Source organism: Pelophylax lessonae, assembly GCF_965119305.1.
Source record: "Pelophylax lessonae genome assembly, chromosome: 11".
NCBI classification, from domain to species: domain Eukaryota; kingdom Metazoa; phylum Chordata; class Amphibia; order Anura; family Ranidae; genus Pelophylax; species Pelophylax lessonae.
Genome location: NC_138778.1, coordinates 26,073,784 through 26,145,872, shown reverse-complemented (window position 1 = coordinate 26,145,872; position 72,089 = coordinate 26,073,784).

Below are 72,089 nucleotides of genomic sequence, written 5' to 3'. Positions count from 1 at the left end.
TCATCCAAGCCGGGATTGAGTATAGAAGCTGGTAGTCATCCAAGCCGAGGTCAAGTCCAGTAGCGAGTAGTCTTCTGATACCGGATTATCTGCAAATGGGGGGTTGTCTGCTGATGCAGGATCGAGAGCTAGGAAAGTCATCAGCCAAGCCAGCAGTGATGCACCTTGTAGCACAAACACAAGGGCAAGGACTGCAAGCCATTAGGTGATATATATAGTCAGGTGTGCAACATCATCACTGAGCGACGTCCAGGCAGCAGGCAAGTAATGATGCAAACAGAGTTTATAAGAGACAGCAGTCTGCAAATGTCCAAGATGGCTGCCAACAGGAAGGCAAGGTAAGGCCTTGACAGGCAGGAGGAATTTAGATATGATTTGACATATTTTAGAGATGGACCAGTAATTCACAATGCTTAGTTGGATTGACCCATCTCACAGTAGTGTATGTTATGTAGGGAGCAAAGAAAAACGGGGGCACCTCCAAGAGTATTGATTTTAATAACATTTTAAAATTATGCTAAACACACACTGGGGTTGATTTACTAAAACGGGAGGGTACATCAGCTTCCAGTTTTTTTTTTTTTTTTTTGGTCAAAGCTTAAGTGAACAAACTGAAGTTGGAAGCTGATTGGTTTCTATGTAGTACTGCACCAGGTTTTGCACTCCCCAGTTTTAGTAACTCAACCCCACTGTTTAATTTACAGTATCCTTTCTCTATCTGTATGTGAATGATGGCACTGTAATTATTTTAATAAAAAAAAACATCGAACTACCTTTTTCCTAATCGATATACAGCTGTCACAAGATCCAGATCTTTCCCAGGCTCTGAGGAAGAGGTAACCCCGAAACGCATTAGTTGATCAAATGATTCCATGAGACGTGAACACTTCTACTTGGACTTAAGCAGATGTCTTGTATGATAAGCATTTATTCAAGCATTGGTTCGTAGTATATTTACCTTTGTTCATTTATTAAAGCCATTTATTGAGGATAATGCGCTAGGCCTTTGCGCTTTCCCCTCTCTTTCCTTTACCTCCAGATCCTTCCCAGCCTGTCTACAGGGAAATAGTGGCAGGAGGTGCTTCTAGTCCTTGTCACATGTTCAAAACAAAAACATTGCCTTTGGGATACAGAGTAAAAATAAAATATTAATATCAACAAACTGTTTTTAATGGTCATACAAATATATATTTTAAAAATAAATTGTTATTATTTTTTGGCAATAACATGGTGTAAATGAATCTCTGCCAATTGTGTCGCGCCCCTCTCGACTGTGTCTTAGAATAAGAGGGAGGTGAAGCCTCCATCAATCAAGATGTAATATCCTGCCACCATTGTGTTTAGATGGTTAGTGGACAATAGAGGAGGGAGGGAGTGGGTTGCCATTTACCACTGTGTATACGGCCACATGTGTGACTCTGTAGTCACATGGGCTGCTCAGATGTGATAGGGAGGAAATGCTCAGCGTAGAAGATACACTAAAAACTAAGCATGGCACTAGCGCTCAACACTGCTCTGCAAAATTCCCAACTGCAATGGAGACATAGACAGAAGAGGGAGACAGAAAACAGCAGAAACAACCAGGTATCAACAGAATACATGCTTGTACATGATTGTATGGTGGAAGTTAGAAGTGCTTCACCTCATTCACTGAGCACTGGGGAAAATTCCCTTGCAAAATGCAACTGCACTTGCAAAGTGAAAAGTCTTTTTGCCTCTAGTAAACCAACCCCGCAATTTACAGAGAAAAGGAGGTTTATATTTGACTAAACATTGTAAAGCATGTTTTTACCCAGGGGTTCAAACTACTTAATTTTCTGTTGGGGCAGATGGTGAGGCAGCCACCCTGGGTGCGCCTAGTAGAAAATCATACCAGGGCTATTTTTATACTGGAGCCATGTGGTATAGTGGAGATACTGGACTTTTCTTTTGGTGGTATTTGATCACCTGTGCGATTTTTACTTTTTGCGCTATAAATAAAAAAAGAGCGACAATTTTGAAAAAATAACAATATTTTTCACATTTTTTTATATGAAATTCCCCAAAAAAAATGTAAAAATCAAATTTTTTAACATTTTAGGCCAATTTGTTTTCTGCTACATATGTTTGGTAAAAAAAATTGCAATAAGCGTATTTTGATTGGTTTGCGCAAAAGTTATTGCGTTTACTAACTAAGGGAAAGATTTTTGTCATTTATATTGTTTTTTTTTTTTTTTTACTAGTAATGGCGGTGATCTGCGATTTTTTTTGCAGGACTGCGACATTGCGGCGGACAGATCGGAACCCTGACTGACATTTTTTACACTTTTGGCGGTACCAGTGACATTACTACAGTAATCAGTGCTATAAATATGCACTGTTACTGTAAAAATTACACTGGCAGGGAAGGGGTTAACTTTATTGGTGATGCAGGGGTTAAGTGTGTCCCTAGGGGCGTGCTTCTAACTGTAAAGGGGTGTGGCTAGTGATGTAACCACAGAGACATACGATCCTACATAGCAGGATCGTATGATCTCCGCAGTTAGATCAGGGAGAATGACAGGCGGCTTTGTTTACATCAGCCGCCTGCCTTTCTCCCTCTCCACCGGGAGATCGTGAGTGACCGGCGGACATCGGGTCCACCGGTCACACGCGCGGACACGTTAGGGAACGAGCGGGGGCGGGAGCGCGCCTCCCGCGGCGCACGCTCGCCCCCTAGAGGCTCTCAGGCTAGCGACGTAGTAATACGTCACTTTGCCTGTACGGGGCTGACTGCCGCAGTAAATATACTGTGGGCGGTCGGCAAGTGGTTAACATAGAAATATGATTTTAAATTCTGGTTGTTTAAATGTATCATTTCATTTATGTAATTCATAGAAATGATGTACCAACCATTATAATTTCTGAGCAGGTGCTCATAGAAAATAAATAAATTGTATAAAAGTAGAAGCCACAGAGGCAAACCTTAAACGAGGAATTCAATCTGCAGGAATAATTATCCATATTGAGTCAGTAAACATGCAAAATTTAATTCTACAGAAACTACAAGCAGATGAAGATAATGGGGGTTGCTAAGAGATAGTAGAGATAGCTGCAACAAAGGGTCAAGGTTATAGGATGGAAATAGAATAAAAAATGAATGGTTTCTTAGCTATCACATTAAAGTTGTGTTTGGTTCAGGTGGCAGTTCAGGTGGCTTTGTTTATTGCTTAGTGCTCTTCTGTTGAGTTGTTTGTAGCTCTGTGATTGCTACTGGACTCAGAATAGTAACACTTAGTTAGATAAAGTTTTATCAAAATACTTTGAGTGGTTGTTCACATTTATGAAACTGATCACGTTTCATTTACTTTACGGTATATACACTCATCGACCACTTTATTAGATACACCTTGCTAGTATAGGCTTGGACCCCCTTTTTGCCTTCGGAACTGCCTTCATTCTTTGTGGCGTAGATTCAACAAGGGGAAACATTCCTCAGAGATTTTGGTCCATAGTGACATGATAGCATCACGCAGTTGCTGTAGATCCGTGATGCAACTCTCCCATTCCACCACATCCCCAAAGGTGCTCTAATGGATTTAGATCTGGTGACCGTGGAGACCTTTGGAGTATAGTGACCTCATTGTCAGGTTCAAGAAACCAGTGGTGAGATGATCTGAACTTTGTGACTAGGGTTGCCACCTCATCCCTTTAAACCAGGACACACATTAATTACACAGGTTCTGTGGCTGATTATGGTGGTAATTAAACTCAGTGCCTTATCTGCATTATATTAGCCTCAAAACCTGTGTAATTCGTATGTGTTCTAGTTTAAAGGGTTGAGGTGGCAACCTTATTTGTGACATGGTGCATTATCCTGCTGGAAGGAGCCATCAGAAGATGGGTAAACTGTAGTCATAAAGGGATGGACATGGTCAGCAACAATACTCAGGTAGGCTGTGGCATTTAAACAATGCTCAGTTGGTACTAAGGGGCCCAAAGTGTGCCAAGAAAATATCCCCCACACCATTACACCACCAGCCTGAACCATTGATACAAGGCAGGATGGATCCATGCTTTCATGTTATTTACACCAAATTCTGACCCTACCATGTGAATGTCGCTGCTGAAATAGAGACTCATCAGACCAGGCAACGTTTTTCCAATCTTCTGTTGTGTTGGTGAGCCTGTGCGAATGGTAGCCTCAGTTTCCTGTTCTTAGCTGACAGGAGTGGCGCCTGATGTGGTCTTCTGCTGCTGTAGCCCTGTTACTGTTGCCTTTCTATCATCTCAAACCAGTCTGCCCATTCTCCTCTGACCTCTGACATGAACAAGGCAATTTCATCCACACATCTTGCTGCCATGTGATTGACTGATTAGCAATTTGGGTTACCAAGCAATTATGCAGGTGTACCAAATAAAAGCAGCCGGTGAGTATATATACATATATATATCCAGGGCTTTTTTTCTCGGAGAATAGGTGCAGGAACTCCCCCCCTCTGAGTCACCCCTTGGTTCCACCCACTACCCACCTCCCACGCACAACAAAATACCTCACCCAGCAACAAAAGATTTACCCCAGCAACATTAGACCCCCCTCCAATAGCAACAACGGCTCTCCCAGCAGCCAGTATCAATAAGCCAACAATAGACCTCTACCTCAACATGAGATCCCTACCAACAACATAAGACCCCCAGCATCAATATATCCCCTAGCAGCAACAATAGACACTCACACAATACCAGATCCCTACCAGTGTTAATAGATCCCCAAGCAGCCAGCATCAAGAGACCCTCCAACACACCCCACACCCCTTGCTATTACATACATACATTCAGTGCTGGAGGTGCCGGGACTGCGTTCCACCGCGTTCCTGCTGAAAAAAAGCCCTGTATATATCTATTTTAGGACCTTTGGCACCATTGGGCACCTCATCTAGTAGAGTACGACAGTGAACAGAATGCATTTCCTTTCTGTTATTTATATCTCTTCTTTATTGGTATTGGTTGGTATTTTTCCCTATATTTTTTTAATCAGTGTCCCTTTCCCTGCCTCATACCTTGAGTATTCGGAAGAGAGACAGTCTATCCTCCTGATTCTAGCTTGTAGGAAGTTTCTAAGGCATTTTTTGCCCAACCATGGTTATAGAGTGGACATTTTGTATCATTTACTTTGCAAGTGCTGCGGATAGGTTCCTCAACCAGCAGTATATATATTTCCTCTAGAAGTTTGGGCACCATTGGGTACCCTGTCTAGGGTGAAGACTAGTAGAGTGCCACAGTGAACAGAACTCATATCCTTTTTGTTCTTCCTATCTCTACTTTATTCCACCTGGTTGGTCTCTTCCTTCCTATTGTTTTACCAGTGTCCCTTTCACTGCCTCAGTAACTGGAGTAAAAGGTAGAGAGGCAGTCATCTTTTTTCCTGCTGTTGGATTATAAGAAGCTTCTAAGACATTCTTTGTTTAACACTAGAGTGTTTCTGTTATGGTAATTTGGTATCATTTATTTTGCAAGCGTTTCTGAGTTTCCTCGACAAGCAATATATATTGTACATCTCCTATACAAGGGCACCATTGGATAACACACCTAGGTGAAGCAGGGTGCCATATTGGATAGAGCTCATATCCATTCTGTTCTTTCTGTCTCTCTCTGTATGCCTTCTAGTTGGTCTTCTTCCCTCTACTTTCCCCCTATATTTTACCAGTGTACCTTTCACCGCTTCGATACCTTGAAACAGCCAATCTTCTTACTTTTGGCTTAGCCTTAGAGGAAGCTTCTAATTCTTTTTTTGCCCAACACTAGAGATTTGCTGTTACAAAGAATGCCAATTCCCTGTCATTTACTTTGCAATCATCTGTGATTTCTCAGCCAGCAGTATATCTGTATTTCTCCTATATGACCTAGGGCACTATTGGGCACCTCATCTAGAATGAAAACTAGTAGAGTGTCACAGTATTCATTTCCTTGGCTCTATCTCTTCTGTATTCCACCTGGTTTGTCTTTCTCTCATATTTTTTACCAGTGTCCCTTTTCCTGCCTCAATACCTTGACTTTTAGGTAGAGAGACAGTCTGTCTGCCTACTTTTGGCCTATAGGAAGCTTCTAAGGCATTCTTCGCCCAACACTAGAGTGTTTCTGTTAAATGGTAATTTCTTTCTTATGCAAACACAAGCATTTAGAATGGAAGCATTTAATAGCTTGGGGCATCTTCTTATAACCATAGTCCCCTGATCTACCCCGCCCATCCTTCTCAACCAGGCACTGTATTGGGGGGGGGGGGGGGGAAGAAGGGCTGCGCTCTGTCATTGTCTTTACCCCGCACTCAGTAGGTCAGTGGCAGGGACTCTTTACTTCTCTTCACCAGGAATCCTTTAGGCATGTCTGTGGCAGAAGCGGTGCAGCCTTTTTATGGGGCATCAAAGTGGCCGGGGGGGCAATTGCCCCCTGGCCCATTCCTCCCCTGGGTGCGCTTAAGGGTCCAATGATGCCACCTGCAGGAGGATGTATTCTTGCTGGGGGGGCTATTGTTGCTAGGGGGGATATTATGTTGCTAGCAGTTCGATTGTTGCTGGGAGGGATCTACTGTTGAGGGAGGGGCTATTGTTACTGTCTGCTGGATGGTCTATTAATGCGGGCTACTGGAGGATCTATTTTTGCTGTGGGGAACTATTGTTGCTGGTAGGGTCTGTTGTTGCTGGGGGGGTCTATTGTTCCTGGGGTGGATCTCTTGTTGCAAAGTGTTATTTTGTTGAAAGCGGTCTATTGTAGCTTAGAGGGGTTCTTTTATTGTTGGGGGTGACTATTTTTGTGGGGGGGGGGGGCTATTTTTGCTTTTGGGGTCTATGTTTGCTTTTGCTGGCTGCATGGGATCCATTTTACTGCTTTATTTATTATAATTAAAACAGTTCATACAGATTACTTAGAAGCACAAAATGTTACATGGTTCTGTTTTCTCTAAAAGAGGTGGTACTGGGAGGTGGGAAGGGGGAGGAAACATGGGACGGTGTTTGGAGGTTGGAAGAGGGCGGAGACAAGGGGTGACTTCGGAGAGGGGAGTTCCTGCACCCATTTGAGAAAAAAAGCCTGGGTGAATAAATATTCTCTTGTTTGTAGAGTATCAAATAAAAAAAATATGTATAACATAATTGCTGCATTCATGTTCATATTTGAACACACAAATTAAGCTCTGCTTTCATGATAGCGTCCCATTAAGTCAATTACTTCCAACACTACTTTTACAATCAACTATAAGGAGTCATTTTAATCAATCGCTAACAACTGCTTGTGCAGCTCCCCTCTATAAACATTTGTATTTGGCAGACTCCTTTGCAGTTTGCAGTTTTGAAGCATAAATTACTTACAATCTGATAAGCCTTCTTTTCAACTTTCAACAAAGCCCCCAGACAATTATGTTTCCACTGATTCATATGCATTACTAAAAGTACAGACAGTAAACTTTAATAAAGAGGCTTAGCGATAAATTAAAGCAATCGAATGAGCCATTGCATTAGGAATGCTGGTAGAAAAATTAAGAAAAAAGTACGCCTGTACATATGTTTCTTATATATGACCAATAACAAAATAAAAAATAAAGTGAATCTTCACTTAAAAGTGAAAATGTTGCTGTTCCTCCTTCCCACCCTCCACCACAAACACTTTTTTTTTTTCTTTTGGACTGGGGGAAACGCTGGTAGGTTTTTTTTTTTTTTGCTAGGTACCAATTCCTGCTTTTTCAATTCTTGCCTAGGTGGGTGTGACATCCGCTTGGACCTGACCTTTGCCCACAGCTTCCCAACATCACAGGACCAGACCCATAGTGGACGCTATGCCGTGCATGAGCAGTGGGGAGCCGGCTATGATTCCTTAAGAAGCCACAGTTGGCTGGCAAATCCAAGATGGTGACACCCAGGAACTTGCGCGGTGAGAAGAACCAGAAGCAATAAGACAATGCTGGACTTCAGGCACTGGTAAGTACCTGTTTTTGAAATTCAGCAGCTGCAGCATTTGTAGCTGCAGCCTTTTATTTATGTATTTATTTTTTTATTTATTTTTAAAGGCTGTATTTCCTATTTAAAGTTTTTTGCCTCTTAGCAAGCCGGCCTGTGTCCCGCGAAACTGGTCAGGCCCCTTCATCGTCCACCTCCTCACTTTTACAATTTGGTGATCCACCATGGACCAGTGTGTCAAATACACAGAGACCAGCTATCTTGGGTTTGGAAGCGAGATTCTTATAGGCACCAAGAACTGATAAATATACTTGCATGCACCATGTATGGAATATGAAGCAATAACAACGATTTGGTCGTATGGACTATATGGACTTTGTACATTACATAATTAAATGCACTGAGTAGTATTCCTTATGGTGGTGGCTTGAATGTGTTCACTACATGTGATCTGGTACTTACTGGTGTGCAAGGAAGGTTTTCAAAGTGCTCATACATGTACCCTGGCTATTCAATGCAGGCACAGATCCTTGCTTATGAAGTCATGATGTATATGTATATATATATATATATATATATATATATATATATATATATATATATACACTAAGCTTTGAACAAGTACTCTTCTCTGGACCACAATACCCCCTGAAATCTCTTTGGGAGGGTTTAACCAGTATATCACAGTCAAGGTCTTCCTTTTTCTTTACCCACCGTTACCAAACTTTGGACTCTTCCTCCCACCTATGTAAAGATAAATATAAAGATTTATGCTCCCTATGGTGCTATCCTCTATGTCTATACAGTATATGGACTACACCTTTTGGCTAACCAGGATCCAACTCATGACCCCTATCTATCTATCTATTTATATATATATATATATATATATATATATATATATATATATATATATATACAGGTGCATCTCATAAAATTAGAATATCATTTATTTCAGTAATTAAATTCAAAAATTGAAACTGATATATTTTGTATAGATGCGTTACACACAGAGTGATATATTTCAAGCATTTCTTTCTTTTAATTTTGATGATGATGACTTACAGCCAGTGAAAAACCAAAAGTCAGTATCTCAAAAAAATTAGAATATTACACAAGACCAATAAAAAATACAGAAATGTTGGCTTATTGAAAAAGTATGTCCATGTACAGTATAATATGCATTCCATACTTGGTCTGGGGTTCCCCTTGCATGAATTACTGCATCAATCCGGTGTGGCATGGAGGCGATCAGCCTGTGGCACTGCTGAGGTGTTATGGAAGCCCATGTTGCATTGATAGTGGCCTTAAGCTCATCTGCATTGTTGGGTCTGGTGTCTCTCATCTTCCTCTAGACAATACCCCACAGATTCTCAATGGGGTTTAGATCAGGCGAGTTTCCTGGCCAATCAGGTTCCACGACGTAGCAGATGACCACACACCATGAATGGTGATTCGTGGTGTGTGGTCATCCGCTACGTTGTGGAACCTGACAGCTGTGAAGGGCTCCTTGCTGTTGCATGGGCTTCAGTTGCATACACTGTCTTGGCCATAGAATACAAGCCTCTCCTGGTTGTCATCCCTAGGGAACTACCAGCAATCAATGGTTTAAGCCCTTTGATGTGACCCAGACCTGACAAGCGGGATTTGAGACGGTTGTTTTTATTGATGAGCAAACATAATCTGATCAATGACACAAATAATAAATAACATGCAGCAATAACATATATATCCCTGAAGAAGAGGCACACAAAAGCTTTGAAACGCGTTGAGTACTATAATGCTGCAATAGATTTTCACTCTCTGTGTATTGATATATCCATAATCAATTGTTTGCTATTTTTACATATATATGTTATAATGTTCTACTATGTGTCAATAAAATATACGATTTTTTATTAATGGATATTTTTCAGTGACTTTAAAGTCCCAAACCCTTAGGGGAAATGCTCTCTTTTACATTTTCCCTCTTTGTTTATAACCCATTTATCATTGTCTTTCCTGTGTACTCCAGAATTGGCTCTTCTGGGCATACAAGGATGATGAGTAAAGACCTAGGTATACTAAGTTTCTGATATCCTACTTATTGTATTATGCCAAAAAAGAAATACTTTTTAAATGGGCTTCCCCCTTTTCTCCCACGTTATTTTTATGGGAATCTACCATAAATGGGGTATTGCCTATGTATAAATTGAAATACATTAATAGGAATTGTCCCCCGAAATACAAAAAAATTTGGAAACCATGGTTGGAGGGTAATGTCTGCCCCTGAGTGGGACAATCTTCTACTGATTTTCCCTTTTCCACTGACAATTGTAAGTCTGTGTTCCTTCTGTGCTTTGCTATGTTTCAGTTGAAGGGAAGACTCACCTCTGCTCCCATTTTATTGGCTATCTTCTATCATCTGGATGCCTGATGTCTATGTATCATTCATGTAATCAATAGAGCAATTCTTTTTGTTAAAAAAAAAACATCAGGGGCAATCAAAGGGTTAACTGTGTGCCTAGCCAGTGTTTGTGTACTGTGTGGGATAATTTTACTATGGGAAGACATGGAATTTGTATATGTGGATTACAGTATATTGGTTGGACCACCAGGAAACTAGAGATTAGGACTAATGAACATAAATAACATAATCAAAGGTTTTCCAAAACATAGTCTATCCAACCACTTTAGGATTCATCACAATAGGGACCCCAGCCTTATGTTTTTTTGCAGCATTGATAGGATTGAGCAACATTGGATGGGGGGGGGGGGGGGGGGGGCAATATGACCCAGAAGGTTTCAAAAATCTAAATGGAATGGATTTGTGAGATGAATACAATGTATCCTATGGATATGCATATAGATCAGCCTTTCTCAACCTTTTCAACACAGGGGAACCCTTAAAATAACTTTCCAATCTCAGGGAACCCCTGGTAAAAATTACTCTACAACTTATGATACATTAGTGTGATAGTCAGAGGGAAGAATGCTCCTTACACTTGTGGACATTGGGAAGAATTACCCCCTTACAGATAGCTAGAAGGATTAATGGTGTCCATGTGAACTTATCTGAGAATCAGAAACTTCTCATTGGTCAAGGAACCCTGGTTGAGAAACCCTGATATAGATAGTGATTTCAATTGTTTTATTTCAAATTATAAATTAATTTGTTCATTTGTTTGTCATTATAAACTATTTTCTCAGTATGAAATGGTCCAATTAGATTTATTCCTATGGTGTGAATTGTGGTAACATGTTATTATATATAACTTAACCACTAGAGGGCATCGATTTGGCCCTTTCACGTCGTTGAGGACAAATGTAATTATATTACTAGACGATTTGGGTGTATTACCACCTTTTTGCCATTAGAGATCCTTAAATTTGCCTCAACCTCAATTTTATCCAATGTTTTATTTATTTTATTTAAATAATTAATATGAGGCACATTAATTAGAACCATATACAATAAGTGTATGTTGCTAGTTCATGCACAATTATGTCCATCGATCCAGTAGGATTGAATCGGATTGGATTATCGTAAAGCGGTTGTGCATATAAATAAATAAAGTGACGTGCACGATCATGTGACCCCCTTATGACATCAGACGCGTTCTGACGAAAGGAGGGAGGGAGGGACAAAGATGTAACATGCCACTTCCGCTGTTTGAAATGCAGGTGGAGCACAGAACGGCGTCCCCTGCTTTTTAAATGCCTGAGAACATTCATTTGTCATAAGTGTAACCTTTAATTGATTTAAATAAATTGCTTGGACGTACTACACTATCAGGGGCGTTCTTCATCCACACTGTACCCTGAGAATCTGTACCCATATTGACAGGCTCTTCCAGATGTTTATGGATTACTATTTATGCTGATTTCGACTACCTGTAATGGGGGTCAAATCCATCTGGTGAGTGCTTGTGCATGTGAATGTCGGTGGAGAAGGGACCCACATATTCACGGGTGATTTCTTAAGAATGGATGGTCTTGGAGGAGATCAAACACATTTTGGATTGCATTGTTCACAACAAACATTGGAACTTTTGAGCACTGTGTTTCACTTTCTATATATATATATATATATATATATATATATTTTTTTTTTTTTTTCTTTTAAGGTCACTTGAAGCGCGGTCAATTTACTTTACTTGTTTATTTGTCAAGCTTTCTTTGCTTTATGATGTGCTGCTTTATGTATATAATTGAATCAATGGTTTTTTGGTAATAATCTTGTACGCAAGTGTAGGGGTACCTACAGGGCTGGCCCAAGACATTGTGCTGCTTGGGACCAAGAATGAAATGCTACCCTCCCCCTCCAACACCCAATAAAAGGCCCCCACATCCATTATTTTATATCATGATAACTAAAATTAAAGTTACCAGGAAGTCAGATTTACATGCAACAGCACCTTGTCTATATGCAAAATTATATGACATACCACCATGTTACTGCCCCTTCATCTTGGCGCCCTAGGGCACACAGAACTAACATATAACCTCTCTGTTGCTCTTTCCCAGTCCTTCCACAGTCCTCAGGACCTAGCCTCATGCATGCACCAGAGCTGAAGAAGTCGAACCAGGCGCAAGGCCGGCCACACCCCCCCCTCCTCCTGTTCCACCCAATTGAAATGTAAGCCTCGCAAGCTGCGCCCCAACATCGCCGGTGGGGAAGGGATCTTTTATTGCTCTCTGTCTCCTGTGGATACCCCACCCCTGGCAGCACACCTACCTGAGCTCTTCATGCATGCTCGGGTGTGTGAGAGCATCCTTGTACCCGGCAACTATAAGTTTGCTTGTGGAGGGCAGCAGGGCAGCCCTTTTTACAGGGCAGCAGAGCGGCCACCCCTGGATGACACACAAAACTGCTGGATAGAAAAATCTTGGGTGTCAAATTTGCTGCCCGAGTCCAATGGACCCAGCGGGACCCATGGTAGGACCAGCCCTGGGTACCTAGTCACCTCATCCATCACAAGTAAGATATAGTTTAGAAAGAGTCACAAAATATCTCTGTTTTACCATAATCCTAGCTGTATATGGAGCACAAGGGCTGGAGTTGGACAACCCCTCAGTTCTTTCACCTTTCTACAAAGCAGGTACACAGTGCTGGGCTTTCTTTTTAGAAAGTCCAGCATGCTTTGGGCAGATAAATGTCAAATGTATCTTGTAATATATATTTTTTTTAAACAATATTTATTACAAGAATGGTATAAAACATCAGTATGTAAACGTGTAGGCTTTCAATAGAGAATGAAATTTAGGTTCGCCTAAAGACCTACATACCTAAAGGGGTGATTTACTAAAACTGGAGAGGGCAAAATCTGGTGCAGCTGTACATCCTGTTATAAATGTTTTAGTATATATATATATATATATATATATATATATATATATATATATATATATATATATATATTAATTACAAGAATTGTATAAAACATCAGCATGTAAACCTGTAAGCTTTCAAAAGAAAATTAAAAAAAAGAAAAAAAAAAAAGAAAATTAAAATTAGGTTCGCCTAAAGACATTGGGGCTGATTTACCAAAACTGGAGAGTGCAAAACCCGGTGCAGCTGTGCATCTTTAGGTATGTAGGTCTTTAGGCGAACCTAAAACATTAGTATGTAAACCTGTAGGCTTTCAAAAGAAAATTAAAATTTGGTTCAGCTAAAGACATTGGTGGTTGATTTTCTAAACCTGGAGAGTGCAAAATCTGGTGCAGCTGTGCATCCTGTAATAAAAAAAAAAACTATTTTTATTACAAGAATGGTATAAACAGCAGTATGTAAACCTGTAGGCTTTCAAAAGAAAATTAAATTAGATTCACCTAAAGACATTGGGGTTGATTTATCAAAACTGGAGAGTGCAAAATCTGGTGCAGATGTGCATAGAAACCAATCAGCTTCTAACTTCAGCTTGTTCAATTAACTTAATTAATTTTGACAAAAACCTGAAAGCTCATTGGTCTTTATGCAGAGCTGCACCAAATTTTGCACGCTTCAGTTTTAGAGAATCATCCCCACTATTTTTTTCCAAAAAATATAATTAATATGATTTGAAAAAAATTGCCTTTAAAAAAAAAAAAATTACATTACAACTCTGTAATAAGACTCTAGATAAGCAATTAAATTGGATTTCTGCCACAGACTCCGTGGTGGGATACAGCACTTCAACAATACAGTGTGATGGTGCCTTTGTTACTGTGGCAATGCTGTCACCGGCAGAAGGAAAGGTTAATGTACAGATAACAATGCATTGCTTCATAGAGAGATACTGCTACAGAGTCTATTTCCACTTGAAATCGCTAGATAAGTTACTTTTAGGATGTAGAGTTATCAAGCAATGGGATTTTATCTTGTAAGGGAAACTATTAATCCTGTGTTATTCTGCTGTCTAGATAAAAAGAAATAATGAAAAAAGGTAACCCCTTTACTGCCTAAAATGAATTGTGACCTCCTCATTCTTTATAATATATGTCAGAATTCCGTGTTTTAGAATAATATTAATAATTTTTAATATTATTATTTCTTGTTTTTTTCCATATTTGCCTCTGTAGCAGTTTAAAAAATGTCAGTGAACCACTGATATCAATCCATGTCCCAATATAGTTTTCTTTGTTGTTGTTGCTGTTTTTTTTTTTTTGCTTTGTTTAATTTGCTTACATATCAAAAACATTTTCCATAGCTCTACACAAAAAATAAAAAAATAAAATAAATCTATTGACATCAGCTCCTACACCAAATATTTGTATATCGCGTTCTGCCTTTTCTTTTTAAACCTTTTTGCATCTTGGGGCCATTAGAATCAAATTGCCGAAACCGACTTTATCCGCAACAGTTAACCTAATAATAATTCCATGACTAATTTGCCTGCCTAATTATTTTAAGGATGTATAAGGCTTTTATCTACCTGTTTTAATAAAGTCTCTGCCGTTGATGTTTTACAAATATAGGCTGACAAAGGGACTAAAGCATTAGAACAATTTAATTATATTATTAATAATATAATTGTATCTTACATTTGCAGTATTAAACAGAGGCACACTTCCATAATTAGGCTACAGTGACATCTGCAGGTTGAAGATTATTTTATTTTTTTGGGGGGGGGATCTCTGTGTGACAGTGATCCCTATGTAGTATTTTATTTGTTCTCAATTGCTAATGGGAACTGAAGCTGTTAGTAACTGCCTGGTCTAACAGTGATGCACATTGTCCACTACAAGCTGCCAAAAGGGGAACATAGATCAATTCCCACAGCACAAAGCATCATGCAGGAGAATGTTAATCTGCAGACTGCACAGACTACAGGTAGAAAGTAGAAATGGGCTCAAGCGTGTTCGAGATCCTAGTCCCAACCCACCTGCCCGATCCCGCCAGCAAGCCGACACTGCACACCGCTAATCACAGGCAGTGAGGCATTTCCCAACCCACAGCTGCACAGACCGGGAAATGTCTCAGTGCCTGTGATTGGCGGTGTGCAGTGTCGGCCTCCTGGGGGGATTGGGTAGGTGGGTTGGAACTAGGATCTTGTACACGCCTTAGCCCATCTCTAATAGAAAGTAGTTAAATGGAGTAAATAGAATTATTGTATGCATTTTTTTATGATCAGGATAAAAAAAAAAAATGACCGATCTTCCAGCCACTCCATCCAATCACTTCCGCCTCTGTCACATGACCCAAAATATCTCCACCACAGCGACACCTGCTGACTGCATCTTTGTACTAGTAGAGGAGTGCTGGTCAATGAGCCTGCATGAGCCAGTGGAAGATCCATTAAGGGTTGGCTGATTAGACCTTGGTGATATCTGAGGTGGAGAGGCATGCTAACATAGACGAGGCTGCTTGTCCTTCTGGATGATTACTAAAGCCCCTGCATCCTGCAGCTAGGGGGCACGCTCCCACCCCCGCTCGTCAGTGGGGAAGCCGATGCATGGGTCAGGCGGCTCCGATTGCTGCTTGACACCCGCGACTGTTCCCCGCTGAGAGAGAAGGACGGGCAGCTTTTGTAAACACAGATGACCATTTTTCTTCCTGGAATGATCACAGAGCCCCTGTAATACTTCTATATAGGATCACAGGTCTCTATGGTCATTCCACAAGCCGCACCCTCCCACAGTTAGAAACACGCCCCTAGGTACACATTTAACCCCTTGATCACCCACGCTGTTAACCCCTTCCCTGCCAGTGTCATTATTACAGTAACAGTGCATATTTTTAGCACTGATTACTGTAGTAATGTCACTGGTACCTCCAAAAGTGTTAAAAATGTCAATCAGGGGTCCGATATGTCTGCTGCAATGTCGCAGTCCCTCAAACAATTGCAGATCGCTGCCATTACTAGTAAAAAAAAAACAATAAAAATTACATAAATCTTTCTCGTAGTTAGTAGTCAAAATAACTTTTGCGCAAACCAATCAAAATACGCTTATTGCGATTTTTTTTACCAAAAATATGTAGCAGAAAACAAATTGGCCTAAAATGTTTACATTTTTTTTCGGGAATGTTATATAACAGAATGTAAAAAATATTGTTTTCTTTTTTCAAAATTGTTGCTCTTTTTTTGTTTATAGCGCAAAACATAAAAATCGCACAGGTGAACAAATACCACCAAAAGAAAGCTCTATTTGTGGGGAAAAAAAGGATATCAATTTTCTTTAGGTACAGTGTCGTACGACCACGCAATTGTCCGTTAAAGTAACGCAGTGCCGAATTGCAAAATATGGCCTGGTCATCAAACAGCAAAATCTTCCGGTCTTAATTTTATTTAGGTACAGCGTCACACGGCCGCGCAATTGACCTTTAAAGTAACACCACGCCGAATCGCAAAATATGGCCTGGTCATTAAGGGGGCAAATCCTTCCGGTCCAGAAGTGGTTAAATAGTACAAAGACAAAGAAAGAATAAGGAAGGGAAAACAGAGAAAACACGTCTGATATTTCCAATATTGAACTCCAGTACAAACAAACAAAGAGCTGGGGGGGCACAGCCTGAACATGCATTTCTAAAGCTGGTGCAGCTATGAACCAAGCGACATGCATATTTACAGAGAATAGCACAAACATGCAAAAGAAATGACTATCAAATATAAAGGCAAAAAATGGGGATTTGGTCCCACCATATGGCCATATCGTGCTCAAGCCCACCACTACATCAAAGTGCATCTCCAATGGTGAGAGGTTGGATTCATCCTTATTTTTACGGATAGTGTAGGACCCACTGACAATGGGGTACTTTGACGTAGTGGTGGGCTTGAGCACGATATGGCCATATGGTGGGACCAAATCCCCATTTTTGAACTCCAGTAGAGTAGCGTTTTACAAGGAAGTGCAAAAAGATACATTTATAAAGATAGTATGGAGGAAGGAGTGCTTGGACATAAAATGATGAGGTGAAAGCTCAGTGACCCCCATATTGCTAAGCTCTTCTTCCTACATAATAATGTGAAAGGGCTGTAATATGGGCACATCAAGACCTTATATCTTGTGACAATATAGAATGCCTTACATGGGGGATAAGGAGGAATAACATGGATGGGGAGGGTCAGGATCAATGTTCCAAGGAAAGAACAAAATAATCTCTAATGGAGAATAAGGGGAGGGGAAGAAAATGAAGTGAAAGATAAGTTGCACCAGGCAGGGTAGCACACCTTCCTGTCACACGAGTAGCCACATTGGATAAAGACATCATTTGGATCAAGTGGACAGACATGGTCAAGAACAGAAGGGAAAATGATAATGGGGCATACCTGTTCAATTAATGAGTAACTGTTTAGGTTTATCTGCACAGGAAAATCCAATCCATCCAATAAAACCATGTGGATATATAACTTTATTTTTTTATTTTTTTTATTTAATGACCAAACTCTACCTGTTAATTTTGAAATGAAAACAGAATTAGAGTTAAGGTATGCTACCAAAATGAGTTCCCGATATTACGATGCTCACCTGAGCACGTCTTTTTTTTTATTGTCTCATTCAGTTCCGCTAACTTCATTATGAAATTAAAATGTAAACTACAATTCACTCTGCTATGTTCCCTTCCCCAAAGCAAACTGTCATTAAACATTATGGAAATTCAGTTAATTTAAATTGGCAGATGTTTCAACGCTTCATAAATTCCTTCTCTAAAATATTTAGAGCTTTAGTAGAAAAAAATAAAAAAAAATTAAAAAAACAAATCTGGATTGCAAAACCAATTTTACACGAACGAAGACTGCTCTGATACATGGATCATAAAGAGAGAGGGACAGCCAGAGGTGCATTTAGAGTTTGTTCTATTACTACGCCATGTGTATCTTGGCAAACTCTGTTAGAAAAATAAAAAATTGATTTAGGTTTGTAAAAGAAAAAAAATAAAGGCTTAGTAGGTGGTTGCTAAAGAATGAAAGCCATACTAGGTGGCTGAAATGTGAACCTGATGAACTTTTTTGGAAGACTGTTGGAACATCTCCAATATTACAAAACAGGACTAATTGGTTGTAACTAATTACCTGCTTCCGGACCACCCTACGTACATATACTGCAGCAGGGTTGCCCTACAGCGCAAAATCACATACCTGTATGTCATTCCTATTTCCGGGTCTTGGGCGTGCGCTGCCGATGACCCACTCCTATATATGGACTTCACAAGTTTTATGTATTTTCTATCATTTAAATGAAGATGTCCCTCCTATCTCCTGTCTCCTTGCAACATTCATGTAAGTGCAATACCTCTTTTTCGAATAAATTATATCGGGGGTATCACACTATTGTCTGCTCCTCGTATGTCTACTTGGGGAGTGAAAGGGAGCTAGCGGACTTGCGTGGTTGCGGAGGTGGTCCAGATATCCTGCCAGTTGAGGGGACATCCATTTAGGAGACTCTTCCTACACTAAGATATATACCATCTGGTAAGAGGCCACTTTGTATTATCGCATGAGGTGGAATTGTAGTGGAAGTTTTCCTCCTCTCTTACTGGCTACATTGAGCTTTTTTCTGCACCTTACCTAATTCCATCTGGTAAGGAGGAAAGCCTGTCGGTGGTGGGAGTCACTTTATATGTCACTTGAAATACCACTAGAAGTTGATTTCCAACACCTTTTTTACATTGAATCACATGGTGAAGATCACGATTATTTGGATTTTGTGGACTACTATTTGTCTTTGAACTGTTATTAGTTTTTTCATTTCCTTGATTGGATCACGTTCACTTATTGTTTCAATTTGTTTTCCTACACACAGTTACAAAGGAATTGGGAAAGGTTCCCCTAGATTTGGGACTTTATAGGCACAAAAATATCAAAGAAGTAAGTTTCACATAATATAATTTAATTTATTCAAAATACAAAAAATACATAGAAAATGTTAAAAAAGGCAAGCAATATCAAATGACAAGAATAATAACCGTGACTGTTTTAGAACCTGAAACCCAACATGTTTCGGAAAATAACCTTTTCCTTCTTCAGGGGTGGTTCTTTTTCAGTGCTATGGTTAAGCTTGCATTGAATTGTGATGCTTGCTGGACACAGTTAAAATCAGATCGGCTGACCGTATTACAGACTGGCAGTATTTTGTTCCTTTTTAGGGGTGGTATATATCCCAAACTGATTTGCGTAAAATTTTGGAAATAGTCGGGCGAAAATTCCTCACATATGGCCACCTGAAGTCCTAAAATATGGACGCCAGCACCCAATTCATATTTCCAGATTGCTTTCACAAGAGGATAGCATAGGTGTAGGTAATAGTATGGTCTCCGAAATGGTATCCTACACACAGTTATGTCATTATCACTGTAAATTTATTGTGATTTATTGTTTGCTTATGTGCCAGTATGTTAATTCATTTTAGCACTCTTGTTTAGCGCACCTATTTTTTCAATATGTATTTATTTGCCTATTCACATTTTTATTATATATATATATATATATATATATATATATATATATATATATATATATATATATATATATATATATATATATATATATATATATATATATTTATTGTTTATTTACTATGGTGATATGTATTTTATGATGTAATAGTGTAGTTCCTTTGTGTCTTTTCATTGGAAAACCATAGACTGAAGTGACTCCTCCCTTCTATTTGCACATTGGCTGTTCACAACTGTGTGGGCCATAATGGCAGGGGCGTGGCTTACCTTTAAGTGAGAGGGTGAAAGAAAAATCGGCTTTGGGTAGCACACAAAAAAAAAAACAGAATGTCCTTTTTCTCTGTTTAAATTTATTTTTGTATATTTTTCTTGTTCCAGATTTAGCTTCAAAGTAAGCAGTTTACAAATACAAGAAAATAGGTCATGTAACATAAATTAAGTTTATATATTCATACAAAATAATACCTTACGCAGTGTACTCCCCGCATATGTCAGACAATAACTAGCAGAACAGATTTGTCTATAGCATGTATTTTTCACGTTCGGTTTTCAAAAGAAAATACATTTTTCCCCTTGAGTGATGTTAGTTGAAAGGTTAGTCTTATTTGCTGTGAACTGGATCAAACTCAAAAGAGGATGAAAGTTTTTCTCTGTGCCTTGTATCTTGGTCTTCATGCTATGAAACAGAAGCAACGTTGAAATTTTAAATACATAAAAAAAGGGTAGCTTTCGCTTAAAAGAAAACCTGTCTTTGATGTATATTAAACATGTACTACAGCACATTGTGATTCGAGCTGTCAGAATGTCACTTTCCTGTCTGCAAAAGTATGGCACTATGAGGGGTTTTTTTTTTTTTCCCCAACATGCCTAATTTATTTATTAAAAAAATGCAAGACCTATTTTGTTGACACTGACTCCAACTTCCCTGGACCCTTCTCCTGCAGTTAATTAATAAAATTGTCCACATTTTTTTCTAAAGCTGTCTTTTGCTTGGTTATATCACTTCCCAGGGTCCTTCCTCACCTGGTCTGGCTTTAGCTATGGGTAGCCCAGAATGATTAAGAGAATGGTACTCACCTAGTGATGTAATGTAAGTGCTGTTTTCTATATTTTTTTCCTATGACTAGAGATGAAGATTGTGTCTTTGAATGCCTAAATCCAGGATGTGGGTTGACTGATTGTTGGGCATGGCCATCACTCAATATAGAAGACAAGTGGGGCACTAAAGTAAGTAGCCAAGAAGATGCTTCTTTAGAAAAAAAAATTAGGAGGCCTGCCAAAAAAAAGTTACCTATGCAAAAGTGGGAGCTAGACCTACACTCCACCTCGGACTCCCAGTGGCTTTACCTCCCTGGCGGTATGATTATGTCAGGAATTATGTACCAAAAGCGGAACAATTTTTTGATATTTATAATTTATAATATATATAATATATATATATATATATATATATATATATATATATATATATATATATATATATATATATATATATATATATAAATATATATTATAAAATATAAATATATTATAAAATATAAATCTTATATCAATAATAAATATATTATAAAATATAAAATATATTATAAAATATAAATAATATAATATATATATATATATATATATATATATATATATATATATATATATATATATATATATATATATATATATAATATATATATATAATATATATTAATAATATAATTTATAATTTACAATTTATAATATTTGATATTTTTCTGATACTAAGGTGATACAGTGTAATCCTCTCAGATTACATTGTATCACCTCCTTTTTTATGTGTTTGTGTTGGTGCAACATTTCAATTTCCCTCCCAGTTCCGCTCCCATGCACCATTTCTGCTGCAGGGAACGGAACCAGGAAGTCATCAGAGCGACGGACGGCACGGCGGGGATCTCGGCGGCGATCACAGCAATGGGAGATCATCGCTGGATCGCCAGGAGAAGGTAAGGAACCCTGCTGCAGGCTCTGCACATCTACCCCGAGCGTGACTCGGGGATACCGATCCTAGCATGAAAAAACCACCCCGAGTCACGCTCAGGATTACCGCTAAGGGAGTTAAAGCAATACATTATTCCTACACTGCTGACTGGTAAACAATATTGGCACACAGAAGGGCTTAGTAACCACTCCATAAATGTCCTTGGATGTGCATGCAATCCTAAATGGCACCAGCGACAGCCATCTCAGATCAAGTCAACTCTATGTATGGAAATAAGAAGGAATAGAAGGAAGGGCAGCAATAACATCAACATTTAATGAACCACAGTTAAAAATACCCACAGGATGTAGTAAAAAATATTGCTTGTCACAATTGTGAAAAGAGTGGGGGCACTGCCACTCATCCCCATCCTGCAGGGCCCACCAGTGTACTCCTTTTGGCTGCAGATGGAAGGGAGAATGACCGGATGCCGTGTAGGAATCCGAAAGTCTCTGGGGCCAGTTTGGAATGCACATGTGAGTGAATGTGACGTCTCAGAAAGGGGAAGGAACGGTATCTAGACAAGGCTTCATGCTTGGAGGCTTCCAAATTCCTACACAGCGCCCTGCCGTTCTCCCTTCCATCTGCAACTGAAAGGAGTACACTGGCGGGTCCTGCAGGATGAAGTTGAGTAGCAGTGCCCCCCCTCTCTTCATGATAATGGCTGGCCAGCTACAGGATTTTCTCAGAATCCAGAAGAAGACCCTCACCCTCAGTGATGATGTCTGCAAAAGTGGATCAGTTGGATAGGGCCAGTGTGGGCACATCTACAGGGTTGATAGGTGATGGACCCAGACAGCAGACTTAGATGAGTATATCCCTACTCCTGAAGGTATGTAAAAAAAGTTTAAATTAATAAAGGGGGGGGGGGGCTGGGTTAGCCAGAGGATGGGCTTTAGGAAAATTGATTAAAAATAATCGAAGATGTTGCACTTAATGGCATAATAACAGCTATAGTATTTAATACAATTTTGGTCCCAAGTCTAATCACTTTTCTTCTTGTTATATTCTTGTTACTTGCTTAGCAAAGTAAATCCCACTATATAACCTATATGTGGACATCCTTCTAAATTGTCAAGTTTAGGAGTTTTTAGTGATTTATTAATACTACAACATACAAAGACCTTTTAGACATTGGGGTTTATTTACTAAAACTGGAGAGTGCAAGATGTGATGAAGATCTGCATAAAAACCAATCAGCTTCCAGGTTTTTTGTTAAGGCTTAACTAAACAAGCTGAAGTTAGAAGCCGATTGGCTACTATGTTTGCACTCTCCAGTTTTAGTAAACCAACCCCATTGTGCTGTTACAACTTTTTTCTAAGACTTTGCACACCTTTTGCATTGATGCACCTGGAAAGTATTTAGTTGGTTTGAACTTAAAGTTAATTTAAAATGTAAGATATACCTATTAAATTTGTGTTATAACATATGATGGTTGATTTACAAAGGCAAATAGACTGTGCACTTTTGAAAGTGCAGTTGCACTCTGCAAGGGCAGTTGCTCCAGTGCTTTTTAAATAAGGAAAAGCTCTGCTTTTTTGAATCATGTGCTGTTTTTTCTTTTCCTTGCACATTATTGGTTGTTTTTTTAAAGTTAAGCTTTACCTCATTTACTAAACTCTGGAGCAACTGCACTTGCAAAAGTGCAAAGTCTATTTGCCTTTAATAAACCAACACTATAGTCCCAGAAGAAATGTCCATCCAAGTGACAATGCAATCTTGAGAATGTTAAATGGGACGAAACATGTTGGGGCGGAGCCTGCACCGACATTATTGTGCACGCCAGAGCTTGTGGTGGTGTAGAGTCTTGTAAATCCCTTTACATACAATTGATTGTTAATAGATTTAAAGCTTACAGATCATTAAATTTGGCAGTTTTGCTCTATGGGGTGTTTTTATTTTTTTTTCTAGCTGGATTGAAGTGGGAAAAGCAAGAGAGGAACTAAGAGAGAGTCCCTGTTGGTGTGCCCTGTTGTTCCCCTATTCATTTAATATACTAATCTTATATATGCACAGCAGCACTTGAAAACACCAAAAATACAAGTGCATGAATCAATTATCCAATATTATTGTGCTGTACTTTTAAATAAATTAAATGTGACAAAAAAATAAATGTTCAAATCAATACTACTTAAAACAAATTGATGAATAATGTGTCCACACCTCTAGTGAAATGCTCTTTGTGTTAAAACATATAGTCCCAAAAGAAATGTCCATCCCAGTGACAATGCAATATTGAGGACGTTTCATGTGACGAAACACATCAGGGAGGAGCCTGCGTCAATATTAATGTGAATGCCAGAGCTTGCGGCAGAGTGGAGTCTTGTAATGCCCTTTACATACAATTGATTGTTAATAGATTTACAGCTTACAGATCATAAAATTTGGCAGTTTTGCACTATGGGGTGTTGTTATTTGTTTCTCTTGCTTAATTGATGTGAGCAAAGCAAGAGAGGAACTTAGAGAGAGTCCCTGTTGGTGTACCCTGTGGTTCCTGTTTTCATTTAATATACTAATCTTATATATATGTACAGCAGCACTTGAAAACACCAAAAATACCAGTGCATGAATCAATTATCCAATATTATTGTGCTGTACTTTTAAATAAATCAAATGTGACAAAAAAAAAGTTCAAATCAATACTACAAATTGATAAATAATGTGTCCACACCTCTAGTGAAATGCTCTTTGTGTTAAAACATATAGTCCCAAAAGAAATGTCCATCCCAGTGACAATGCAATATTGAGGACGTTTAATGGGACGAAACACTTCAGGGAGGAGCCTGTGCCAATGTCATTGTGGATGCCAGAGCTTGCGGTGGAGTGGAGTTTTGTAATGCCCTTTACATACAATTGATTGTTAATAGATTTACAGCTTACAGATCATAACATTTGGCAGTTTTGCACTATGGGGTGTTGTTATTTGTTTCTCTTGCTGGATTGATGTGAGCAAAGCAAGAGAGGAACTTAGAGATTGTCCCTTTTGTTAAGTAGATTTCCAGCTTTGTAGAACAAAAGGTGTGTCTGGACAGCCGCACTCCAACGTACTCCAACGCAAATATTTATTGAGAAGAGGATAAAATACCACAGCATACAGAGGTACGAATGAAAGACCACTGACGCGTTTCACACTACTGCCAGTGCTTAATCATAGCTATATTTAGATTTGCAGCTTACAGTTGACAGTTTGCACTGAGGGGTGCTGCTTTTTGTTTCTCTTGCTGGATTAATGTGAGTGAAGCAAGAGAGGAGCTTATACAGAGCCCCTGTTGGTGTGCCATGTGGTTCCTAAAACCATGTCCTAGGATACATCTTGCTACAGCTGATCCAAAACGTATTAAGACCATCTATAATTTGGCGTCTTTCCGACTGGTAGGAGGCAATGGTGGTGGAACTCACTCAAGGATTTTAGATTGCATTGTCACTTGGATGGACATTTTGTAAAGTACACCTGTCAGTTACGCCCCCGCTGCCATTGCTCACCTACTGAAAATGCTAGACACCTAACTGTGTCTAACTTCAATACTTCTAAGTCTAAAAATCATACAGCAATTGCAAGCCAGAGAAAACATAAAACTCCTTATCTATCTCAGAGATTAAACAATGGGGAAGGAAAAATTCTGCATCAGCAGGCAACTAGCATTTTCAGGGTCAGCATTGCCAGACTGCGTGTCTCTTTCACATTGTGTCTCCTTTAAGGGCAGAGAAGGTTAGTAGAAGACAATAACACGTATTATTTAAAGCAGCATGCATATTTTACCTTTTTAAAAAATTCATTGATATCCTTGTATGAACTCCGCCATGTCTCATCTTTTATGGACTTCTGAAGATGGTGTTTTCTACTCTAATATGGCCGTGATTATTAATGCAGAGAGGAATATTGACAGCAACAAGCTACATGGAGCTAAAAGCTCAGTTTGATTCACATTACAACTTCTCTTCATCTTTATTCTTTTTAAAGATATATTTGATTTTTTTTTATATACTTTTTTTTTCTAAGCTCGTCATACACATTTCTAGAATTTCACAAAACTTTTAAACAAACTTTAGTATTCAATAGGTTTTTATTAGGTTTCAAGTGCAAGTCAATATCATAACAGAAGGCAACAGGTAATTGACTGTCAAAAAGTGCAACATTACGGCATGGGTAAGGGATTCGGGGACGCAGCCCCTCGGGGAACCCACAATAAAAAAAAAAAAAAACATAGCCCACACCCACAACCCGCCACCCACCATGCCCCGCACCGAGGCGGCCCAAGGCAGGCCCAGGGTTAAACAAACTTTAAACAAAAAATCCCAATACATTTTGTATCTGAAGTGGGTATAAAAAATAACACTTATAATTTTAAAGATAAAATATTAAAGACATAATATTAAAGAAATAAATTATTTGCAAGCAGTGTAAGTATCTGAATTTGACCTGATATGATCCCCTGTACCGAGCTCAGACTGGAGGGAGAAGCAGCACATAGAGCCAATCCGTTTCTCTGCAGGGCTCATGTGCTAGCATGCTGAAGTAAGGATGAGCCCAGTGTTCTGGCCAGGGAAATTGGTGCTGAACTCCCCTCTTGCAAGTCATCCCCTTTCTCCGCCCTCTACCCACCTCCGAGCCCTGTCCCTTAGTTCCACCCCCAACCCTGCACCACCCCTTTTAGTGAATACAGAACCAAGAATCATTTTGTGGTGCTAAGTAATGTGTATGGAATTTGTTAATGATAACAAGAATAGCAGCAAAAAAGATCCCCTGTAGCCAGCAACAATAGATCCACCCCTGCAATAATAGTCCACACCAGCAACAATAGATCCACCCAGCAACAATAAATCCACCCCAGCAACAAGAGATCCACCCCAGCAACAATAGATCCCCAGCAACAATTGAACCATCCCAGCAACAGTAAATCCCCAGCAACAATGGAACCATCCCAGCAACAATGGAACCATGCCAGCAACAATAGAACCATCCCAGCAACAATAGATCCACCCCAGCAACAATAGATCCCCCAGCAACAATAGATCCCTCCTAGCAACAATGAGCCTCTCAGCAACAATGGACTCCCAATCGCCAGCATCAATATACTACCTCAGCAGCCAGCAACAATAGACCCATCCCTCAACATTTGTTCCCTCTCAGCCATGACTGACCCTCCAGCAACATAAAACCCACCCCCAGTAATAATATATCCCCCACCAGCAACTAGAGAACCCCTGAAAGCCAGCATCAACCGACCCTCCGGCATCCCTTGCCACATTCAGTGTTGGAGGTGCCAGAACTCCGTTGCCCCACATTCATGCTGAAAAAAAGCCCTGGTTCTGACTGATTGCAAGTTCAGACTTAAAGAATATGCAAACCCAACATTTCATATTCTTAATATGTGGTTGTTGTACCATGTACTTGTATGAAAATGTATCCAGTTCTCTTTCTCTGGCTTCCTTTATGTGAAATCCCTGGTGTTCCTGCCAGTCCCTCTGCTTTTCTATTAAAAACAACTGACCCCACTAAGCGTAAGAGCACAGCAGGCTGGAAACTCAGCCTGCTCTCCACTAATCAGATCTGTCCTGACACGGCCACCCTCTGCACAGCCATTCACTGGGAAGACTAGCTGTTTTTACTTTGGTGTCTATTAAAGGTTCTTGCAGTAGAAGCCAAAGAAGCTTAGACCTCTGTAGTGCATTAATAATTTACTAAACAGAAAAGCTGCACATACAACTGCAGAAAAACACAATTCATAGCATGCAAAGAATAAGAAAATATACCTACAATATGCACAAGCCAATTACCTTTTCTAGCAAATATGTATGGAATAAGTATACTAAACAGCAGTGATGGAAGTAACTGCGTTAAAGTAAACGGCGTTACTTAACGCAGTTACTTTTGAGGGTAACGAGTAATCTATCAGATTACTCATTCTCTCCCTGTAACGCCGCTGCCGCTACTTTCGGCTGCGTTACTGCAATTACATCTACTGCCACCAGATGGCAGTAGATGTAATTGTAATTACCCCTCTCCTCTATGACCGCTGTCTGCGGTACAGGAAGTAGAAGAGGAGGAGACTCAGCCAAGGAGACACTAGAGACTCAGCAGATGATGATGGCTGCAGAGGGGCGGAGATGATGACTGTGGAGGCGGAGATGATGGGGAGATGCAATGCTCTGGCAGAACCTGCCTGGCTACATATCCATGGAGGATTCTGCAGTTCTGCAAACTATGGAGATGACTACAGCGGGCGGAGGCAGATCGTTTTTCATGCTATGGAGCTGCGGTGTGGAGTACGGGGAGATCCACTGCTCTGGGGGGGCTAGTGGCTACATATCCATGCAGGGTCCTGCAAACGTCAGGAGTCGGGGCTGCAGATGAGTGTGCATTGGGCCTGTTTAGTAGTGGGATGGGAGTTAGTTGCTGGATGGTGGATGGCAACCCCCAACTCCTGACGTTTGCAGGACCCTGCATGGATATGTAGCCACTAGCCCCCCCCCCCCCGAGCAGTGCATCTCCCCGTACTCCACACCGCAGCTCCATAGCATGAAAAACGATCTGCCTCCGCCCGCTGTAGTCATCTCCATAGTTTGCAGAACCCTCCATGGATATGTAGCCAGGCAGGTTCTGCCAGAGCATTGCATCTCCGCCTCCACAGCCATCATCTCCGCCCCTCTGCAGCCATCATCTCATAATGGATTAATCATATCAAGGTATATCGGGCTCGAGAGGCAGAGAGCACAGTGCGCCAGTCCCAGGAGGAGGACGGAGCCAGACAGACCCGGACAGTGTGCCAGTGCATGCCAGGCCACACCACCTCCAGCAGCCAGCCCAGCAGAGCAGGTACCAAAAAAAAAAAACCTCACAGTCAGTCAGGACTCAGACCCACACCGCCACCACCAGTGTGCCACACCGCCACCACCACCACCAGTGTGCCACACCGCCACCACCACCAGTGTGCCACACTGCCGCCACCACCAGTGTGCCACACCGCCACCACCACCAGTGTGCCACACCGCCACCACCACCAGTGTTTCACACCGCCACCACCAGTGTGCCACACAGCCACCACCACCAGTGTGCCACACCGCCACCACCACCAGTGTGCCACACCGCCACCACCACCAGTGTTTCACACCGCTACCACGTGTTTCACACCGCCACCACCAGTGTTTCACACCGCCACCACCACCAGTGTGCCACACCGCCACCACCACCAGTGTGCCACACCGCCACCACCACCAGTGTTTCACACCGCTATCACGTGTTTCACACCGCCACCACCAGTGTTTCACACCGCCACCACCACCAGTGTGCCACACCGCCACCACCACCAGTGTGCCACACTGCCACCACCACCAGTGTGCCACACTGCCACCACTCGTGTGCCACACCACCAACAGCCAGCCACTCCAGGCAGCAGGTACCAAAAAAACAAAACAAAATACAGTTACTGACAGTCAGGAGGACTCAGGACTCAGACCCCCACAGTGTGCCACACCGCCACAACTATTAAAGATCTCATAGAACGTAATTGCATTATAGAATAGTAAAAAAAAGTCGCAGTTACTTTTCTGAGTAACTAATTACTTTTTCAATGTGGTAACTGAGTCACTAACTCAATTACTTTTTGGGAGAAGTAATTAGTAACTGTAACTAATTACTTTTTTAAAGTAAGATGACCAACACTGCTAAACAGTACTTAGAGCTACTCAACTTGGAGATGGAATCAAGGTGGAATCTTCTTCCAACTGCTTTCTCCAAAGTCCTCCTGCTTCCAGTCTTCCAAAGCAACTCCCCTTTTTCTGAGCACATTTTCTCTCCCTATTTCCTGTACATAGCCTGACTTCCTGTGCTGAGCTCATAAACCAGTCCCCACTGATTCATTTGCATATCAATAGGGGGAGCCTAGCTTCTAAAACACCACATGGTGTAAAAATAGCCATAGCAACACACTAGTGTACCGCTGTTTCTCCACCCCCAACTCTTTAAGCTACTTGTGCAGGTGAGTACGTGATTACTTTTTTAGAAAAAGGGGAAAAAAAGGTATGTATAATGTTTTTTTTTTTTTTATATCTATACACTCATGGTTTGCCTTTCATTTATATTTTAAAGAGGTTGTAAACTGTGGCTGTTGTAAAAAAAATAAAATAAAACCACCTGCAAGGCAATGGCATAATGTGCTAGTATACATCGCATACTAGCACATTATGAAATACTCACCTTGGAGCGAAGCCCTCCAGAGCTGTACTGTCACTGCTGAGAGGGCTGACATCTTCCCTCTGTCTTTCTTCTGCCTATGTGATTAGCCAGAGCTACGATGACTCCGTGGAGGGGTGAGTGCGGGGGGGACTGCGGAGGGGTAAGTGCGGGGGGGGGACTGTGGAGGGGTGAGTGAGGGGGGGACCATGGAGGGGTGACTGCAGGGAGACCTTGGAGGGGTGAGTGTGGGGGGACCGTGGAGGGGTGAGTGTGGGGGGACCGTGGAGGGGTGAGTGCTGGAGGTACCGTGGAGGGGTGAGGGCGGGGGGGGGGACCGTGGAGGGGCGAGTGTGGGGGGGGACCCCGGAGGGGTAAGTACAGGGGGGGGACCGCATAGGGGTGAGGGCAGGGGGGAACCATGGAGGGCTGAGTGTGGACCTAGGGAGGTTTGTTTGTTGCCCCCCAAAAAAGTTTAGCACCAGCCACCACTGACTCCTTAAAAACAGTGACATCACTTAGTCCACATAAGCAAAATAGCGGGGAATGGAGTGGATTATGTCATTGTCTGAGTATGGCCATTGCCAGTCAGTGCCGGGACATGGTCATGTAGAGCCAAGGGCGAACATGCCAAACTGCGCCCCCCCCCCCCAAAGATGTATAAGCATTATGTGTCAATGAAAATCCCCCTAAAAAACACTGAGAAATAATCTGCATTCTTACCTCCTAAGCATACATTCTCCCTCCGTCCAGTAAAAATCCACCCCCCTGCTGAAATCCGCCCTCTCAGCAAAAATATTTGCCCCCCCCCAAAAAAAAAAAGAATCCCCCCTCCTAGCACAATTCCTTTACTCCTAAAATGTCCCCTTCTAGTACATATCTTCTCTCCCCTTCCCCACACACTTTTCAATACCCCTCCCAGCACAAATTCCCCCCCAATTTCCCCTCTTAGAACAATACTTACCCCCTGCCAACCCCCCCAAACTCCCCCTTCCCACACAAATATCCTCCCCTCCAATCTCCTTATGGCACCCACCACCTCACAGTGCCCAGGGCAGCAGTCACTTCTGCCCACCCCTTGTCCTCGCCCTGACCATGGCCATATTTGGGCAATGATGTCACCACTATCCTCTTTTCCTTATATAGCTGATGGAGATGTCAATCAGCTTTGTGTAGGATTGGATTCAGTCGTGTGTGGCACGTTGTCATTGTTTTTTTCTTTTTTTTTACTGGCAGTGGATATCATGATTTGCAACACTTACTTTTTTGGGGATTTCATTTTTATTTTTTTTTAATAAAGGTCTTGTCAAATTTTTGGGTGTCTTTATTTCTAGGTGGCATCTTTTTTTTTTTGGAAATGAGTAGGCCTTTGGGGAAGGGGGGTGTGCTCATCCACTTCCCCTCTTTCCTTGCCTGCTTGGTCGCATTTTAAGATTAAGGGCCGACTATCGATTTTTAGGAGGTCCTCACACTTTTGTTGTTGTTTTTTTATGGAATCTCCTTTAAAAACCATACCAGAATCAAATAATTTGGTATGCATTTTGGGGGGACTCCATGCATTTTTTTCTTCATTTGTGCTGTAAGATGTGCCAGTGACATTTACAAAGATCAAAAGATTACTGGGTTTTAAGTGTTTATTTACTGCCAAAAATAACTTTATTTCCAATTTCCCCTACAGTCCCCTACAATCCCCTTAGGTGTTTGCTATATATTTTGGGGGACCCTTGGGATCTATTCTAAGGTTCGCCCTCACTGCTGTAGACACACTCTTAAACCTTGTGGGCAGCCTTCTCATCCAAAATTAGTGCCTGACCTCACAAATGCTCTTCTGGAAGAATGGTCAAACATTCCCATAGACACACTCCTAAACCTTGTGGACAGCCTTCCCAGAAGAGTTGAAGCTGTTATAGCGGCAAAGAGTGGGCCAACTCAATATTGAACCCTACGGACTAAGACTGGGATGCCATTAACCTTCCTAGCAGTATTCCCGAGCGTGACTCGGGGTTCGATTTTAGAGCCAAAAGCGGTAACCCCGAGCCACACTCGGGGTACCGCTAGGAAGATCGCTGGATCCTGGTAGAGGTTTTACTTACCTTTTCTCCAGGATCCAGCGAAAAAATGCGGGCGGTATGCGGCGGCGGAGCTTCCTCCCGATCGTCTGCGAGCCCCGGCTTCCATCTCCGGCGACGTGACGTTCGCAGGGGGGTGGAACCGGTGGCAAATTCAAATGTAAAACACACCAAACACACTGATACCATTCAAAATAAAAAAAATTCACATTACATTGCCCCCCAGTGCCCTCTCCTGCAGTTTTACTGTACTTTTTATGTAAATATATGTATATATATATATATATATATATATATATATATATATATATACAGTATATATATATATATATATATATATATATATATATATATATATATATACATATACATATATATATGTGTGTGTGTGTATATATATATATATATATATATATATATATATAATAAATGTATACAGTTGGTTTGGGCTGCTCATTCACAAGAATTACATGCAAAATAATGGTACCGCTTTCAACACCTAAAATTCAAAAGAATCATACCGCCAGGGAGGTTAAAGTTCATGTGCGTGTAAAGGCAGGCGTCTCAATACTTTTGACCATATAGTGTATGTGTATATATATATATATATATATATATATATATATATATATATATATATATATATATATATAAAATGACTGGCATTTTTACATTAAGTTCATCTCCAATGGCAATTCACATCAATTTTGCAAAAATCTAATGCAAATCATATTCTTTCCAGTATGGATTTTCACAAAATTCCTTGAACAATTGCATTCTTTTCAGTCCTCGTACATAATCCATAATTTTTGACATACCTAAAACATATCACCTTTCCTGCAGGGCTGTGCTTTTAGCCTTATGGAACTAATAAAACTTGCTACTTTCTTATTGGAACTGTTCCGTGGTGCGGACTTTTCACTTTTACGGATACATTTTTGACATATAAATGAAATTATTATTGGAGAAAGGTATGTCTTGCTAAGGACATTGAGGTCTTTTTCCTCTAAAGGAACCAGCCAGGAAAAAGTGATATTAATTCTTCAATTTTAAGTACTTTCAGCAGCTGGTTTAACCACTTCTGGACCGGAAGGATTTGCCCCCTTAATGACCAGGCCATTTTTTTGCGATTTGGCACTGCGTTACTTTAGCAGGCAATTGTGCGGTCGTGCAACTCTGCATCTAAATAAAATTGATGTCTTTTTTCCCCTCACAAATAGAGGTTTCTTTTGGTGGTATTTGATCACCTGTGCGATTTTTATTTTTTGCGCTACAAACAAAAAAAGAGCGGCAATTCTGAAGAAAAAAAATATATATATATTTTTCACTTTCTGCTATATAACATTCCCCAAAAAAATTGACATTTTAAACCAATTTGTTTTCTGCTACATAGTCTTGGTAAAAAAAAAAAAAAAAATCACAATAAGTGTATTTTGATTGGTTTGCGCAAAAAGTTATCATGTCTACTAACTACAGGAAAGATTTATGTCATTTTTATTGTTTTTTCTTTTACTAGTAATGGCGGCGGTCTGCGATTTTTGGCGGGACTTGGACTTTGCGGCGGACAGATTGGACCCCTGACTGACATTTTTGACAGTTTTGGGGGGACCAGTGACATTACTACAGTAATCAGTGCTAAATAATATGCACTGTTACTGTAATAATGACATTGGCAGGGAAGGGGTTAATACTGTGGGTGATCAAGGGGTTAAATGTGAGCCTAGGGGAGTGTTTCTAACTGTGGGAGGAGGGTCTTGTGAAATGATCACAGAGACATGTGATCCTATATAGAAGGATCACAGGTGCTCTGTGATCATTCCAGGGAGAAGAATGGTCAGCTGTGTTTACAACAGCCGACCGTTCTTCTCTCTCAGCGGGGAGTGATCGCGGGTGTCAGGCAGGAATCGGAGCCGCCTGCCCCATGCATCAGGGTCCCTGCTGGCAAGTGGGGGCGGGAGCGTGCCGCCGGCAGCGCGCGACTGACATATACCTACGTCGGTTTGCACAGGAGGGGCTGCCTGCCGCAGTATAACTGTGGCGGATGGTCCTTAAGTGGTTAAACATTTCTCTAGGATTTCAAAACTAATTATATACTCCTGGAGTAAAAATCTAATAATATATTATTATTTATAGTATTAAGGTTTGAACACGCACTACAGACACAGATTAAAAGTCATGCCTGCCTCCAAAAATGCCCAATAAATGCCTGCAAGAAAAACAGCCAGGTGTAGAGAAGCCATATTCCTGTTCTAATAAAAATGATAAGAAAAAATTTCTTTTTTTTTCTCGTTCTGGACATGCTACAAAGCTGAAACTTCACAGGTACACTTTTTGGACCCCCCAGACACAAAATCCAAAAAAAGTCATGCCTGCCTCCAAAAATGCCCGATAAATGCCTGCAAGGAAAACGGCCAGGTGGAGAGAAGCCATATTCATGTGCTCATAAAAATTATAAGAAAAATGCTCTTTTTTTTTCTGGTTCTGGACATGCTACAGAGATGAAACTTCACAGGTACACTTTTTAGACCCCCCAGACACTGAAGACATGCCTGCCTCCAAAGACGCCCAAAAAATCCCCGATAAATGCCAGCAAAAAAAAAAACAGGAAAGGGAAATTAGGTCACAACACATCATATTCTGATTGGCCAAAATCAAAGTCATACAAAGTCGTCTCACGTAAAATAATTCACAAGTCGCGCTGAAGTCGTGCTAAGTCACGCTGAAGTCGCGCTAAGTCGCGCTGAAGTCACGCTGAAGTCGCGCTAAAAGTCGCGCTAGAAGTCGCACCTTATGAGGCGACTTTAGTGGTCGCGGCAGTGTGAACCGGCACTTAGCCATTGTGATATCTAAAATCTTTATAAATAAAACCAAGTTTCATAAACAAACAAAAATATTGCTTTTTGACAAACAGAAGTGCAACTTAAAAAAACAAAAAACCCAAAAAACTGTAAACTCCATTGGCTGTAATGTCACTGCACATATTACCTGAATATATTACCAGCATTAAATATTAAGAAAAAACCTTTTTCTTAATTTTTTCTCTTTCAACAGCTTAGTAAATGCCCCTTACTTATGCTTATGCGGTGGTGCAATAGATTTTTAAACGTTAATGTGCTATTATTACAGGCTCTGGATGAATTTGTGTTTTAGTCTTATTTTAGTCATCTGAATTGTTTTAGTTTTGGTTGTATTTTAGTCAACTAAAATTGTGTTTATTTAGTCAACGAAAACATTTTAGTCAACTAACACTAACTAACATTAACAGTGCCCGGAAGACAACATTTTTCAAATTTGAAAAAAAAAAAAAGTAAGTAATAGGCAATTGTTGCTGAATTGGACTATGTGATGCTTGCAAACAAGTGAGTAGAGCAAAATAGATGAAAAGCACCATAGGGAATGCAGAGTTTACTTCCTCTTTAAAGGCAAATAGGCTGCTGACTTTGCAAGGGAAGTTGCACTTTGCAAAGGAATATAGCTTAGTGAATGTAGTGAAATTTCACTTTGCAAAGTATACCCAATCACAGGCAAGGGAAAAAAGTGTATTTTTGCTTGCACATGATTGGATGATGGAAGTCAGCAGAGTCACCACGTTCTCTAAGCTCTAGGGAAATTCAGAACAGCCTATTTGCCTTTAGTAAATCAACCCCTCTGTTTTTTTTTAACAAACAAAAATTTGAAAGAAAAAAAAATAGGTATAGATATTGATACTTTGTAAGTGATCTATACTGAACAAAATTATCAACGCAACTCTTATTTTTGCCCCCATCTTTCATGAGCTGAACTCAAAGATCTAAGAAAACCGGGATTCATCTGTGAAGAGAACATCTCTCCAAAGTGCCAGACGCCATTGAATGTGAGCATTTGCCCACTGAAGTTGGTTATGACAAAGAACTGCTGGCGGGTCGAGACCCCAATGAGGATGAGGAGCATGCAGATGAGCTTCCATGAAATGGTTTCTGACAGTTTGTGCAGAAATTCTTTGGTTATGCAAACCAATTGTTGCAGCAGCTGTCCGGGGGGCTGTTGTCAGACGATCTTGGAGGTGAAGATCCTGGATGTGGAGTTCCTGGGCTGGTGTGGTTACACGTGGTCTGCGGTTATGAGGTTGGTTGGATGTACTGCCAAATCCTCTGAAACGCCTTTGGAGACGGCTTATGGTAGAGAAATGAACATTCAATTTACGGGCAACAGCTCTGATGGACATTCCTGCAGTCAGCATGCCAATTGCACGCTCCCTCAAAACGTGTGACATCTGTGGCATTGTGCTGTGTGATAAAACTGCACATTTTAGAGTGGCCTTTTATTGCGGCCAGCCTAAGGCACACCTGTGCAATATTCATGCTGTCAAATCAGCATCTTGATATGCCACACTTGTAAGCTGGATGGATTATCTCGGCAGAAGTGAGGAGAAGTGCTCACTAAGGCCCCTTTCACTCGGGCGCACTACCCAAAGGAGTCCGTTCTGCTCAGCGGGGGATCGATCCGCCGATCCCCACTGAGCAGGCGGATGACAGCTCCGTCTCCGCTCTGTGTGCAGAGAAGAAGCTGTCAGATCCTCACTATTCTCTATGGGGAGATCGAATGAGAACAGACCGCCTATATGTTCTCATCCGATCCGAATCTCCAGACGGATGGAAAATAGGGTTTCCATCTATTTGGATTTCACGGACAGGATCGGATCGGATAGCAGCAGGTGTCAGTGGAGATGTCTCTGCTGACAACCGCTGCTCCATAGGGCTGCATGAAGCATCCAATCAGGTCTGCCTGAAAAACTGACGGATCGCCCGTGTGAAAGGGGCCTAACACAGATTTAAGGCTCTTACACACTAGAAGAAAATCATTTTCATCCAAAGAATTTTCGTATAGTGCGTACAGACCTTTCTACAGATGATTCAGAATTTTCGTACGAAAATTCCCAAAGGGACAAACTCCAAACGTTTTCTCGTACGGGAACAAACGAACGATCTTCGTTTAATTTTTACCGTTTTCATACGATTTTTGTACAAGAAAAATCAGAAAAGAAGGACTGCGCATGATCAGAAACAATAAACAACACGTCGTACGAGAATTTTTGTACAAATTTTCATAAGAAAATTCTTTCATTGGTTCCGATTTGCTGTGAAATCAACGAGTAAAATCGGACAATAGTTCACCCGATTTACTAAAAGGCCCATACACACGATACGAAAATCAGAAGAAAAAATTCATCCGATGAAAGATCTGCAGATTTTCGGATCGTTAGTATAGTGCTTTCGACAGCCGATTACGAATTTCTGGATGACAAAAACTGGATGTGCAGGCTATAAAATTGTTATCGTACGTCAACACAACGTCCGATTTTAGTTTAATTACTACGGTTTTCGTCCGTAAAAAATCATAAGAGCAAGACTAGGCATGCTCAGAAATGAAAGAACACATATTCAATACATAAATACACATACGAGTAGCGCTAGTAATTAAGTCAGAAATTGTATAAAACAATAAAGTCCATAAAAGGTAGAACAATATTGTAGGTTGTGAGGCCAAGGATGTAGATCATTAGACTCTTCACCCAGGTGCTTGGTAAGGCATACACAGTGACACAGCCCAGCTACCACACACAGACTCTTACCGACGGGTAAAGGTGTATACAGCTGTAAGCAATTGGGACCGCTAAACCCCGTTCACGGGCACCAAGTAGCTTGGGGACATCCACTGTCTGAAGCAACCTCCTCCAATCTCCAATTATTCCACGTGTAAAAAAGCACCCATTACTCCTATGGTGTTCTGATTGGCAATCAACCTCATAGATAAGGGAAGACACCAAAAGGAGACAAGCCCATAGTGTAGTATTCTTAGATAGCTTTATTAATAAAAGGTAGGACATGCACTCACCAAAATTAAAAGCATCATACGCATGTAAACATGTAAGCCAAAACGCTGGACAACATTCCTCACATACCAACCAAAAACATGGCCGACCTTTGACTTCCGGGTGTGATGCAGGTGACGCTTGGCTAGCTCCTCCCGACGCGTTTCGTCACTACGATGTCTTCAGGGGGCGTGAATACATGACATCACTTCTGAAGTTGAAGTCTGTCGTACGGGAATTTTCATATGAAAGTAACCTCTTCACTTTCAACATGAGACTAGCATGCAACAAAAAACGGACACAAGATCGTGTGTATGAGGCTTTATAGTGCGTACCCCACTTTAGACAGATTTGAGAACAATATTTGAGAGAAATAGGCCTTTTGTGTACATAGAAAGTCTTAGATCTTTGAGTTCAGCTCATGAAAAATCAGGGTAAAAACAAAAATGTTGCGTTTATAATTTTGTTCAGTTTATATACTATAGAGTACATAAGTACATACTACAGGCTAGAAGAGATGTTGCTTTTGCGGTAAAATGTTGACACATGTTTGCACTTTAAAAAAAAAAAAAAAACTTTATTTTTTAAGTCAGATGTATTTTGCCAACACCTCCTATGGGGACTGTGTACTGCAAAATAAATTATTTAACTTTTTTTTTTCTCTCTCTCTCTCTCTTCAGTCTGGTCAGACACAGCTTACAGGAAATCCCATATGCACAATCACTTTGCATCTAAGCAATCAATAGGAGGTATAGCAGGAGAATTGAAGTTTTAAACCTTTCATGTGTTGAGAAACTCGCTGGAGTTGAAAATTTGATCTGGTTGGTATATCCAGCTTTCCGACCGCAGGAAAAATTGATATGTTTCAAAGAACTGTAAAAACCAATTAAGTAAACAGAGGAGGTAAGGAGTAAAATATTGGAAAAATAAAGGTACAAAAAGGAAGAAAAAAAAAAACAAAACAAAAACAAGCCCAAGTAAAATTCTGTGCAAGTTTACTTAAAACGCAATTAATGCTGAAATTTAGAAGATATAAGGGTCCTTTCACACGAGCGATCCGATCAGATCCGCCTGTCAGTTTTTTAGGCGGATCTGATCGGATCCTCCATGCATCCCTATGGGGCAGCGGATGTCAGCAGAGACATCTCCTCTGACACCCGCTGCCATCCGCATACGATCCTGTCCTTGAAATCCGGACAGATGGAAACCCTATTTTCCATCCGTCCAGGGGATCGGATCGGATGAGAGCGGACCGGCGGTCATCCGATTCCACACAGAGATGCATGGGACTCTGACACGCCCAGGTGTGTTGTTGCAGGCGTTTTTTTTGGGCATTTTTTGGAGCGTCTTTGGAGGCAGGCATAACATCTGAACTTCTGTGTAGGGGTATACACACACACATATATGTATTTATACACATACACACATATAGGTGTGATAGGTGCGGAGCCCTATGCCTGCAAATTATTTCATTAGCGCAGGCATAGGGTTCTGCTACTTTCACACCTACAGTATATATGTGTATGTGTATATATACATACATGTGTGTGTGTATATACTGTATATACCCCTACACAGAAGTTCAGATGTCATGCCTGCCTCCAAACACGTCCACAAAAAAGCCCAATAAACGCCTGCAACAAAAAGCCGGTTGTGAAAATAGCGGAGCCACTATCCTGCTCTACTGCAATTCTAATACAAACAAACTTTTTTTTTCTGGTCCTGGACATGCTACAGAGCTGAAACTTCACAGGTACACTTTTTAGACCCCCCAGACACTAAATCCAAAGAAATCTAATTTTTTTCAATAATTCTTTCAATAATTGGCTCTCTATCAAAAATGACAATTTTAAGAACTTTTTTTTGTGTGATTAATAGTCCCTGGGGCATGACCCAGAACTCTAGGCACTTTTTAGGGGCATTTATTGGGTTTTAGGGCTTCAAAATTGTGTTTTTTGATTACCGAAGTTCGGGTCCCATTGATTTCAATGGGGTTCTGAAATCCGGGCCGAACTTTTCGGGAAGTTCGGGTGTTCTGGTCGAACCAAACTTTTCAAAAGTTCGATCATCCCTAGTCTCCATCTGAATACAACCGTGACGTGTTTCACCACTGCTGGCTTGCCCACAAGTCCTTAACCACTTGCTGACCACCCCAAGCAGATTTACTGCAGCAGGGCGGCTCGGCTGATGTACATGATTATGTGCACATGGTCTCGGCGGCGCACGCGTGGCACTGAGACTGCGCTCCCGCTGTGATTATTCACAGCGGCAGTCAGGCAGCGGGAGGAGCGCCGGCCTCCCGCGATCATCTCAGAAACTGACAGAAGACCCGCCTGCTTTGTTTACACAGGCAGAGAGAGATCATGTATCTCAGCTAAGCTGAAACCCGATCTCTCTGTGCCTGTCACAGAGCCCTTCCCCTCTACAGTCAGTAAGCACAGTTAGGCATACATTTAACCCTTTAATCAACCCCAGTGTTAACCCCTTCCCTGCCAGTGTCATTTATACAGTAAAAGTGCATAACATTTAGCACTGATTACTGTATTAATGTCACTGGTCCCCAAAAAGTGTCAAAAATGTCAGTTAGGGGTCCGATCTGTCTGCCGCAATGTCGCAGTCCCGCTAAAAATCGCTGATCGCCGCCATTACTAATAAAAACAAAACAAAATTAAATGAAAAGTCTAAAAATCTATCCCATAGTTTGTAAACGCTATGACTTTTGTGCAAAGCAATTAAAATATGCTTTTGGGATTTTTTTTACCAAAAATATGTAGCAGAATACAAATTGCCCTAAACTGATAATAAAAAAAAAAATAGATTTTTTTAAATGTTTTTATTGGGAATGTTTTATAGCAGAAAGTAAAAAATATGGTGTTTTTTTCAAAATTGTCGCTCTTTTTTTATTTATAGTGCAAAATCTAAAAACCGCACAGGTGATCAAAGGATGTTAGTTGCCCAAGGGACACATGAGGACTATGGGTGTACCCTGAGGTCAAATCGATGGCAGTTTGAGCCTTGTCCAAACCCTTGAGTTTGAGGGTATCAGGAGGAATGGTAGCCTGCAGAAAGATGGTTGTAGTGGAAGAGGAGGGGAGACAAGATTTGTTGGTAGCAGGTAGTACTGTGGTGAAACCCAGCCTTAGTAAATGTCTATATCCCATAAGCCATTGCCAGGTTCTTCATCCCTCGTTATACTTAACATTGTATTAGCATGCATGTTGCAATGCACATATGAAAAGGGATGTATCTACCATAAGATTAGTAAATGTGCTCTGTCAATCTTGGGATCCCATCTTCACATCCAGACAGCATAACAAGGTAGGTGGTATCATTTTTCTCTAGAGAAGGTAGGTGATACAGCTTGGTCAGCAAACCTGCCCTCAGTTATATTTTAAATCTATTTTTAAATCAGACTCTTTAAATCGTCTGTACAACAGCGCAGACTGGGAGAAGGAAAAGGCATAATGGGAAGCCAATCAGATGTCCTGCATGCAAACATACTGCCAAGAAACTTGCTGATAGGAGGAGAGAGCATAGTGAGAAGAAGGTTGATATCTTCAGTCTGCAGCTGCTCTTTCAGTGTCTAATCAGTGGGCTGAGGACAAAGAGGGAATATCTATTTCTTCAGCTCATAACGTTAAACAATTGTCATCACATCACATTGTCGTTGAGCTGGAAATCTCTGGACTGGATGGACAGAAATGATTTGACAGATAAAACATCTCCCTTATATGTATTTCATCTATGTACAGTATTTAGCTGTTTAATTGAATCTTATGCTTTAATTGAATTCGATAATATTTTTTGCATGTAACTATTTAAAGGAAATAAATGGTATTTTTATATGAAACTATTTAACTAAATTAAATGGCATTTTTATACATAACTATTTAACTGAATTAAATGGCATTTCTTTACACATAGCTGTATAGCTGAATTAAATGGGATTTTTTTTATACATAATAAAAAAACTGTGCTCAGTGCTAATTCAAATCAGCATTTCTGAGATAACAGCAGCACTGATATAAAGATACTGTGGAATCCAAAACACATTGCATAAAAAAAATGTATTGTGCTGTTAAATATAAATTATCAACAGAAAGAAAAAAAATGATATGATCTGAGGTATACACGGTGACAAGCCTCCATCCCTAATTACACATACAGAAAAGGAACAGTGGTCATGGGACTTTAAATGAGGTGGGTCACTTACTAAATGACAGGATTATATAAAGTCACAGAATAATAATTTATTAGATGTTTCATGATTAACACAATTTATATAAAAAAAAATCCAGATAAGATACAGACATATATAAATAGAGAATTTGACTTAAAATAAATAAATTCCATGTATTGATACAATTCATATTATAATAGTAAATAAATATATCGTAAAAAATATATATCATACTATTAGACCCCGTTCACACTGGGGCGACTTGTCAGGCGACCTGGTCGCCTGACAAGTCGCCGTGGGTCGCCTGCCATAGAGTAGCACAGGACCCGTTCTAATAGGAGCGACACACGTCGCTCCGACTTAGAAAAAGGGTCCTGAGCTTCCTTGGGGCGACCAGGAGCGACCTGCATTGACTTCAATGATATGAAGTCTGTGCCGGCCGCTCCAAGGTCGCGGTGCGAGCTGCGCACCGCGACTTCACAGGTCGCCCCCGCAAGTCGGGTCGCGCCTGTGTGAACCGGCACTTAGCTGAAGTATATTGCTATTTTTGGTGTCTGAGTTTTATTTTGCTGGCCCTTACACCCTTCATTGTATTATTATGTTCTGCATGGCAACTAGATTTTGCATTCATTGACTTTGCTGTACTTTCAGTTTAAATTACTGTTGCCTATGTTTAGGCATTATTGTACCTCATTGCACAAACCTTTCTAATAAAAATATTGAAGCAAAAAAAAGATTGAAACAAACAAAAAAATATATAAATCATAAATGACACATAGTCAATCCCCAAATAGTATGTCTTCATATCTATGGGCACTACGCGTTTCGTGGATCTCTGTCCACTCATCAGGAGCTTGATTTAAAAATGATATCTGTAAATGTAGACTTCTATTAAAATACAAAGATCTCATGTATATGAAAAGAATAGAACAAATATCTCTCCAAAAAAAAAAATAAACAACAATACCACCAAACCATGACCACTGTCCCTTTTCTGTATAAATTATCAACACTGCAACAAATTCAAGTGTGAAAAGCAAAGTGTGTCCATAATGAAAGTCCCAAAATAATCTTAAAAATTGAATCCACTTGTGGAGCTCCAACTTTAACCACTTGCCGACCGCCCGCCACAGATATACCCATACGTCAGTTGGTGGGAGCAGTCCTGGGGGAAAGCGCCCCCCACTGGCAGTGGGGATGCTGATCACTCCCCACTGAGAGAGAAGGACAGGCAGTTGTTGTAAACACAGCTGACCGTTCTTCTCTCTGGAATGATCATAGAGCCCCTGTGATCCTCCTATTTATGATCACAGGTCTCTATGATCATTTCCCAAGTCCCTCCCCCATACAGTTAGAAAACATTCCCCTAGGCTCACACTTAACCCTTTGATCACCCCTGGGTTAACCCCTTCCCTGCCAGTGTCATTATTACAGTAAGTGCATATTTGTAGCACTGATTACTGTAGTAATGTCAATGGCCCCCCAAAAAGTGTCAAAAATGTCATTTAGGGGTCCGATCTGTCCGTCGCAATGGCGCAGTCCCAAAAAAATTGCGGATCACAGCCATTACTAGTAAAAAAATAAATAAAAATGAAATAAATCTTTCCCCTAGTTTGTAGATGGGATAACTTTTGGGCAAACCAATCAAAATACACCTATTGGGATATTTTTTACCAAAAATATGTAGCAGAATACAAATTGGCCTAAAATGATGAAAAAATTCGATTTTTAACTTTTTTTTTTCTTTTTGGGAATGTTATAGAGCAGATTTTGAAAAATATAGTTTTTAATTTCAGAATTGTCACTCTTTTTATGTTTATAGCACAAAAAATAAAAATTGCACAGGTGATCAAATACAACCAAAAGAAATCTTTATTTGTGGGGAAAAAATGACATCAATTTTTTTTTTCGGTACAGCTCCACAGGACCGCGCAATTTTCCGTTAAATTAGCGCTGTGCCGAATCGCAACAAAAGGGCCTGGTCATTAAGGGGGCAAATCCTTCTGGTCCAGAAGTGGTCAAATCACTTTGACCAACTCCAGTGCTCCAGCCACCAGCACACCAAATTTCTTACCAGAACCTGATAACACAGGAGGTCATAAAACACTTTGGATCTCTCCCAGATGGATGGATGTTTCTCTCTATTTAGGATGACATATATTAAAACTCTATAAGGAGGAAGGCTGGATGTCCATTGTGGGAGCTCTCCGTTTTGGCATAGAACAAGCAGAAGTACAATCATTTAAGGATTGCCCCTCTCTGAGAGCTCTCATCATTGTCCTGAATCTCAGGAATCTTCTGCTGGAGAACTTGTTGGCATTGAACAAACAGAAAATGTTGTGAGGGAGTGTCACTGTATTTGAGGTCGGACCATATGCTGCATGAGTTCCAAGGGAGACCATATCCGTGACAGCATCTATTCGTCTGCTGTTTTCGTGTTGTGATCATCTTGTGTGTGGTGGAAGCCTCTTAACTTTCCATTTTCCTTGGAGAAACAAAAGGCCCAGGCTGGGTTTAAGCCGAAAGCGCTACTAACCTTTCCTTGTAAGAGGTCCATGCAATCTGGTAAGCAGGCATTTTTGCTATCGGTGAGGTGTTATCACACTCTCAGTGGTAGAAGGTGCTATTACCACATAGAAGATCTTTCAAAAATATTTTTTAACTTTACTCTGTTGGATATATTTTTGCACTGGTATCATATCACCGTTGTGGAAGGACTTTCTTTATTCTTTATTCTTATTCTTTTACAAGTTTCACTGTTTTCACTGCACAATCCTTTAATGGATTGATGGAGGAGGAGCCTGCGGTTCGTCGTGCTGAGGCCAGCAAGGAGACACGGCAGCCATTTTATTGGTTGGAAACAAAGGTTCTGAGAGTATAGCTCCGAGACATGCTGTGATTTCTTCATGCAAACGTGAGTTGCCACTCTGCTTTTACTGAATAAACCTGTGAACGTACTTCACTATTGGAGTTGTCCCTCTTTTCCTTATGTTCACTTGTTCCGGTCGGAGCTGCTGAGGGAACACTGGGAATCGATACATGTCGATCTGGACACTGATTTGATCACACAGGCTGTCTTTGATCCTTGTAATGGGGGTCATTGCAATTTGGTAAGAGGCCATTTATTATCTTGGTGGCGGTTCCTGCACTCGGGGCTTTTTCCAAGTTTGAAGTGGTGGACAGTTTCCCTTCTTTATTGGAGCACTCTCTGATGAACTTTTGTTTACTTCACTTTTGTATTTGATCCATTTGAACATTTGTATGGACTGTGGATTCAATTGTGTTAGCGCTGCACCAATCCCATTCTATATTGCTATTTAGATCTGGTATTTCTGATTCTAGATCAGGTGCTGGCTGCTTTCATTTGGTCTGTTGACTTTTTATTCATGTATGTTTTTATCTTTACATTTTAGCGCAGCAATATCCCCATTTTTACAATCCTTTAATGGTTCACTGTTTATGGATATTCTTTATTCAGTATCAGTATAGGGCAGCTCTGTTTTTTTTATATTGTTTATTACTTGTGTCTATCTCACAGTTGAGTTGCTGCTCTTCTAATATATAATAGTCAATATTTTTTATTATTTCATTTAGGGCTCTTTCACACGGTCCACCTCCGTAGGCGGATCCGTGCTGCTCAGCGGGGATCGATCCGCCGATCCCCACTGAGCCGGCGGATGACAGCCCCGTCTCCGCTTGCAGTGCGGAGAGGGAGGTGTCACAGCTCCCGATGCTCTCTATGGGGGATCGGATGAGAGCGGACCGCCTGTCCGCTTGACGCCTGACACAAGCTCCTCCTTAACCAGTCATCATTTTGGAAAAGGCAGCCATCTTAGGACTCTGGTAATGACCATTGTGAGCCAGCAGCCATTTTGGAATGATAATTATGTCTTATTGATTGCACTGATTTTTGATTCTGTGTATGCTATAAATATTGTATGCTCAGGATATTCAGATTACCTTCCCAGTGGTAACAACCATTGTGGATTTTTCCCTAATTTTATTTTTGTTTTTATACATTTTTTTATTCTTGGATAAGCGCTATATTAGTGAATTAGTCTCATGTTTTGCATAGTCTACTCTCACTCCAACTGCAGAGGAATACTTGTTGGCTACGCAAATCACAGACATTTTTGTCTGATATATATTTCTTGATATATGGTTTTTACTCCTTCTGGGGAAAAAGTAATCCAATCATTTGATTTACATTGCTGAGCAAAACCAATTTAACTAGGGTTATAATTAAAGTTTGTATTTTATGTGAGATTATATTTTTGTGTCACCCATATCTAACTATTTATTGTGAATACATGTCATGTGAATAAATATATATATATATATATATATATATATATATATATATATATATATATATATATATATATATATATATATATATATATATATATATATTCCCTATTTAGTCCGCATTCCCTATGATTGGTATATGCTGTTAAAAAGAAATTAATCGATTAAAAAGAACTCGTTATAATTATCGTTCGGGAATTATTCTCAAATGTATAACGCACAACATAACTGTTTAACTGAAATAAATAGTATTTTTTTTTATACTTATCCAGAGTTCAACTTTGGTGGACACAAGTAGCCCAATACATCAATGAATTCCCAATGTATTATTCTAATTTTTTGGAGTTTCAAACAACAAATAGTCATTGTACATGGTGCCATTCCACCCAGCAACCCACCTTTTCTCTTGATTCGAAGCTCGCCCTCAGAGGTTGAAGAGAGATAACATTCCACAAAACAACTGGAAATATTAATATTGTAATTTTACATAACTATTTAACTGAATTAAATGGTATTTTTTTTTCTACATAACTGTTTAAATGAATTAAATAGATTTTTTTTATATTTACCTACTGTTCAACTTTGGTGTACTCAAGTAGCTCAATAAATAGATTCATTACCAATGTATTATTCTAATTTTTTTGATTTTCAAACAACAAATAGTCATTGTCCATGGTGCCATTCCACCCAGCAACCCACCTTTTCTCTTGATTTGAAGCTCGCTCTCAGACGTTGAAAGGAAATAACATCCCGCAAAAAAATTGCAATTTATATTATTAAGGTAATTCTACATAACTATTTAACTGAATTAAATATTTTATATTTATCTAGAGTTCAACTTTGGTGGACACAAGTAGCCAAATAAATCAATGAATTCCCAATGTATTATTCTAATTCCTTAGAATTTAAAACAACAAATAGTCATTGTACATGGTGCCATTTCACCCAGCAACTCACCTTTTCTCTTGATTCGAAGTGTGCTCTCAGATGTTGAAAAGAGATAACATCCCGCAAAACAACTGAAAATATTAATATCGTAATTGTACATAACTAATTAACTGAATTTAATTTAATGTCCTTTTATATTTACCTACCGTTCAGCTTCGGTGTACACAAGTAGCTCAATAAATAGATTCATTACCAATGTATTATTCTAATTTCTTTTCATTTTCAAAAAACAAATAGTCATTGTACCTGGCGCCATTCCACGCAGCAACCCACCTTTTCTCTTAATTTGAAACTGAAAAACTGAATTAAATGGTATTTTTTATACATAACTATATAAATTAATTAAATCGTTTTTTTTTTTTTAATATTTATCTAGAGTTCAACTTTGGTGGACACGAGTAGCCCAATAAATCCTTGAATTCCCAATGTATTATTCAAATTTTTTTGAGTTTCAAACAACCTATAGTCATTGTACATGGTGTCATTCCACCCAGCAACCCACCTTTCTCTTGATTCGATGCGCACTCTCAGACTTTGAAATTAGATAACATCCCGCAAAACAACTGACAATTAATATTAATATTGTAATTCTACATAATTACTTAACTGAATAAAATGGCATTTTTTTTTTTTTACATGACTGTTTAAAATAATTAAAAAGGTTTTTTATATTTATCTAGAGTTCAACTTTGGAGGACACAAGTAGCCCAAAAAATCAATGAATTCCCAATGTATTATTCTTATTTTTTTTAAGTTTCAAACAACAAATAGTCATTGTACATGGTGCCATCCAACCTTTTCTCTTGATTCGAAGCGTGTTCTCAAAGGTTGAAAAGAGATAACATCCCGCAAAACAAGTGACAATGAATATTAATATTGTAGTTCTACATAACTATTTAACTGAATAAAATGGCATTTTTTTTTACATAACTATTTAACTGAATTAAATATGTTTTTTTTTTATATTTACCTACAGTTCAACTTTGGTGTACTCAAGTAGCTCAATAAATAGATTAATTACCAATGTATTATTCTAATTTTTTTCGATTTTCAAACAACAAATAGTTATTGTACATGGTGCCATTCCACCCAGCAACCCACCTTTTCTCTTAATTTGAAACTGAAAAACTGAATTAAATGGTATTTTTTATACATAACTATTTAAATGAATTAAATGTTTTTTTTTTATGTTTGTCTAGAGTTCAACTTTGGTGGACACAAGTAGCCCAATAAATCAATGAATTCTCAAGGTATTATTCTAATATCTTTGAGTTTCAAACAACAAATAGTCATTGTACATGGCGCCATTCCATCCAGCAACCCACCTTTTCTCTTGATTTGAAGCTCACTCTCAGACGTTGAAAGGAAATAACATCCCGCAAAAAAAAAAAAATGACAATTTATGTTATTAAGGTAATTCTACATAACTGTTTAAAAGAATTAAAAAGTTTTTTTATATTTATCTAGAGTTCAACTTTGGAGGACACAAGTAGCCCAAAAAATCAATGAATTCCCAATGTATTATTCTAATTTCTTTTGATTTTCAAAAAACAAATAGTCATTGTACCTGGCGCCATTCCACCCAGCAACCCACCTTCTCTTAATTTGAAACTGAAAAACTGAATTAAATGGTATTTTTTATACATACGTTTTTTTTAAAATATATATCTAGAGTTCAACTTTGGTGGACACGATTAGCCCAATAAATCCACGATTTCCCAATGTATTATTCTAATTTTTTTTGAGTTTCAAACAACCTATAGTCATTGTACATGGTGCCATTCCACCCAGCAACCCACCTTTTCTCTTGATTCGATGCGTGCTCTCAGACGTTGAAATGAGATAACATCCATCAAAACAACTGACAATTAATATTAATATTGTAATTCTACATAATTATTTAACTGAATAAAATAGTTTTTTTTTTTTTTTACATAACTGTTTAAAAGAATTAAAAAGGTTTTTTATATTTATCTAGAGTTCAACTTTGGAGGACACAAGTAGCCCAAAAAATCAATGAATTCCCAATGTATTATTCTTATTTTTTTTTCAACCCAACTTTTCTGTTAATTTGAAACTGAAAAACTGAATTAAATGGTATTTTTTTTATACATAACTATTTAAATGATTTAAATAGTTTTTTTTTATATTTATCTAGAGTTCAACTTTGGAGGACACGAGTAGCCCAATAAATCAATGAATTCCCAATGTATTATTCAAATTTTTCAAATATATTCAAATATATTTATCTAGAGTTCAACTTTGGTGGACACAAGTAGCCCAATAAATCCATGAATTCTCAATGTATTATTCAAAGTTTTTTGAGTCTCAAACAACCTATAGTCATTGTACATGGTACCATTCCACCCAGCAACCCACCTTTTCTCTTGATTCGAAGCGCGCTCTCAGACATTGAAAAGAGAAAACATCCCGCAATACAACTGACAATTAATAATGGAAGCCCCGGTGCACGCAAACTGATTTTATGTTAGCTCTCTGGTGATATTTATTCTCACCGGGCTCCCTTGTAATCGAAGCTAGTTTAATAAAAGTCTATTGTAAAAGGGATGAATTTGTTCTTCTTTACTGGATTGACATTCATAAAAGAGACGCTCCGATAAAGCCAGCCTATGATAAACATTTTCAAGGACACCTTAAGTATAATCCTTTATCTCTTCAATTTTCCTTTTCTACGATTCATTATGACAGCTGTCAGACGGAAATATACTTAATAACTGTACGTTAAACGCTACAATAAGTCCTCATTTGCCTATACGTTTTTTTCATTATCACCTTTTGTGATAGTGATGAGTTTCATCATTAAAATGCATGTCAATCGGCATCATTGTCTTGCCAATGAAGACACGTGGAATTATTTTATTCCGTTTTCTATTTCAGGAAAGCATCGAGATACATGCTACGGCGGAGACAAAAAAAACTGCAGTGGCTGAGATAGTATTGTTAAGATTTTCCTGACTCCTGTTATCTTCTATAGCTTCCTTTTCTTCTAATTACAAACTTCTCTACTTGCCTCGGATGGATGTGTGAGGCATTTCAAAAGTCATTTTTCTTTTGTTTCTTTTATACGCTTTTGAAGCATAATTGGCATAAGGATGGTGCCTGGAATAAAAGATCACCAATGTATTTGTTGATGTCCTAGAGAAGGATATGCTGCAAGGTGATACCTTCTTTCCAATTCTTTACAAATAAGAACATTCGGTCAAAGCCAGAAGTTGCAAACTTTTTATTTATTTTTTTATTTTTTCCACGGTGGGGCTCTGGTGTCACCGCGCTACATTTTCTGCCAGGAAAGATTTTATTCTGTTGTTGCTCTGAATTTCTAAAAGGTTGAATACCCAACCGAACCTAATAAGACATGAATCTAAGGGATGGTTATGTATGAATAACCCTAGGACCCTAAAATGTATTCCATTCATAGGGTGTCATTTATTTGGATTGGCGTGTAGTGAATTTCAAATGTATTTTTACTTTTATTCCGGTATTATTCTTACAAAAGAAGAAAAAAAAAATGATTGGAGTGGTTTCTAGAATACACAAGGCTAAAACTATTATGGATGGCCTGCAGCAGGATGAACTAAAGGGTGATTCTTTTTTGCTGAGTGAAATTCAAAAAAGGTAGAAAAGCTGGGTCCAAAAAGAATCCCTCTAGCCAAAAATAACAGGATGAAAATAAATACACCAATAAAATATGAAAAAATAGCAGGTTTTGCTGCAATATTCAACTTCAATCTGAAGCTGTATGCCTCAGAACTTGTTTTCTGCCACTAGATGTCCTCAGTCTGATGTGCCGCATTATTTACGGTAACCTATTTTGACAGGGGGAGGGGGGACAAGGATAGAAGGCACCAACAGGTAACCAACAGTTAACCAGACCCTGTGTGGAGGGAGCGGCAGTCCTGTATAAAAAGTGGTCCAGCAAGAATGGGGGGATTCTGAGACATGGTGTCCAAGCACTAGGGCAGGCTTTTTCGCAGAAGCAAGCCTAAATGACAGCCAGGAGAGAGAAGAAAAAGCACCTCTGCAGACAGTTTATAGGTTTATTAGGTGCAATAAAATACAAGAGGAAACCCACATGGAGTGAAGTAAAAGAAGCTCATCAGAAAGGGGAGTCCTGGATGTCAGCACTGGATGTCTACGATGTGGACAGCCAGGGTCTGCTGCTGCATGGAGGAGGCCAGGAGAAGTCCTCAGATGGAAAGTCGAGCAGATGGGATTGAGCTGGACCATGGCGTGCAGATGATGTCACCGAAGTGGGGGAGATTGTGACGCATTTCTGAGTCTGCTCGATGACTGTCCTGGGCATGCACACTCCATCTTCTGGCCTAAGGAAGGAGTATGCATGCTCAAGGCCAGCATCGCCCAGACTCAGAAACGTGCCGCGACCTCCCTCTGCGTCCCATGACGTCATCTACACGTGTTGCTGTACACACCGCTGTTCAGCTTCATTCCCTCTGCTCGACTTTCCAACTGAGGACTTCTGCCTGGTCTCCTCCATGCAGCAGTGGACCCAGTCAGTCCACATCATGGACATCCCGGACTTCTTTTCCTGATGAGCTTGTTTTACTTTACTCCATGTGAGTGGCCCCTTGTATTCTTTGCACCTAATAAAATTGTTTATTATTTGAGGAGATTTATGTCCAGTTTCCTTGCTCTCTCCCTCTCCTTCTATGTGTTCCCCAAATATGCAGGCCTTGCTTTATCCCCCACCGACTCTCGGTCCCTCATACCACCTTCTTTTTTATTTTTTCTTCCTATGAAGTGATAATTTGTGGTTATAACTTAATTGTTTTTGATATACTTATACATGAGAATTTTATGATATGTTTATGATGTATGTAATTTTATTATTAATCTACTTTCTGTATTATTCACCAGTTATAAGATCTGTACATACTACAAGGTGGATCCTGAAGAAGCCCTTATTCTGGGCGAAACATGTTAATCCATACACATTTCACCATCCATTCAAGCACAGATGGTTATAATGGAGATTTGTTTAGTATTTGGTATTCCTGCATGGAGCCTAAACTCCTGCTGTTTTTTTTTACCGTTTTGTAAAAATATTATGTGATTTTATATGTCCTTGCTATATTGATTTATTACTTTTTGGGCACCTAAAAATCCCAATTTTTTTTTATAGTCTCCCCCTCCATAGGATTGTATTTGCTTGGATGAACTTTTTTTGGACATATCCTTAAGTATTATTATTTTACAATTGGTGGACATTTTTCATATATGGACTCTTTTATATCACTGGATAACATTTTATGCAATTTTTTTATATTGTTCCACCTCGGGAAAGGCATGTGTTCTCTCCTTTTTCCATATGTATGATGATGTAATAAACAGAAATTAGGTTTGGGAAATTTTACCCTACAATGCACTACACGGCCTTTGACTAAGTTGTGACCAGTGGCTTAAGAGGGCCAGTAAAGGGGCTTTTGGATAAGCCAACCCCTTCATTATGAAATTAGGATGGGGGGGGGGGGGTAAAGAGCAGCCATAGTGTCAGTGAATTGGAAGATGTTGTTAATAGGGATCACATGACTTTATTCCAAGGGGAAGCAAAAGAAGGGAATATGACTTATTCCATGTATTATTTTTGCTACTGCTGCAGTCCAATTGCCAGTTTTGTGGGCTGCCCTTGACCTGTAGAGGACAATAGTCCAGCTAAACATGCATAATAGAAATAGTAAATAAAATGATAAAAGAAATAGTTTGAAGAAATAAATTGCTAAGCGTGTTCACTTTCTAACCATTACAGACCAGAACAAAATGTTTTATGGATGAATGAAATATTTAACATTCCTTGTTAATCTGTTGATCTCAATTATTTCTTGCCTTGAATATTCTCATTTTCAGTTTGCTGTGCCTGCAGTTAAACACGTTTTAGCCTGCAGTTTAAATACTGCGCTCTTCTCCAGCTTTAAATATTTCATTTTGAGTCTCCATTTATATTTCAAGTTGACAAACTTTCATTTTGGTTTAATTCAAAAAGTGATTCACAGAAAGGAACAAAGCAATATATTTTGACCAAATATTTCAAATAAAAAAAAATATACTTGGGCAACGGAGATGAGCGCGAGATGTATTTTATGAGCTGTAATGAGCACCTTGGCAAGGATATGCAGGACTAGCCTGTCCTGGCAGATCATTTCATTAGGGAACCTTTCTGATTTTACTATGCCATGAACTAGGCTTTCATTTCTAAAGGGAGAACATAAAGTATAAATGGATTTTCGAAGTACACAAGCACCTTTCAGAACTCTCAACGTCCTCATCAAAGGTTCATATGATATACCTGTAGACTTTGCTTTTTTTTTTTCGCCTCTTGGGGTAAACAACCCTGGGGGCCGCATTCAGCTTCTTTGCCATATTTTTCAAAGGTGAATTAGCTTTATTGCAATTTTTAGCTGTAAATAAACATAGGCAGCTTTTTGTAGCTTCAAGCAACTTAGCTAAAAAGAAGAGCATACTCCAAATATAAACCTTACTCTGTCTAGCCCAGCTACACAGTCCAAGTCTCTTTCTAAGAAAATATGTAACTCCAGAAAACAAAAGCTTTTCTTACAAGTAAGTTTTTTTTGTTGTTGTTTTTCATTGTATTTGGATACCCTTGGTCCTGAGGGGGCACCAAGACCTTAGGTGGTGTGTACAAAAATAGAAGGGGGAGGTGTGGGACTTTAAATGAGGCTCACGGTGGGACATGCCATGCGCCTCCATCCCTGTTCAGTGGAAAATTAACCACTTGCCGACCGCTCACTCAAGCTCTACTGCGGCAAAGTGGTTAGTTATCGTCCAGCAAAGTAGACCTACGTCGCTGGACTCCTCCCCCTGTGGGCGGCGCTCGCGCGCCGCCGGATGCTCGCGCGCCGCCGGATGCTCGCTCCCGCTGTATTCATTCACAGCTCGAGTCGGGGCAGGGGAGGAGCGTAGCTGAACATGCGATCTGTCCTTGTGTCACTCAGTCACCTCCCCCCCACACATGTTAGTAAGCACCAGGCATACATTAACCCCTCCCTCTCCAATAAAATTAACCCCTTCCCTGCCAGTGTCATTTTGTAGTAACAGTGCATATTTATAGCACTGATTACTGTAGTAATGTCACTGGTAACCCCAGAAGTGTCAAAAATGTCAGTCAAGGGTCCGATCTGTTCGCCGCAATGTCGCAGTCCCGCCAAAAAAATCGCAGATCGCCGCCATTACTCGTTAGTTAGTAAACGCAATAACTTTCGCGCAAACCAACCAAAATAAGCTTTTTGTAATTTTTTTTTACCAAACATAGGTAGCAGAAAACAAATTGGCCAAAAATTAAAAAAAATTTTGATTTTTCCATTTTTTTGGGGGGGAATTTCATATAAAAAAATTTGAAAAATATTGTTATTTTTTCAAAATTTACGCTCTTTTTTGTTTATAGCGCAAAAAGTAGAAATCGCACAGGTGATCAAATACCACCAAAAGAAAGCTCTGTTTGTGGGAAAAAAAGGACGTAAATTTTGTTTGGGTACGGCATCGCACGACCGCACAATTGTCCGTTAAAGTCGCACAGTGCCGAATCACAAAAAGTGGCCTGGACGTAAGACAGCAAAATCCTCCGGTGGTAAAGTAGTTAAAGAAGTTGGGACTTTGAGTGGGACATGACAAGGCTGGTAGGGAATGATTTACACATTTATTGGTACATACAGATATGAAAACATAACATGTAATAAAATATTGGATGACCAAGGTAATAAGGGAGCTGGTATGTGGTCCCCAAATCCAAATCCAAATTCATAAAAACCAACATAGCAAAATTCCAAGGAGTAGTAGAGTAGTTTGATATAATCAACAAGCATCAACAGACTCAACGCGTTTCATGGACCGAGTTCGCTACTTCATCAGGAGTAGATGTATTATACATATCTATGAAAAAAAAATATATATAAGGAAATTGCAAAAACGATGATAAATAAAAACTGGGAAGGGGAGGGAAGGGGAGACAGGGCCCCCAAATTCCGAAAATTTACATTGCAGCTCAAGTTGTTTATGTACAAAGTGTGTACAAAGTGTGTTGTTTATATATGTGGTGTGTACAAAGACCACACAAGACCACTCGCATACCACTTGAGTGCAGGAGAGACACTGCTTTGAAAGGACTTACAAGGCTGCCAGCCCATGGTCTCTCCCTCTCTATCATACAGTGCATCTGGAAAGTATCTACAGCGCTTCACTTTTCTCACATTTTGTTATGTTACAGCCTTATTCCAAAATGTAATAAATTCATTATTTTTCTTAAAAGTCTACAAACAATACCCCATAATGACAATGTGAAAGACGTTTGTTTGAAATATTTGCAAACTTATTAAAAATAAAAATAAAAAAAATCTCATGTACATAAGTATTCACAGCCTTTGCTCAATAATTTGTTGAAGCCCCTTTGGCACCAACTACAGCCTCAAGTCTTTTTGAGTATTATGCTACAAGCTTGGCACATCTATCTTTGGGCAATTTCTCCCATTCTTCTTTGCAGGACCTCTCAAGCTCCATCACGTTGGATTGGGAGCATTGGTGCAGAGACATTTTTAGATCTCTGCAGAGATTTTAAATCAGGTTCAAGTCTGGGCCACTCAAGGACATTCATTGTCCCATAACCACTTCTTTGTTATCTTGGCTGTGTGTTTAGGGTCGTTGTCCTGTTGCCCCAGTCTGAGGTCCAGAGCGCTCTGGAGCAGGTTTTCATCAAGGATGTCTCTGTACATTACTGCATTCATCTTTCCCTCGATCCTGACTAGTCTCCCAGTTCCTGTCACTGAAAAACATCCCCACAGCATGATACTGCCACCACCATGCTTAATTGAAGGGATGGTATTGGCCAGGTAATGAGTGGTGTCTGGTTTCCTCCAGACATGACACTTGCCAGTTAGGCCAAAGAGTTCAATCTTTGTTTCATCTGACCTGAGAATTTTGTTTCTCATGGTCTGTGAGTCCTTCAGGTGCCTTTTGGCAAACTCCAGGAAGGCTGTCATGTGCCTTGAGAAGTGGCTTCCATCTGGCCACTCTACCTTACAGGCCTTATTTGTGGAGTGCTGTAGAGATGGTTGTTCCTCTAGAAGGTTCTCCTCTCTCCACAGAGAAATGCTGAAGCTCTGTCAGAGTGACCAGCAGGTTCTTGGTCACCTCCCTGACTAAGGTCCTTCTCCCCAATCATTCAGTTTGGCCGGGCAGCCCGCTCTAGGAAGAGTCCTGGTGGTTCCAAGCTTCTTACATTTACGGATGATGAAAGCCACTGTGCCCCTTGGGACCTTCAATGCTGCAGACATTTTTTTGTATCCTTCCCCAGATCTGTGCCTCGATACAATCCTGTCTCAGAATTCTACAGACAATTCCTTGGACGTGCACTGTTATCTGTGGAACCTTACATAGGCAGGTGTGTGCCTTTCCAAATCATGTCCAATTAAATGAATTTACCACAGGGGGTCTCCAGTCAAGTTGTAGGAACATCTGAAGGATGATCAGTAAAAACAGGATGCACCTAAGCTCAATTTTGAGTATCATGGCAAAGGCTGTGAAGACTTATGTACATGTGATTTTTTTCATTTGCTATTTTAAATAAATTTGCAAAGATTTCAAACAAACTTCTTGCACATTGTCATTATGGGGTATTGTTTGTGGAATTTTGAGGAAAAAATTACCCTTACCCTTTTTTGGAATAAAGCTGTAACATTACAACATGTGGAAAAAGTAAAGTGCTGTGAATACTTTCCATATGCACTTTACTCTATGGCATTAATTCACAAAGACAGATAGGCTATACACCTTCCAATGGAATTTGCCTGAGAGTCTAGTGAATGTGGTGAAGTTTCATTTTGCAAAAAATACCCAATCATATGCAAGAAAAAAAAAACTGCATTTTTTTCTTGCATGTGATTGGATGAAGCCAATAGATCTTCACCTCATTCACTTCCCTCTGGGGCTAATTTCCTTACAAAGGGAACAGACTATAGAGTGCAAAATCTGGTGCAACTCTGCAAAGAATTCAAGCAGCTTCCAGGTTTTATTGCTAAAGTGTAATTAATTAAGCTGAAGTTAGAAGATGATTGGCTACCATGCACAGCTGCACCAGATTCTGACAGAACCCATTTTAGTAAATCTCCCCCTATTTGTCTTTATTAAATCAAACCTTATCTTTTCAGGTATGGAAGTACAAAGAGAAATTGGAATAGATTGACTAAACGCAAATAGGCTGTTCACTGTGCAAGGGGATTTTCCCTTAGCATTAAAAAGAGAAGTTTGGATATTGAACATGTTTGCCTCTACTCATTTCCAGGTTTATAATTACCTATTTTGCTTGATTAACCAAGTCACTTATACTCCAGATGGAACCTCTGTTATGATGCAGCTACACTGTCTTACTTTTTGTTCTACATGTAGAACTCTAATAAAGATCTATTAGAAATAAAGAGAAGGTTGGTATTTAGAAAACAAAAAAAAATGATACTCACCTAAGCGGATGCAGCATCGATCCAATGTCCCCCATCAGCTCTGCACCAAGAACAGAGTGATAAAAGACCACTGGAGCGCTGAGCTGTAGAGTGTAGGGGAGCGGCTGGCTCGGGCTCTCATCGGCACATTGAGAGGCTGAGCCAGCTGCCGGTCCAGGGTTCTGGGTAGATGTCGACCATATGGCCTGGTCCAGCTCTGTGATGCAGTGGCGGGCTGGCGGCTCTTAGGGCCAGGGGGGGGGGGGGGGGCGGCAGACGGACCACACCACCACCCCCCCCCTCTCCCAGACCACACCAGCTCCAACCCCCCCCCCGTTGCTGGCTCACTCACCCTGGGCAGGCCGTTGCGGTCTCCTCCGTGGTGGGCTTCCCCTGCATCTCCTCCCCCCTCCTCCTCCTTGACCCATAGCATGGCTTCCCCTTTCTGCTAATCAGGAAACAGGTCTCAGGACCTGCTTCCTGATTGGCCAGGAGGAGAATCAGTGTGGCAATAGTTAATATTCATTCTCTATTGTCACACAACTGGGTGAGCTCAGGGTGCAGTGCTCTGCTCCCCGAGCCCACCCTTTTTTGAAGCCTGTTAAAGCCTCTGGCTCTAATCACATGCTTCAAAAAAAAAAAAACATTGGAATCCATGCGTTCAGCACCCTGCACGTAGATTAGTGGACCGGATGCATGGATAGGGGTGGCGGCGCCCCTGCGCCCCAAATGGACGGGCCGCCACTGCTGTGATGTCATCCGACAGTGGGCTTTAACTAACTGCACTCCTATGATCCATCGGAGAGGTACAGCCAAAATAGGTTTGGCTATACTTCTCCTTTAAAGTGGATGTAAACCCTTACATATACCCAATGAGGTGCCTGGTCTCGTGTGATACACAGAGATGAAACAAATCCTCTTATATAAGTTGTACCTGTCTATCTGAAGTCTTCTCTTCACTACATCCATTCAAAGACCAGAAGTTATAAAGCTTGTCCGAGCTGTCGAAAACAGGGGGTAGGGGCTGAAATGACATACTGTAGAGCTTGGTGAGGAAGGTCTGACAGCTGATTAGAGGGAAGGAACACCCCCCCCCCCCCTCACACAGTACACAGGAACAAAGCCTGTCACCTTTTTTCTCTTGGTGTCATAAAACTTTTCAGAAGTGACTCATGCTGATAGTAAGGGGAACAGTACAGCAAACAGAAATAGCACTTAGTGGTTCACTTACTAAAACTGGAGAGCAGAATCTGGTGCAGCTGTGCATGGTAGCCAGTCAGCTTCTAACTTCAGCTTGTTTAAATGAGCTTCAACAAAAAAACCTGGACTGGTTCCTATGCAGAGCTGTACCAGTTTTGCACTCTCCAAGTTTATAAATCAAACCCTTAGTGCTCTCTATTGAGACACACCTTAGAGGGAAATGCTTTGTTCACATTTCATGTCTGAGGCTTACAACCACTTTATTGGAGGAGGTGGGGCACTGCTAACTACCATCACCCAATCATGTGCTATCAAAAATACTGTTTTTTTGTTTTTTTTTTTCCCTTGCACAATATTAAGTTTTCACAAAGTGAATTTTGACCATACTAAGGGGGAATTCCCTTACAAAGTGAACAGCCTATTTGCCGTTAGTAAATTAAAATGGTTCTAAAGGCTAAAGGTTTTCTACCTTCATGCATTCTATGTTTGAAGGCAAAAAACCTTCTGTATGCTGCTCCCCCCCAGCCCCCCAATACTCACCTGAGCCCCTCTTGATCCAGCGATGTGTACAAGAGACTCGGCTGTCCCTGAACCCCCTTTCCTCATTGGCTGAGACATCAGCAGACACCCATTGGCTCCCACTGCTGTCAATCCCAGCCAGTGAGGCAATAAGGAGAGAGTGGGGGGGCGTGGCCAAACCGGGGCTTTATGTGCCTTGTGGATGCATAGAACCACGGCTTAGGAGCGAGCACGCAGCGGTGCCCCCCCAGGGAAAGAGGCTTTCTGGGGGTAATACTGGAGGGGGAGGAGCCAGGAGCACCAGCGAGGACCCAAAAAGAAGAGGATCTTGCTGATCTGTGCAAAACCACTGGACAGAGCAGGTAAGTATACCATGTCGGTTTTTTCTATTTTTTTTAAAAACAAGCTTTAATATCACTTTAACCCCAATGCGTGTGCATGTAGCTCAGATTATAAACTTGAGGACCGCCCCACGCAGATATACTGTGGCAGGGCGGCCCTCCTGTGCGAACCAATGTACCTGCATGCGTGCGCCGACCCAGACCCCCTTCCACTGTGATTGGACACAGCGGGTGCCAATCAGCGGGTCTGGGGACCACGATGTGCACCGGAACCTGCTGATTGTTCAAAGGAGAGGCAGAACTGACCGCCGTTCTGTCACAGAGGAAGATAGAGATCTTGTGTTTCTGCAAACACGGATCTCTGTCTTCCTCCAGTTAGGCCAACCCCCACACACAGTTAGAAAGCACTCCCTAGGAGCACACTTAACCCCTTGATCACCCCTGATGTTGCCCTTTTCCTGACAGTGTAAGTTATACAGTGATAATGCATTTTTTTTTTTTAGCAATAATCACTGTATTGGTCCCCAAAAAGTGTCACTTAATGTCAGATTTGTCCGCCGCAATATCGCAGTCCTGTTAAAAATTGTGGATTTTTGGCCATTACTAGTTAAAAAAAAAAATAATAAAAAAAATAAATAAATCTATCCCATAGTTTGTAAACGCTTTAACTTTTGTGCAAACCAATCAATATACACTTATTGGGATTTTTTTTTATCAAAAATATGTAGCAGAATACAAATTGGCCTTAATTGATGAATACATTTGATTTTTAAAAAAAATTTTATTGGGTGTGTTTTATTAATTAAGTCATTAAGTAAAATATAAATATATATATTTTTTCAAAACTGTGGGTTTTTGTTTTTTAATAGCGTAAAAAATAAAAATCACAGACGTGATAAAATACCACCACACGAAAGCTCTATTTGTGGGAAAAAAGGACATACATTTTACTTGAGTACAGTGTCCCATGTGTGCGCAATTGTCAGTTAAAGTAACGCAGTGTGATACCGAAAAAAAATGGCCTGGTCATTAAGGGGGTAAAACCTTCCAGGGCTGAAGTGGTTAAAAAAGGAACCACAGCATTTGTATAATTTATCCTTAATTATGCTAGTTTTTAGGAAACCCGTTTTGTAAATACTGTATATCCTTTCATTGCCAAACTGGAAACATTGATGATCAGTGTTTGACCTGCTCAATGCCTATAATTCTAAGCTTCTGCATGCTCACAAAAACATAAAGTAGTAACGGCAAGAAAACAGAGTGGTCCATTGCATTTCCCCTTTTTTTCAACATTTGTAGTTTTTTTAAATGTATTTTCTTGTTTTCTTTTATTTTTTTAACCTTTTTCTCAGAGTTTACTCAGACACCATGTATTCTGTGGTCTAAACTATGCACATTCAATGTGAGGGGAAAAGCAGCGGAATAATAAATATAATAAATATTTTTTTTTTGCAAAAAATGGTAAGCAAAACAATGTTAGCTTATCAAACTTGTTTTTTTTCCCATACCATAGGCCATGGCAACAATTAAAGTGCCTGCTGTCGTATAAGCTAATCAGGCAACAAGATAAAAAGTTGAACCCTTCAAAAAAACAACTACCCTAAGCACCTCCAAATTATTCCAACTTGTTAAATATATCGTTCAATTAATAATTTAGCTTAATGTTTCAAAGAAATTCATTTCAATATATCCAATGACCTTTATTCATCCTCTTTATTGCTCGTTTATATTTGTTTCTTTACACTGTGCCTAATTAAACTATTTTTCTTTTGGAAGAAGTGGGGAAATATTTGTGTGTGTTGTTATTATGCTGCGTACAGAATTAACTGCTTCTCTCCTTATAGATCCAGGTTTTATTTAGAACAGCCCAAACATTCACACAAGCAATGTATGCATATAATTAGATGTCAGATTATAAATAACACTTATTTGTAACACATTTCCTTTTTCTAAATTATATCAGAATTTTGCTTTAACTTCCTCCAAAATAAACAGCAAATATAATGGCAGATCCAAAATATGCCGACAAAAAAGAAAAAAAAAGGCCAGTGTTCAATGGCACTCAATTCCCCCATAGTTACCTCTCAGGGGCGTAGATAAGGGGGGGAGTCCGGGGGGTCCAAACCCCCCCCCCCCCCAGAGCAATGATCAATTTCACAGCAGCTAGGCTAGTGTAGCCTATTGGCTGCGGGAGCCGAACTGCCACTGGGAAGACCACCTGTCTCATCCATGAGGCTGACAGACAGGGCCCGGCTGACACTGAAGCCATGTTTACTATTTACTTCACTAACATGTGCCAGCTGGGGGCAATGTATTTACTGTATATATATATATATATATATATATATACACACCACAATTTGTCACAGCGTGGCAAGCGTGCTAATTATTGTTCTCTGGGTACTCAAGGCTGAACCCCCCCCCCCCGAGGAAAAAAAATGATCTACTGCCCTGTTACCTCTTCCACTTCCATTCTCATAAACTGTAATTTCCAATCTAAGATTTCAAATGTATTTGCAAATAGGAGAACTGCAAGTCTAAATCTATGAGGATTCACTGTTTTGTTTTTTTCTGTTCTTTCATTTCAGCTGATAATCCCCTTGTCAGCATTATTTTTAGTGCTTGCTGGTGTGCAGAAAATGAAGAAAATGTAAAGTATGTTGTAAACCTGTGCCAGATCATTCACACTAAAGTATTTACATATTCAGAATGAGCAACCTAAAGCAATTCCTTATTCATTTCTGTACCCATAAGCACTGTGGAGAAATACATTTTCAAACTTGACAACACAGGCATTGAAATCTCAATTTTATAGGAACAGAATATCGGCAGCTTTTGAACCAAGCTTGCTTATAAACTATTTATGTACTTATACAAGGCGATTATATGCAATCAATCGCCTCATATCAAGGGAAAATACATTCAGATTAGTTATTTTTACCTCATAGCTAAGATCCGCCATGCCTCTTATAGGTTTAGTTACTCTCCTGTGTACTCCAGCTGCACAAAAGCTTTTTTTGTGAAATTTTTTTGTGAAATTTTGCATTACATATTCAGGATGAGATCTTACTATTGCTGTGTATGGGGCTGGATTATGTCTCTCTATCTCTCTATGTCTAAGTCTATGGAGAAAAGAATAGAAAGAAAAAGGAGAAAGTAAAGCAGATGAAAGGAACGGAGAATGAAAGGAACGGAGAATGAAAGGAACGGAGAATGGAGAAAAAATAGAAAGAAAAAGGAGAAAGTGAAGCAGATGAAAGGAATGGAGAAAAGAATAGAAAGTAAAAGGAGAAAGCAAAGCAGATGAAAGGAAAAGGGAAAATCAAAAATTGGAGAGGAGAGGAGAACGGATAAAAGAATAGAAAGATAAAGGTGAAAGTAAAGCAGATTAAAGGAACGGAGAATGGAGAAAATAATAGAAAGAAAAAGAAGAAAGTAAAGCAGATAAAAGGAAAAGGGAAAATTGGAGAGGAGAGGAGAATGGATAAAAGAATAAAAAGAAAAAGCAGAAAGTAAAGCAAATGAAAGGAACGGAGAATGGAGAAAAGAGTAGAAAGAAAAAGGAGAAAGTAAAGCAGATGAAAGGAATGGAGAACGGAGAAAAGAATAGAAAGAAAAGAAGAAAGTAATGCAGATGAAAGGAACAGAGAATTGAGAAAATAATAGAAAGAAAAAGAAGAAAGTAAAGCAGATGAAAGGAACGGAGAATGGAGAAAAGAGTAGAAAGAAAAAGGAGAAAGTAAAGCAGATGAAAGGAATGGAGAACGGAGAAAAGAATAGAAAGAAAGGGAGAAAGTAATGCAGATGAAAGGAATGGAGAATGGAGAAAAGAATAGAAAGAAAAGGAGAAAGTAATGCAGATGAAACGAAAAGGGAAAAATCGGAGAGGAGCGGAGAATGGATATAAGAATGGAAAGATAAGGAGAAAGGAAAGCAGATGAAAGGAAAAGGGGAGAGGAGAGGCAAGGAAAGAAAAAATGAAAAGAAAAGGAGAGAAAAGGGAAGGGGAAGGAAAAAGGAAAGAAGGTAAAAGGAGAAAGGGAAAGGAAAAGGAAAAGGAAAAAAAAATAAAAAAAGGAAAGGAAAGGATGGAGAGGAGAAGAGAGGAGAGGAAAATGAAGAAAAAAATAGAAAGAAAAAGGAGAAAGAAAAGCAGATGAAAGGAACGGAGAATGGTGAAAAGAATAGAAAGAAAAAAAGAGAAAGGAAAGTAGATGAAATGAAAGGAAATAGGGAAAAGGAGAGGGTGAAGAGAAAGAAAAAAATGAAAAGAAAAGGAGAGAAAAGGAAACAGAAAGAAAAGGGAAAAATGAAAAAAAAAAACAAAAAGAATGTGAGAAAGGAAAGGAAAATATTAAAAGAAAAGGAGAGAAAAGGAAAGGGGAAGCAAAGGGAGGGGGAAAGAGGAGAAAAGAAGAAAGGAAAAAGAAATGGAAAGGAAAGGAGAGGAGTGGAGAGAAAGAAATGAAAAGAAAAGGAGAGACATGGAAGGGGAAGAAAAAAGGAAAGGAGTGAAAAGGAGAAAGGAAAAGGAAAAAAAAGGAAAGGAAAGGGAAATTGAGAAAAGAATAGGAATAAAAAGGAGAAAGGAAAGCAGATGAAAGGAAAAAGGGAGATGAGAGGAGAGAAGAAGAGAGGAAAAAGGAAAAAGAAAAATAATCAGCTTTTCTTTAATAGCATAGGAAGAAGCAATAGAATGCTCCAAATATGTATTACTAGGCACTTCTAAGAACTTAGAATTTATATGCACTTTGGAAGAAAACTGCCAGCATACAGTATAAAAATAAAAATCTAGAGTGTGCATCACTAATACATCCTACAAATAAAGGAGGACTGCTCTATTCACGGAATCCCAGTGGAATGATGCTAAGGACTTTAAAGTGCTGCTCCTGTAAAATAACTATATATTTAGGTATAAATCCACATAACAACATGCTCTCCTGCTGAAATGATATGAAAGTACTCAGCAACTTTTGGCATCTCAGGGAATTTTAGCGATTAGGAGCTTTAAGTGCTACCCAAAATGCATATTTAAACAAGATGTAAATGTCAATGGGCCAGGCATGGATAAAAAAAAAAAAAAAGTTACATTTTTTGAGAAATAAGCAAGAAAAAAACCCATGCAGAAAAATGAACAAAATGATCCCCTGGGTTTGCAGTTCTCTGCAGATCTTGGTTGTTTCTCAATGGTGGTTCTCAGTAAATAGCACTAATGCGGCTGGCTGGCTTCTTAACTTCTTTTAAAATGTGTTTTTTTTTTTTTGCAGTGTTTAATTTAAAAGAAACAAAAGTGACCTGGGTAACCTTCCGCCTGGATACCAGTATTATTTAATTGGTAGGGAATCAGCAGTTTACAATTTCATGGTTAAAAAGACCCTGCCATGAGACTAAAGTAGATAAAGCCCAATTCTAGCTATAAGAACATCTAAAGCTATTTTTTTTTTTTTTTTCATTTTGGATAGATGAGAAAATAGATAAAATAAGTGGATTCCAAGGAACTGCTAATTTGTCCAGGGCTGGTTGGCCCAGAAAATTTAACTCACAGCTTGACGCTGATAGAAGTTCTTAAGAACCCCAAAATTTAATTGCAAGATCCCCTGGTAACTCTTGTTACAGGGTGGCTGCAAAATGCATACATGTATAGTCAAAAAGAGATTGCGTTAATTAAACCTGCAAAAGAGGTATGCCAGGAAAAAAAAAAAAAAAACTTCACTCGCCAAAAAGAACATTAGAGCAGTTTAGAGTTGGCCACTGAACATACAAACAAAGACAAGGAACACGTGCTTTGGACTGATGAATCAAGGATAGGGTTGCTTGGCCACAGTAACCGTATGCATGTTGGGCACACACTAAAGACAACATTTTAGGAAAAGTACCACATACCAACTGTGAAGCATAGTGGTGAAATTGTTAAGTTTGCGGTTGCTTTGCTGCTTCAGGCCTGGGGAGCTTTTAGTCCTTGATCTTGGTTAGAATGTGAGGTTATCCATTCAAAAGTTAAGGGTGACATAGAACTTTCATGAAAATATTGATATGAAGTATACCAGCAAACCCATCAAGAAGGGCTCAAAAAGAAGGAATAGAGCAGGGGTCTTCAAACTATGGCCATCCAGTTGTTCAGGAACTACAATTCCCATCATGCCTAGTCATGTCTGTGAATGTCAGAGTTTTACAATGTCTTATGGGATGTGTAGTTCCGGAACAGCTGGAGGGCCGTAGTTTGAGGATCCCTGGAATAGAGGGTTATGCACTGGCCAAGTGAAAACACTGATTTTAATCCCATTGACATTTCTGTGGGGAGGAGGGATTTAAAATGGGCATTCCATGCAAGAAAAAACAATAAAGCTTACTGAGGCATTACTAAGTGGATTATGTTCATTATTTTATAGGTTAAGTTTAGTTTGCACTATTTAGTTAATGTAGCCCAGCTGGAGTGGTGTTGTTTAATGGGCAAGGGTTAACACTGCTATTCAGGTTTACCCAAGCTTTTCTGAAGAGTACTGCCCTCTGCTGGACAAAGCATATAAAAACGGGAGCTCTATCTAGGTCAGGATCTTGTCTTTGCTCTCTGCATGGGAAGAGAAGGAGAGTGCTACTGAGGATGTAGTCACCACTTTGCTACTTTTACCACCCATTTGTGGGAGCCCAGTCTGGGGTTCCAAGGGATGTGGACTTTTCTGCCAAATGGATTAATGGTCTTTTTCACCTTGTGTAGGTATGACCACCTCATGGGCCACAAGGGAGCACCAGGGACACACTAAAAGGTCACTTAGAGGACTTTGTACAGAAAGGTGTATAGAAGATGTTGCTGAGAACTGCTAATCTGTTATATTTAACTGCTTCAGTAAAGAACTTTATTGTTATTGGCCAATCTGCCTGGTCTGAGGTCACTAAAGGGGTGTATGCATGGCGTATCAAAGAACAGAAGGAGATGAAGAAGAGTCAATGGGAACACATAACAAGGGTCCAACCTGCAGTTGAATGAGGAAAGGCTATATTACCATTGCTAGGGGCAGCATTGTTGGGTGCTTAAGCAGCCACCCATCGGGATTCTTGGTGACATGGCATGGGTAATGGAAGACCCTGGTAGTGAGGGGGGGTTGCGAGCTTAGCCCCCTCCTTAGCGATCCATGCTCCACATACAGGCATGGCTTTGTATGTTGTGGTTAGTATTTTGAATTAGTAAGTAATCAAGGCAGGAGATAACCAGGAAGTGAATATGTTGATTTTGGTATCATTAGTTAAAGTGTTTGTAATTACCCCAACACTTCATATTCCTGATCAATGCCTGCTGTACCATGTACTTGTAATTGAAAGTATCATGTTTTCTTTATATTGATTCCTTTGTGTGAAATCCCTGGTGTTCCTGCCAGTCCATCTGCTTTCCTATTAAACACTGACCACACTAAGCAGGAGAGCACAGCGTGGTAAGTTCTTTATCTATGCTGTGAACTCAGTATGCTCTCCTCCAATGATCAGACTTGTCCTGACACGCCCCCTCCTGCACAGTCATTCACTGGGAAGCTCAGTGTGCTCCCCCCCCCCAGCTTTTATGCAGCTGAGAACAGAGGGAATGTGATCACTTATAAAAAAAGAAAAAAAAGAATTTATAATGTGTTTTTATATCTATACAAAAATTGTTAGCTTTTCATTGCTATTTTAAACTGAATGGGTTGTTTTACTTTAAGAAGGGGCAAATTCTGGAAATATTGCAGAGGTTAGGGTGGCAAGATTTAGCCAGTGATTGGATGTGGGGCCAAAAGAGATTTCATAGTCTAGGATTACACCCAGCACCTTGGCTTGTGCAGAGAGAACAATGATTGTGCTATTGATCTCAATGGGAAAGTAATGAGAGGGGATTGGGGAAGTATTACAAGCTCAGTTTCAGACAGACTGAATTTGAGGAAGTGGTGTGAAATCCATACTGATATGTCATTCAATACATTTTGTGATATGTGAGGAGATTGAGAGGGTGGACTGGGGAGTAGAGAGATGAACTGGGGAGTAGAGACATAGATCTGGGTGTCTTCGGCGTAAAGGTGGTATTGGAAGCCATGGGAGGTTATCAGCTGGCCCAGGGAACAAATGTAGAGAAAGAATAGGAGGGGCCCAAGGACAGAGCCTTGGGGTACCCCAACAGAAAGAAGAAGAGGAGCAGAGGAGATAGAGTTGTATGTGAGACTGAAGGTGCGCTGAGATAAGTAGGAAGAGAACCAGGATGGAGCAGAGATACTGAGAGAAAGTTTTCAAGGAGATGTGAGTGGTCTACTGTGTCAAAGGCAAAGGAAAGGTCTAAAGGCCCGTCCACACGTAGCGATTGTCGGCCGTAAATATTCGGCCAACGTCCGATCGGCCGATTGTCGGCTTGTTAGTATGATGCTTCCGACAACCGACTGCGACTTTTCGGCCGAACAGAATCTGGTGTGCAGGCTTTAAAATTTTTGTTGGCCAACACCAGAACGGCCGATTGTTCCTCAGTCAGTACAGAATTTCGGCCGACAAACAGCAGATGAGCAAGACTGGGCATGCTCAGAAAAGAAAAAAGACACTGAAAGTTAAACATCACATGACATCACTTCTGCAGTCGGCTGTTGTTGGCCAACAAAATTCGTGTGCAGTCTTTAGCACTTTTCAACCATCAGGACAACACCGCACAAAAGACTGCCGATCGTTCGGCTGACAATCGATACGTGTGTACGGGGCTTAAGAGTACGAGTATAGAGTAATGGCCATTGGTGTTAGCTGTTGAAAGGTCATTAGTGAGTGTTACACAAGACAGCAGGGTAGCCGACTAACTGCAACATTAGAATACTTCATTGGGTAAGTTAAGTAAGCTAGTTACGTAAGTTAAGTTAACTGAGTTTTAGTTGTTCAGTTTCAGTGGAATGTTGCAGGTGAAAGCCAGACTGTAGGGAGTGGAGAAGGTTGTTATCAGTGAGGTAGCAACTCAAGACTAGTAAGTAGCTATGCAAAGCTCCTTCAAGAAGTCATTACTGTTAAAGGGGGAAATACCAGCTACCAAGCCTAAGAAGAACCTCCTTTTTCCACAGTACAGCATTACGCCTATTGACATTTTTATAAAATACATAATTAACCACTTAAGCCCCGGAAGATTTTACCCTCTTCCTGACCAGGGCCTATTTTGCGATTCGGCAATGCCTGACTTTAACGGACAATTGCGTGGTCGTGCGACGCTGTACCCAAATTAAATTGACATTCTTTTTTTCCCACAAACAGAGCTTTCTTTTGGTGGTATTTGATCACCTGTGTGATTTTTTGATCATGCGCTATAAACAAAAAAAGAGCAACAATTTTGCAAAAATAACAATATTTTTCACATTTTTTTATATGAAATTCCCCTAAAAAAATGTAAGAATCTAAATTTTTTAACATTTTAGGCCAATTTGTTTTCTGCTACATATGTTTGGTAAAAAAAATTGCAAAAAGCGTATATTGATTGGTTTGCGCAAAAGTTATTGCGTTTACTAACTAAGGGAAAGATTTTTGTAATTTTTATTGTTTTTTTTAACGAGTAATGGCGGCGATCTGCGATTTTTTTTGCGGTACTGCGACATTGCGGTGGACATATCGGACCCTTGACTGACATTTTTGACACTTTTGGGGGTACCAGTGACATTACTACAGTAATTAGTGCTATACATATGCACTGTTATTGTAAAAATGACACTGGGATGGAAGGGGTTAACTTTATTGGAGAGGGAGGGGTTAAGTGTGTCCCTTGGGGCATGTTTCTTACTGTGATTGGATGTGGCTTTGTGTGTAACAGCACAGATCAACAGTCCTACATAGGAGGACCGAGTGATCAGGGCTTTTACACAGGGGAGAATGACAGGCGGCTTTGTTTGCATTAGCCGCCTGCCTTTCTCCCTCTCCACCCGACGATCGCGAGTGACCGGCGGACATCGGGTCCGCCGGTCACACGTGCCGGCTTCTTCGGGTACGAGGGGGGGGGCGGGAGCGTGCCTCCGGCGGCGCGCGCTCGCCCCCTATTCGCTCCCAGGCTAGTGACGTACCGGTACGTCACTTTGCCTGGGAGGGGCTGACCTCCGCCGTATATAGTCGGGCGGCGGGCGGCAAGTGGTTAAAAAGGCAATGTTACCTATAGTTACATAGTTAGTCAGGTTGGAAAAAAAACACAAGTCCATCTAGTTCATCCAATTTAAAAAAAAAAAAAAAAAACACAACAACCATACAATCCCATATACACAATCTAATACCTACAGCGGATCCAGAGGAAGGTGAAAAACCTTCCAATTTGCTCCAGCAGGTGAAAATAATCCTTCCTGATCCCCAGGGAGGCAATCGGATAATCCCTGGATCAACTTTACCTTTAAATGTTAGTATTTTATGTACATTTGTACATTTAGGAAAGAATCCTGGCCTTTTTAAAGCAATCTACTGAGCTGGCCAGAACCACCTCTGGAGGGAGTCTATTCCACATTTTCCCAGCTCTTACTGTGAAGAAACCTTTCCGTATTTAGAGATGAAATCTCTTTTCCTCACCCCCCCCCCCCCCCGTCCTCTGTGATGACCTTAACGGGAAGAACTTAACACCAAGTTGATCATATCCCCCCTTAATTTCCTCTTCTCAAGAGGGAATAAATTCAGTTCCTCTAATCTTTTCTCAAAGCTGAGCTCCTCCATGTCTCTTATCAATTTGGTTGCCCTTCTCTGCACTTTCTCAAGTTCCCGCCAATATCCTTTTTGAGAACTGGTGTCCAAAACTGAGCTACATATTCCAGATAAGGTCTTACTAAAGATTTGTAAAGGGGCAAAATTATATTTCTCTCTCTGGAGTCAATGCCTCTCTTAATACAAGAAAGGACTTTGCTTGCCTTGGAAACAGCAGCTTGGCATTGCATGCTATTATTAAGTTTATGATCTTCCAAAAACCCCAGATCCTTCTCCACTATGGATTGCCCCAGTTCTACTCCCCCTAGTATGTATGATGCATGCATATTCTTAGCCCCCAAGTACATAACTTTACATTTATCAACATTAAACCTCATTTGCCACATAGTTGCCCAATGAACAGTGCATTGAGGTCAGCTTGTAAGTTGGAGAAATCCTGTAAGGAAGTTATTCCACTGCATAGCTTGGTGTCATCTGCAAAGACTGAAATTGTACTTTTATTTTCAGACCCTATATCATTGATAAGGATATTAAAAAGTAAGGGTCCCAACACTGAACCTTGGGGTACACCACTCATAACCTTAGACCATTCAGAGTTTTCTATCCATTTACAAACTGATCTTCCCAGGCCTGTAGACTTTACCTTACACATTAGCCATGTGTTAGGAACTGTGTCAAACGCTTTTGCAAAATCCAAGTGTAGCACCCTCCTAGGTAGGTGCTAGTGAGAGAGTATAGTTTTTGTCTCTGTCTGCCTATCAGAGGAGCAGCAGGCAAATCTATATTGCTTTCTGCCTACCACAGAGCAGGATCTGTGAATTAGGTCTGCTCAGTTTGCTCAGTGTGCTCAGTGTGTGATTCAATGGGTCTAGATCAGGCATGTCCAACCTGCGGCCCGGGGGCCGCATGCAGCCCAGAACCGCAGGCAATGCGGCCCACTGCCCCCTGACAATTTTTTATTTTTTTTCTGGGGAGGAAGGAAGTTGGGTCAGGGGCACGGCCACAGCGGCTTCCAACTAACTGTAGTCAGAAGCTGCCTCGGAAGGGATCATCCTCTAGTTGTGTTAAATTAGTGCTGGGGGGGGGGGGGCGGCAGCGCGGGAAGGGCGCAACGACGTTTTATTCCTTGTATACTTTAACTATAGTATATATTTTATATGCGGCCCGAGAAAATTTCTCTACACTCAATGTGGCCCAGAGAGGCCAAAAGGTTGGACACCCATGGTCTAGACAGTTTTTCACACTGGTCCAATAGGGAGGCATGTTGGACAGTGGGAGGAAACCTGACCAATGGATACACAGGCTTTGATACAGTCCTGGTGATTGGCGAAGACCAGCTGTCTTGGTGCATTATGGGATACTGTATAAAAGCCAGGAGCACATGTGCTGCAGGGTCTTTGGCTGGTGAGCAGAGTCCCAGAGGGAGGGTGGCAGCTGCCTCCTCCTCTGTAGTGGTGGCGCGTGGTCGCAGGCGGTTGGCCTGGGGATCAAAGGAACGGAACTGAACTCAGGGGTCCAGGAGAACTGACTAGAGGGTAAGAGACACTGAAGACCCTTGAAAAACAGTATCGTGAGTACAGGGGATTGTGTCAAGGGGCC